The sequence below is a fragment of the Balaenoptera acutorostrata genome, chromosome 9 (assembly GCF_949987535.1).
Source record: "Balaenoptera acutorostrata chromosome 9, mBalAcu1.1, whole genome shotgun sequence".
Lineage (NCBI taxonomy): Eukaryota > Metazoa > Chordata > Mammalia > Artiodactyla > Balaenopteridae > Balaenoptera > Balaenoptera acutorostrata.
This window is the reverse complement of record NC_080072.1, coordinates 89,543,342-89,613,289: the sequence shown is the minus strand read 5'-3', so window position 1 is coordinate 89,613,289 and position 69,948 is coordinate 89,543,342. Positions and strand designations below refer to the sequence as shown.

The window sequence follows — 69,948 nt, the reverse complement described above, 5'->3', positions numbered from 1 at the left end:
ACCCTTTCCAGCATTTATTGTTTCTAGATTTTTTGATAATGGCCATTCTGACCAGTGTGAGGTGATACCTCACTGTAGTTATGATTTGCATTTCTCTAATAATTAGTGATGCTGAGCAACTTTTCATGTGCCTCTTGGCCATCTGTATGTCTTCTTTGGAGAAATGTCTATTTAGGTCTTCCACCCATTTTTTAAATTGGATTGTTTGTTTTTTTGATATTGAGCTCCATGAGCTGTTTGTATATTTTGGAGACTAATTCTTTGTCTCTTGTTTCATTTGCAAATATTTTCTCCCATTCTGAGGGTTGTCTTTATGTCTTGTTTATGGTTTCCTTTGTTGTGCAAAAGCTTTTAAGTTTAATTAAGTCCCATTTGTTTACTTTTGTTTTTATTTCCATTACTCTAGGAGGTGGGTTAAAAAAGATCTTGCTGTGGTTTATGTAAAAGAGTGTTTTTCCTATGTTTTCTTCTAAGAGTTTTATAGTGTCTTGTCTTACCTTTAGGCCTTTAATCCATTTGGAGTTTATTTTTGTGTATGGTGTTAAGGAGTGTTCTAATTTCATTCTTTTACATGTAGCTGTCCAATTTTCCCAGCACCACTTACCGAAGAGGCTGTCTTTTCTCCATTGTACGTTCTTGCCTCCTTTGTCCTAAATTAGGTAACTATATGTGCATGCGTTTATCTCTGGGTATTCTATCCTGTACCATTGATCTATATTTCTGTTTTTGTGCCAGTATCATACTGTCTTGGTTACTGTAGCTTTGTGGCATAGTTTGAAGTTGGGGAGCCTGATTCCTCCAACTCCGTTTTTCTTTCTGAGGATTGCTTTGGCATTCAGGGTCTTTTGTGTTTCCATACGAACTGTAAAATTTTTTGTTCTAATTCTGTGGTGAATGCCATTGGTAGTTTGATAGGGATTGCACTGAATCTGTAGATTGCTTTGGGTAGTATAGTCATTTTCACAATATTGATTCTTCCAATCCAAGAACATGGTATATTTCTCCATCTGTTTATGTCATTTGATTTCTTTCATCAGTGTTTTATAGTTTTCTGAGCACAAGTTTTTCACCTCCTTAGGGAGGTTTATTCCTAGGTATTTAATTCTTTTCGTTGCAATCGTAAATGGGAGTTTTTCATTAATTTCTCTTTCTGATTTTTCGTTGTTGGTGTATAGGAATGCCAGAGATTTCTGTGCATTAATTTTGTATCCTGCAACCTTACCAAATTCACCAATTAGTTCTAGTAGTTTTCTGGTGGCATTTTTAGGACTGTCTATGCATAGTATCCTGTCATCTGCAAACAGTGACAGTTTTGCTTCTTCTTTTCCAATTCGTATTCCTTTTATTTCTTTTTCTTCTCTGATTGCCGTGGCTAGGACTTCCAAAACCATGTTGAATAAGAGTGGTGAGAGGACATCCTTGTCTTGTTCCTGATCTTAGTGGAAATGCTTTCAGTTTTTCACCATTGAGTATGACGCTTGCTGTGGGTTTGTCATATATGGCCTTTATTATGTTGAGGTAGGTTCCCTCTATGCCCATTTTCTAGAGAGTTTTTATCATAAATGGGTGTTGAATTTTTCAAAAGCTTTTTCTGCATCTATTGAAATGATCGTATGGTTTTTATTCTTCAGTTTGTTGATGTGGAGTATCATATTGACTGATTTGTGTATACTGAAGAATCCTTGCATCCCTGGGGTAAATCCCACTTGATCATGGTGTATGATCCTTTTAATGTGTTGTTGGATGCTGTTTGCTAATATTTTCCTCAGGATTTTTGCATCTATGTTCATCAGTGATATTGGTCTATAATTTTCTTTTTTTGTGATATCTTTTTCTGGTTTTGGTATCAGGGTGATGGTGGCTTTGTAGAATGAATTTGGGAGTGTTTCTCCTGCAATTTTTTGGAAGAGTTTGAGAAGGATCAGTGTTAGCTCGTCTCTAAATGTTTGATAGAATTCACCTGTGAAGCCACCTGGTCCTGGACTTTTGTTTGTTGAAAGATTTTAAATTACGGTTTCAATTTCATTACTTGTGATAGGTCTGTTTATATTTTCTGATTCTTCCTGGTTCAGTCTTGGAAAATTGTACCTTTCCAAGAATTTGTCCATTTCTTCATGGTTGTCCATTTTATTGGCATATAGTTGTTTGTAGTAGTCTCTTATAATCCTTTGTATTTCTGTGGTGTCTGTTGTGATTTCTCCTTTTTAATTTCTAATTTTATTGATTTGCATCCTCTCCCTTTTTTTCTTGATGAGTCTGGCTAAGGGTTTATCAATTTTGTTTATCTTCTCAAAGAACCAGCTTTTAGTTTTTTTGATCTTTGCTATTGTTTTCTTCATTTCTATTTCATTTATTTCTGCTCTGATCTTTATGATTTCTTTCCTTCTACTGACTTTGGGTTTTCTTTGTTCTTCTTTCTCTGGTTGTTTTAAGTGTAGGGTTAGATTGTTTATTTGAGATTTTTCTTGTTTCTTGAGGTGAGATTGAATTGCTATAAACTTTGATCTTAGAACCACTTTTGCTGCATCCCATAGGTTTTGGGTTGTCGTGTTTTTGTTGTCATTTGTTTCTATGTATTTTTAAATTTCTTCTTTGATTTCTTCAGTAATCTCTTGGTTATTTAGTAGCACACTGTTTAGCCTCCATGTATTTGTGTTTTTTACAGTTTTTTTCCTGTAATTGATTTCCAGTGTCATAGCATTGTGGTCATAGCGTTGTGTCATAGCATTGATATGATTTTAATTTTCTTAAATTATCCAAGGCTTGATTTGTGACCCAAGATGTGACCTGTCCTGGAGAATGTTCCATGTGCACTTGAGAAGAAAGTGTATTCTGCCACATTTGAGTGGAATGTTCTATAAATATCAATTAAATCTATCCGGTCTATGGTGTCATTTAAAGCTTGTGTTTCCTTCTTTATTTACTGTTTGGATGATCTGTCCATTGGTGTAAGTGGGGTGTTAAAGTCCCCTACATTATTGTGTTACTGTTGATTTCTCCTTTCATGGTTGTTTATGTTACAGGGTTTATACTGTATGGGATTCTCTGTGCTTCCTGGACTTGGGTGACTATTTCCTTCCCCATGTCAGGGAAGTTTTCAACTATAATCTCTTCAAATATTTTCTCATACCCTTTCTTTTTTCTCTTCTTCTTCTGGGACCCCTATAATTCGAATATTCGTGTGTTTAGTGTTGTCCCTGTGGTCTCTGAGATTGTCTTTAATTCTTCTCATTCTTTTTTCTTTATTCTGCTCCTCAGCAATTATTTCCACCATTTTGTCTTCCAGCTCACATATTCGTTCTTCTGCCTCAGTTATTCTGTTATTGATTCCTTCTAGTGTATTTTTCATTTCAGTTATTGTGTTGTTTATTTCTGTTTGTGTGTTCTTTAGTTCTTCTAGACCTTTGTTAATCATTTCTTGTATTTTCTCAATCTGTGCCTCCTTTCTATTTCCGAGATTCTGGATCATTTTTACTTCATTATTCTGAATTCTTTTTCAGGTAGATTGCCTGTTTCCACTTCATTTATTTGGTCTTGTAGGTTTTTACCTTGCTCCTTCATCTGTGACATATTTTTTTTTGCCATCTCTCTCCTTTTTTTTTTAACAAAAAAAAAAAAGTGGGATTGTGAGTGGCATTGTGTTCCTGCCTTACTTGGCCTGAGATTGTTTGGCCTGAGGCTTCCAGCACTGGAGTTTGTAGGCTATTGGGTAGAGCTGGGTCTTGGTGCTGAGATGAGGGCCTCCGTGAAACCTCACTCTGATGAATATTCCCTGAGGTCTGAGTTTCTCTGTTAGTCCAGTGGTTTGGACTTGGAGGTCCCACTACAGGAGCTTCAGCTTGACCCCTGGCTCATGAACCAAGATCCTGCAAGCTGCATAGGGTGGCAAAAAGTAAAAAGAGAGAACAATAACAAAGTAAAAAATAAAATTAGACTAGGAAACTAAAAGATACATTAGAAAGAATATAAAAATAAAAATATAGATGAATCAACAACTAGAAGGTACAACCGTATTACAACAGTAATAAAAAAGGAGGAGGGAAAAAAAGCGGGGGGGGGAAAGGGCTTGGCTGTGGAGGGCAGGGCCTAAGCAAGGGTGAGGTTTGGGTGGTGGGTGGTGCCTATTCTTAGGACCCACAGGGCTGGAAAAGGCTGTGGGGGTGGGACTTAGGCTTAATAGAACAGAAGGGGCCCAGACGTTCCCCCCACCCCTGGTCTCAGAGAACGGGGGACCTCACCTGGGAGCCCAGCAGGATTCCTGGGCTCGAGTTGGTGGGGCAAATGCCCTCCTCTCCTCTCCTGCTCCTCCAGTCCTGGAGGGTCTCTCCCACCTGCCTCTCCTATTCTCCCCTTGGCCTCCTTCCTATGCTCCCAGGACCAATGTGGCTGGGGGGAGGGGGGACCTTGGAGGGCAGGGGACCCACCTGGGAGCTCAGTAAGCTCCCCGGGCCCAAGTGAGCAGGGAAAACACCCTCCACTCCTCTCACGCTCCTCCTTGATGGCTCCTCCCACCTGCCTCTCCTGATCTCCCTGACCTCCACCTATGTCCCCAAGGACCCATGCAGCCTGGAGGGGGCTTTGGAGGCCAGGGGACCAGCCTTTGAGCTCGGCAGGCTCCTTGGGCCTGAGTGGGCTGGGTGATCGCCCTCCGCTTCTCTCCCGCTCCTCCCAGAGGACCCCTCCCACCTGCCTCTCCTGATCTCCCTGGCCTCAGGGGCGCCGATCCTGTCTAGCCTCCACTTCTCCTCACCCTTCAGTCCCCCCACTTGGGGGTTCCTCCCGTCTCCTTGGGCGTCAGGGTCTTCCACCAGTGGCCGACAGGAGAGCTAGTTGTGGGGAGATGCTAACTCAGCATCTTCCCACACTGACATCTTGACTCTGCCTCCATTTAATCCATTTTGAGTTTATTTTTGTATATCGTGTTAGAGAGTGTTCTAATTTCATTCTTTTACATGTAGGCGTCCAGTTTTCCAAGCACCACTTATTGAAGATACTGTCTTTTCTGCCTTGTATATTCTTACCTCCTTTGTCATAGATTAATTGACCGTAAGTTTGTGGTTTTATTTCTAGACTCTCTATTCTGTTCCATTGACCTATGTGTCTGTGTTTGTGCCAGTACCATACTGTTTTGATTACAGTAGTTTTGTAGTATAGTCTGAAGTCAGGGAGCTTGATTCCTCCAGTTCTGTTCTTTCTCAAGATTGTTTTGGCTATTCAGGTTCTTTTGTATTTCTGTACAAATTTTTAAATTATTTGTTCTAGTTCTGTAAAAAATGCCCTTGGTATTTTGACAGGGATTGTACTGAGTCTATAAATTGACTTGGACAGTACGGTCATTTTAACAATATTCATTCTTCCAATCCATGAACATGCTGTATATTTCCATTTATTTGTGTCATCTTCAATTTCTTTCATCTGTGTCTTATAGTTTTCCAAGTACAGGTCTTTTACCTCCTTAGGTAGATTTATTCCTAGGTATTTTATTCTTTTTGATGTGATGGTAAATAGGATTTTTTCCTTAATTTCTCTTTCTGAAAGTTGTTCTTGACAATGGCATAGACCTTGATTATCTTCTGGCTTAGTAGGGAAATGTCTGTGCTGTAGCCAACACCACTTGCTGCACCTGGATTAACAATTCTGGGGAAGCTGAAACTCAGTTACATAAGATCACTGAACAACCTACTTGGCTTAAAATGGTGACTCCTTCAGTGAGGTCTTTCTTTGACTTATTTTATTTTCATTGGCTTGGGTCTTGGGGACCATGGTTCCAAACTGTACTCCAAACATTAGGAATTATCCCATTTATTATAATCATAATAATCTCCCTTGTGCATTGTATTCGCTCAAAAGCTTTCAATGCAAGTTTGCAGCGACTAACCACCGAGCGAATGATCTCCCTAAGACCAGAACATCAGAAAAGGAACAAAGAGAATGACCACTTAAAGATTATGAACCTGAAGCCATGACCTGTGTATACCATACAGAGGATCAACAAAATCTGCAAGAACTACAGAGTGGTGAGAGTGGCACTAATGCCTTAAATTTTGATCACATCTTTCAGTTAAGCTGAGAGTCTGATCAAAAAGGGGAATTGTTAAAAAGAAATAGGCCACAAATGGAGTCACTTGTGTTAAGGCCCTATGTTAGCAAACCAAGGGGTAACACTGAATTGTTAGTTACAACCTCCTCCAGCAATGTAGCCTTTCACCAGTCAACTTGGAATTAGGTAATTCCAGCGCTAATGGGATATTCCACCCAACAGGCCCCTTCCATTCTCCATAGGAGGGCAAACTTGCCTAAAACAATGCATTCCTTGCTAATAATTTCCTTTTTTCTGTTCCCAGACCCAGGCCTGTGGCAAAGACTGATTTCCAATTTCAGCCAATTTAAAAAGTGATCAAACTATGTAATTAAGAGGAAAAGAACACAAAATAGTCTGTTTAATATGATCCTATATTTGTATTTTTTTTAAAGTTCTCTCCCTGTCTATTAAGGTCTTGTTAGGGTTGGCCCAAGCTCCCATTCTATGAATTGAAGAAAGTCCAATATTGTTCTCAAAGTTCCTTCAGATTCCTGAGACTAAGGGCCACCTTTGGTTCTCAGCACCTGCTTTCTCCAACAGTGATTATCTTGATATACAAAGCATGTCACTCTTTCCCTGTTCATACTGATTCAATGTGAAATTCAGCTATTCTACCTAATTTCCACAAAAAATGGGTTACACATAGTGTTATGTGTTTAGCAGACTTTATTAAATGTTTATGGAGATGAGGCATTTACATTAGAGTGACGCAAATAGTTTTAAATTGTATCTGTATTTCATCAATTCTAAGACATGCAACTTTTCACATTTTAATATATCTGAAATAAGAACACACCTGACAATTGAAGGCATGTCATAGTTTAGTTGGCAGTGTCTTTTCTTTCTTAGTGGTACATGAAATAATGGTGCATTTTATAATCAATGACATCTTAGATTCAATGATCAAGAGAATTCTGCTTCTCTGTTCTTTTTTTTTTTAATTAATTAATTTATTTTATTTATTTTTGGCTGTGCTGGGTCTTCGTTTCTGTGCGAGGGCTTTCTCCAGTTGCGGCAAGTGGGGGCCACTCTTCATTGCGGTGCGCGGGCCTCTCACTATCGCGACCCCTCTTGTTGCGGAGCACTGGCTCCAGACGCGCAGGCTCAGTAGCTGTGGCTCACGGGCCCAGTTGCTCCGCGGCATGTGGGATCCTCCCAGACCAGGGCTCGAACCCGCGTCCCCTGCATTAGCAGGCAGATTCTCAACCACTGCGCCACCAGGGAAGCCCCTGCTTCTCTGTTCTTAAAAAGACTTTTGGTGATTTCTTTCTACTTGAGCTCAACCTTCTTGCTGTGGTACTTGATCCAGTCTGGTGCCCTATGTCACATTGCTTTAGCCCACTACTGATTTCCATAGTAACTGCAGTGGACAGTTCCATGGTAGCTCATACTAACAGTACTGCCTTGAGTGTGCTGTGTGTCTTTTCACTTTCTGCCACAGGGAAATCTGCCTGGCCAAACAGTGCTCAGAAATGTGGGGTTAACATCCCCAGAGGCAACCTTCAATTAATGGGTGTCTGGAGCTGGTGGGTAAATGCCCCTGCCTCCCTTTCTCCAGGGGGATAATTTTGGGAGGCATTTTGTATGCTTCTCAGGTGGTTCTGGACAAATTAGGCCCACAGTGAGAACCTTGATAGCACACCTTATACTAGCTTTTGCACCTTCCATTCTCACCATCCTAGCTTTCTCATTCTTGCTCCCTGGGATCACCTCTCAAATTACTTGCACACAAGTCCTTGTAGTAGACTCTGTTTTTGGTGAGGGGGGGGCAGAGAACTCAAGTTAGAACCTTCATTGTACTCTCCCTCTCAGAACCTCCTCTTTCCTTATGTAGAACCATTCCTTATGTCAAGACTCAGCTCAGGCTACCCCTTTGTATTCCAAGATTTCAACTGCAGCTTTGAAAGATTATTGTAAAGTTATACCAGATTCTGTCTAGGTGAAGGGGTAGGGAGTTTTTTAGTTTTTCAGCTCACATTTTTATAGAAAGGAAAACTAAGGACCTATGTCAAAATGTGAAAAATGGTTGTCTGAAGATGGAAGGATGGGTGCTTTGAATTTTCTTCTTTCTGTTATATTGTATTTTCTAAAATTTCTGTAACAAACATGTCTTAATTTTATAGTGAGGAAAAAACAATAAAAGTTAATGTAAAAATTCAATCAAATTGACTTTTTTAAAGTAACTTTATTGAGGTATAATTTACATACCATAAATTCACCAACTTTAAGTATACAATTAAGAATTTTTAGAAAGTTTACCAAGTTGTGCAACCACTACCACATCCAGTTGTAGAACATTTTCTTCTCCCTAATATGATTTTTCATATTTGTTTACAGTTAATCCCCATTCCCATCCACAACTCTAGGCAAACATGAATCTATTTTTCTGTCATTATAGATTTGTCTTTTCTGGACATTTCATATAAATAGAATATCATATAATATACAATCTTTTGTGTTTGGCTTCTTTCATTTAACATAATGTTTTTAAAGTTCATTCATATTGTAGTATTTATCTGTATTTTACTTTTTTATTAGTATTGATATTCCATTATGGCTATACCAAATTTTGTTTATATCTCTTCACCAGTTGATGGACATTTGGGCTCTTTTCACTTTTTGACTATTATGAATAATGTTGCTATGAACATTAATGTATGAATCTTTGTGTGAACATAGGTTTTATTTCTCTTTAGTAGGCATGTAGGAATGGAATTGCTGGGTCATATGAAAAAATTATATTTAACCTTTTAAGAAACTGCAAAATTATTTTCCAAAGTGACTGTACTACTTCACATTCCTGCCAGCAAAGTTTGAGAATTCCTGTTGCCTCACATTTTTGTCAACACTTGTTATGTCTTTTTTTTTAAATTGAAGTATACCTGATTTAAATATTATATTAATTTCAGGTGTACAGCATAGTAATTCAGTATTTTTACAGATTATACTCTATTAAAAGTTATTACAAGATAATGGCTATACTTCCTTGTGCTATATAATATATCCTTGTTTCTTATCTATTTTATATATAGTACTTTGTATCTCTTAATCCCATACCCCTAATTTGCCCCCTCCTTGTCTTTCTTTTTGATCATAGCCATCCTGGTGGATGTGAAGTGGTATCTTATTGTGGTCTTAATTTGCATTTCCTTAATTAATGATGTTAAGCATCATTTCATGTGCTTATTAGCCATTTGTACATCTTCTTTGGAGAACTGTCTATTCAAATCTTGTGCCCATTTAAAAATTGGATTGTCTTCTTATTGAGTTGAAGAGTCCTTTGTATTTTCTGGATACAAGTTTTTTGCCATACATGTGATTTACAAATATTTTCTCTGTGGCTTGTCTTTTTACTTTCTTAATGACATCTTTTGAGTAAAAAAGTATTTTTTAAATTTTAAAATTGGAAATAATATTCTCAGGTTACAAAGATATTATCAAGAGGTCCCTGTACCATTCATCCAGTTTAACTCCCAAATTTTGAGTTTTGATTAAGTCCAATTTATTAAATTTTTTCATTTCTGGATCATGCTTCTTGGGTTGTGTCTAAAAAAATCTTTGCCTAACCAAGGGTCTTGACATTTTCTCCTGTTGTATTCTAAAAGTTGCATAACTTCAGCTCTTACATTAATGTCTCTGATTGAGTTTGAATTAATCCTATATATAGTGTGAAGTAAGGATCTAGTTCATCTGTTTTTGTTTGTTTTTGTTTTGCATGTGGATATTCAGTTGTACCAGCACCGTTTGTTGAAAACCCTCCTTTTCTATCAATTTGCCTTTGTCAAAAGTTAATTGGCCATAAATATAGGGGTTTAGTTCTGGACTTTCAAATCTGCCCCATTGATCTATATGTTTATCCTTGTGTCAGTACCAAACTGTTCTGATTACTGCAGCTTATATTAAGTTTCAAGATTAGGAAATGAAAGTTACCCAACTTTGTTCTTTATCAAAAAATTTTGGCTATTCTGTGTCTTTTGGATTTCCACATACCGTTCAGGTACGGTTTGTCAACTTCTGCAAAATAGCCTGCTGGAATTTGGATGGAGATTGGGTTGAATCTATAGATCAATTCGGGAAGAACTGCCGTCATAACAATATTGGGTCTTCCAAACTGTGAATGTGAAATGTCTCTCCATTTATTTAGATCATATTTAATTTTCCTCAGCAATGTTTTGAAATTTTCAGTGTTCAAGACTTGCACTTCTTTTGCTAAATTTATTCATAAGCGTTCATTCTTTTAAATACTATTGTGAATGGAATTGTTTTCTTATTTTTATTTTCAGATTGTTCATTCTTGTATATAAAAATACAATTTATTTTTGTATATTAATCTTCTGTGACCTTGCTGAACTTGTTTATTAATTTTAATAGGGGTTTGTGTGACACATATGTGTATATTCCTTAGGATCTTCTACATTTAGAATCATGTTGTCCACAAATAAAGACAGTTTTACTTTTTCCTTTCTAATCTGGATGACTTTTCTTTCTTTTTCTTGTGATTATACTGGCTAGAACCTCCAGCATGATGCTGAACAGAAGTTGCAAGAGCTGAAATTCTTGCTTTTTTTTGTTTTTACCATTAAAGTATATTAGCGTTTGCTTTTCATAGATGCTGTTTATCACATTGAGGAAATTCTCTTTCAAGTTTATTGAGAATTTTTATTATGAACTAAGTTTTGTTAAATGCTTTTTCTGCATTTATTGAGATGATTGTGGGTTTTTATCCTTTATTCTATTAATATGGTATATTAATTGATTTTAGAATATTAAACCATCTTTGCATTCCTGGATTGAATGGTACTTGATCAGAGTGTATAATCCTTTTCATATGTTGCCGGATTCAGGAGCAATCTGACTTTTAAAGATATCCTGACTTTGGAAGAAATGCAAAAATTAGTCAAGTGAAGTGGCCTCTTTATAAAATCTTGAAGGTTTTTTAAAAAAATTTCCAGTAACTATGATACCTTTTATTCATAACTTGAGTCAAAGCATTAATTCTTGAACTGAAATACTCTTCCTTATTTATTCCCTCACACAAATGCTTATGTAATTTTGCTTTACACATAATCTTTCTCTGCAACTTTATAGTAATTGAAAGCAATTTCCAGAAAATCATATGATTTCTCACAACATCTCTGTGAAGTATATTGGGAGAGAGGTTGGAATAGTTTTTCAAACAAAAAGTAAAGGCAAAGGATGAGATAATAGATTAAGACTACATGGTGAATCACTGTTTATAGCTTAAAATCTTTAAGGTTTTAATTATTTTCTTAAAAACTAGAAAATTCAAATATCAGTTTTATTCATCATTAGGACCAATAACCCAAAATATTCAAAACACTTCTATTGAATATAATCTATTTTCCCATTAACACTGTAGAATGTGTTTTCAAACTATGCATTCTTTTTACATTATACAAATATTTAATTCACCTGGACAAGAGGAAGTCAATTCAATTTCATGAAAGCTTATTATTCATTTCTCAGTAGTATTTTTTGAGATCATTATTCATTTTATTTCATCATTATAATTGTAGGTTCGAACTCAACCCTTTTGAAACACAAAAACTCAGAAAGTTCAAACTATGCAATTTTAATATCTAGTTCTTGTTTTGAACAGTGAACATTACAGATTTATCTCCATTTTCATCCTTTTTTTTCAAAATGAGTTTGAAAAGGTCGTTCTCTTTTTTACAGGCTAGAAAGTATCCTTTGTACAATGAAGACTCAAATTGTATCTTATCATCATGTCCTGGAACACTTCTCTGAAAGAATATGATGTCATTTCCTTCATCATCAATATTATCAGGAGGACTCATTTCCTATAGAGAAAAAAAATTACTTAATTTTTTTACGACATGACCAATATGAATATGTGCAGTTTATTTTGAAATATATTACTACACAGAACTAAAGAGGTTTATATTCTCAAGAGTTAAGGAAAACAATCTCTGATTATAGGAATACTGATCTCCTTTCCCTCTTAATTTCTAACCTTCCATTCTTCTTGTCCACTTTGGCTTTTCACACTATGGAATGCACATTCAGGTCCAGGCCTCTAGTTTTTCCCAATATACCCATCAGATGATTTCCTTCTCTCCTCTCCCATTAAGTGGAGTCCATATTTGCTTAAGATGAAGTAGAGTTCCAGCAAAGACCACAACCTTTTTAGGCTAATATCAGTTCCTGTCTTCTCCAGCCATTCACAGCTAAAGACATTGATGACCTCCACCCATAGGCCTAGGGTAGCTCCAGTTTGTGAACCAACTGTGAGAGAGGCAGGAAGTGGCAGTAATCTCAGCTGCTTCCTTCAGTGGAGCCTAGAACTGAAACTGGCTATAAATAGACCCATTACTTGTTCTAGGGCTTAGTTAGCAGCTTTTGGTGCTTCCCTGCCAAGCATTCCAGTTCCATAGTAGTCCTGAGTTTCTATCCTGGAAGTAGTCTGTCTCTTGGCTGGACCTTGCCCTGGGAGGCCAGATGGTGATTCCTATATCTCAGCTGCAGAGTAGGGATTTCCTAAGAATGGCTAGATCACTTGAAACTATAATCCTGCTAACCAGAATCCTGCTAATCCACCTAACTGACAGTACTGCTTGCACTTTTCCTATTTTTGCAACATGCCTACTTTCAGGATGGACTAGAAAATGTGAGGACCACCTCAGGTTCTTTCCATGTTAATCCCAGAACCAGTAGAAAATTTGAACTTAATTTTGACCCTCTGGTAGCAAAGATCTTCATGATCCTAAGGACTGACAGAGAGACCTTCAGACCCAAAATAGCATCCCAGAATCCTCCTTAGATGCCTGAAAGAACCTTTTTTTCCCCCCCAAACTTCTCAATCGATTATGGAATTTATAGCCATAACTCTTGATCTTTGTCCTCTATCAACAAGTGTGAGTCTTGAATTAATGAGAGGATAAATTAGTTCTCCCATTCTATTATTTGCCAAGCACTTTTCCCATCTTCTTGACACTCGCCCCAGTCTCTCAATAAGAATCCACTTATATATTTTCCCAGTTTCTGACTCTGTCTCTGCAGCTGAATTAGTTTTCCTCTATCCCACATGGCTTGAGCTTGGCCATCTCCCTCTTTCCCTTCTGATTTTGTTGCTAAGTAACAACATGCTTAATCCTCTCCACCCTGCCTGTCCACCTCCAGGCTTCTAACGCCATTACAATAACTGAGCTTCCTAGCTGTCAGTTCAGGGAGCAGGGACTCCAAATTGTCACCTGAAGGGGTGGTACTCTGCTTGGAAGGGGATGGCTAAGGGATTTGTTTGGAGGCTCTATTTGTTACAGACACACTGATCTTATCTGCATTATATTTTCGAGTGGCTTTTTCCTCCCTCCCAAGTTGCCCCTTGGCATGTCTACGAAAGTCATACTCTAAGTTTCAGTGGGAACTGGGTGATCTTTATTGCGGTTCTTTATTGGCAAATCCCCACTCAGAAAGTCTTCAAGACATGGGATTCACCTTTGAAACACTGCCAATTTGTGAGCATACCCTGCCTGCTCTCATTGGGAGGAAAGTTTTCTGGGTCAACCCATATCTATAGTTAATGGTTGTTTATCTAATAATAATGGGAAAAAAAGAGAAAAATAATGATGGAGGATAGAGAAAAAAGCAGTGGTCAGAAATAATTTATACCTGGCTTTGAGATACATTATACCATTGCTTTTACAACAGATCCTATTAATTTTTTTCACTTAGATTAACATTAAAAATAACATACATCAACTGAAAGCTGAAGGTTGTAGCTACGACTTAGGCTAAGAAGTAGGAACAAAACAATTAGGGATTAAAATATTATCATCATAATTTACAAAGTAGAGGGTTTACAGAAGAACGATTAACTTCATTCTGTGTAGCAAGACTTATTCTGGAAAGTCACATGCAGTTCTTAAACATGATAATTTATATATATATATATTCTGTATTATTATTTATCTATAGATTGATTATTCAGAAGACCTAGGTTATGAAACAAGTGTTGATCCCCTTCCTCCCTATGGCAGGCTCAGAAAAACCATGATGTTACTATAGTAGGTTAAAGAGCTTGACAGTTTTTAGTAACTGTCTATTTTAATGGTTCTCTACTTCTTGCTATTCTTATTCTAGATAAAAGGTTGGACTGGGGATATTTTGGTTTTCTAATTTTGCACATAAATATAACTAAAACAAATTAAGTCTTACCTTAAAGGAAATAATTTTGTTCTTACAGGAGAGAGTAGAAATTTTCTTACAGTGCACAGAGATGGTTACTGCCAGACCTCTAGTGAGGCTGTCTTTATACATACATATGATAAATATGGTCTGGGGTGCATTATCTAAAATAAACATTCACAAATGAGAACACTAGTTAGAAGAATTTTTGCAAATAAGCATTTAGGGAAATTAGCCAAAGGACAATCCTTAATAGGCCCATTACCAATCCCACACTCTGAGATTCAGCCATGTAGCAGAAGGAGACTATATACAGTGACACACATATTCTTTAAAACACATTTAAATATGTATTATAATACAAATGCAGCAACTTTTAAAGTGTTTTAGAGATATTCTGAATTCTAAAAGATTGTCTTTAGCTTTTAAACGCCAAATAGAATATTAAAGCTCTATCCGTTAAGGTAAAAATTCAGCATTTTTCAAGAGTGCATCATTCACTTTTTCAGCTCTGCCTAAACTCTGATATTTGAAATTCATTCCTTGGAAGGCACAGTAAAGTTATTCATTTTCTAAGGCACTCTAAATTTCTGGTGGAAGACAGACTTATTTGAAGTGCTTGTATATTTATATTTAATTTTGACTTCTGAAAATGTTATCAGCAATTTCAGCTATAACCAGCAGGTATTAAGGATCCAATTCAATGGAGAGCATATACAGTTAATGCAATTACAGTGAAGGGATGGTGATCCAAATGTAGGCTCAAAGATCATGACCCCAGCACTATCTTTATTGTATCAATTTTTCAGCCCAACTAAAAATTATGGATGCCCTATAAAGTTTCTTGTAAGTGAAATTATTACTACCATGACTTTTCATGTAAGCATTAGGTCTATCACAGAAAATGTAGGCAGTAAATGGAATGGGAAGAAGTAGCTTGTCATTTCCATGTTTACAAATGTATATAAAAAAATACCTGAACAGTCAGAATCAGGCATATCCTCAAAGACGGGTTGACTTCCCTGGTTAATGAAGAGAACTTGGTCGTTCAAATTTCGTATGACTGAGAACTTAGGTTCAAGCTTGCCAAAGTAATCTGATTCCAGGTCTTCTACAATGCACATGAAATCTCATTTAAAAAATAATCTTTTTTTTCTAAATTTACAAATAGGCATATTATATATTCCAGCTTTCAATAACAATCACAATCTTCTGTTATAGAAGTTAAGGTAAAGTTGCACAGTGTTTTTAAACCCACTTCCAGGGGCATACCTTGATTCTTGTTATCACTCAGAACCACTCTACTATTGAAATCTTAAATTCAAATATCCTACCTTTGACCACAATCTCCTATCCTTTTAGTTTTTTTATACTTTTCTTCCACTTTACTGAGGCTTCCTGATTCTTACATTTTCTTCCTATAACCTCTCCCTGTCTTCCCTTTCTTCTCTATGCAGCCTGGACCTCATGGTTCATCATTTTATCTACCCTTTTGCCAGTATCTTGAATCCCAAACTCATTTCTTTCTACTACAAAACTCTAAACCTGGCTGCTGAGTGTGCTGCTGGTAAACAATCATACAAATGTGCAAATTGGTGCCATAACAAACACATCGATTGTCAATACTTCTTTTCCAGTTCAGCATTCTCTTCCATAGTCCATAGCTTCAATTCCAAGCCTTCTTCATTTTCCTCAGGATCTCTGCATCATCACCTCTGCTTTCACTTTCAGCAAATGATTTCCTGCTACTCCACTTACAAACTTAACTATGGCATCACCTGTTATTTTCTCTACCCTCTTGTCCCAAGGGAAATGTGAAAAAGGTGCCTCTTCTGCTACCTAAGGTTAACCCCATTTGTGCTCTGCATGTACTTTCAATGAAACCTTGATTTATCAATTATTCCCTCTCTTCCATCAACTCAGCAATTCTACTTCCTGGATTTTATCCTAAGGAAACATTAGAGAAATGTGTAAATATTTCTCTACAAGAATGCTTATGGGAACACTTTAATAATAAAAACAAACTGGAAACAACTTAAATGTCCATCAATTGGGAATTGATCAAGTAAATTTTGATATGCCCTTACTATGAATTATCATGAATTTAATATAATTGTAATTATTCATTGCCATGGAAAGATGTCCATGTGTATTAAACTAGAAAAAGAAGCTTAGGTATAGTATTTTATATATATATAACATCAAAATGATAGCAATGAATATTTTGGGTTTTTTTCATATTTTAGTTTCTCATTTTATCTTCATTGCCTGAATTATTTATAATAAACAAATTATTTTTATAATCAGAAAAACATAAGGCTTTTTATTTTGAGATTTAAAACACCTCCATCAACAGAATCCCACTTTATAGCTAGTATTGTTTCCCTCCTCCTTTTAATAGCCAAGCTTCTGGCAAGAATTGTATGTATCATTTCCTTACTTTCCATTCACCCTTCTACTCATTGCAAGCTTCTCCTCACTGGCTCCATTTCTCCATCAAATTGCTTTCACCAAGATCACCAAAATCCCTGTTGCTAAATGTAATAGATACTTTCTGGCTCTTGGTTTTCAAGGCTACAAAATTCAACACAATGCCTATTATCTCTGTCTTGAAATGCCCTCCTGGGATTCTGTGGCATTCTCTGTTTTTCTTCTTCCTCTTTGGTTGCTCTGTTCTTTATTAGCTTCTCTTTCTACTGAATCCTTTAAATGTAGGTACTCCTCAGAGTTTAGTCCTTGGCTTTTACTTCCTCACGCTACACATTTCCTCTGATTTGTCATGTTATTCTTATAGCTTCAGATGTAATTTCTATTGTATATATGTCTCCCACATCCGTATATCCAGCCCCAAATTTTCTCCTGAGTTTAGAACCACATGTCCAAGAATCTACTGGACATCTCCATTAGGATGTCCCACAGATATCATCATTCATCATCAATAAATTCATCATCTATCTTCCTCTTTGCCCTGCAAACCTCTCTCCCCTGCTCTTCCTCTTGCGTTTCTTATTTCACTGAATGGTACAAATTGCCTACGCGAAAAAACATAGGCATCAGCTTTTCTGTCTTTCTTTCCATCCCCTTCCAAATCCATGTCCTGTTGATTCTTCCAAGTTTTTCTAAAATCCATTCACAGCTCTTCAATGGCACCCCACTGTGCCTACCTTAATTCATGTCGCCATCATTTCTTATAGGGACTACAATAATAGCTTCTTAGTTGGCATTCCCCTCCCCTCTTTTTTTGCCCCCACAGCAATTCTTTATATGGAAGCCAGAAGGAATTAAAATTCAATTTTAATTAAAGTTAACATTCAGAGATACGATCATGTTATCTTTGAATTTTAATGAATGACACTGCCACCCAGAATAAAGATTATATTTTCCATATTTTCCTTGCAGTTGGTGCCATATGACTAAATTCTAGTCAATGGAGTATGAGTGGATTTGATGTTTACAACTTCTAAATAGAGCTTTTAAAAGGAGTGGGCCTGTCTTCCTCTTATTTTGAACACCTTCTTGCTAGCTGGGATGTGGACCCAGGAAGTGTAATGATGATTTTCAAGTATGTAAATGATTTCAACAACTAGGAAAGATGGAATAGAAGAAGACAGAAGAAACTTTAGATTCCAACATCATCAGGCTGCATCCAGCCATACTAATACTGAACTGCCTACTTGGATTCGTATTTGAGAGAAATATTTTCTATCTTATTCAGTTACAGTATTTTTGGATCTCTTTGTTACAGCAAACTAATCTGTATTCTAGATCATACATATTGTGCTTAATGAATCCCCATTACCCCAAAGATAAGGTCCAAATTCCATATCTTGGAATAACAGAACCTTCTTGATCTGCACCCTATTTATCATTCTTCTCTCATCATTTTCCTACTCTTACTCTACTCCCATTCTGAATTACTCTTAATTCCTCATACATACCATGCTTTCTTTCATATCTTGATCTTTGCATGTGTTCTTCTCTCTGCATAGAATACCTTCTCATTGGCTAACCCGTATTTACTCTTCAATTCTGTTCCTCTTTCAAAGTGCCCTCCCAGAGTCTACTGGACTAAATTAGGTGCCCTTCTATGTGCTCCCATAGCATCTGTGCCTTCATAACACTTAACATACCACATTCCATTTGCCTCCCTAATGTGCCTGCTTCTCCCTATAGGAACTGTGTTTTGCTCACAATTGTATTGTAGGGCCTAACATAGTGCCAGAGATACAGATGCCAATATTTATTGAATCAAATAAATGGGAGTAGGGCAAATTTTAAGAAACATGAGGAGCTATATGACAATGACATTTCAATAAGTCTGGAAAAGAAACTGGAAGGAATAGTATTTTTCAAGAGTTCCTGTTGTATATTTCCAGTCCAGTAAGGATCACCTTAAGAATGGAGAAAGTGCTTTTTAAGGAAAAGTATGAGAAACTAATGACCTTTAATAATCTGGGGGTCCATGAGAGCAGCGGTCCCCAAACTTTTTGTCACCAGGGACCGGTTTCTGAAAGACAATTTTTCCATGGACTGGGGCCGTGGTTTGGGTGGCGGGATGGTTCAGGCGGTAATGCGAGTGATGGAGAGCAGCAGGTGATGCTTCGCTCCCTCACCCTCTGCTCACCTCCTGCTGTGCGGCTGGGTTCCTAACAGGCCGCGAACCGGTACTGGTACTGGTCCACGGCCCAGGGGTTGGGGACCCCTGCGTTAGAGGATCATAGGCTTTATATGCGTATGACCCTCCCTGAATGTCAACAGGACAAGGAATGGGTACATCTACCTAGGAAGAGAATGACTCAACCTAATAGTTCTGTTTGCTCTACTTTCCCCCATCTCCTCTACTTCCAGAATTCTCTGAACCCTGGGAGCCTCCCAGGCTTCTTTTCAGAGCACTCCTGAGAGGGAAGGTTGAAGAAGGAAGATGTTCCTGATTTTGGACAACAATTCTCATGCTTCAACCCCTTTTCCTATGTACTCCAGAGAATCCATGACTTTCTGCTAATCTCAGGATCTATGTAATTGGCAAGGTCTATTTTGTAGATTCTAATAGCTGAGAATTTCCTATGATGTAGAGAAGTGTATTTTCTTAGAAATTCCCTTATAGTCATCTTTATTCCAAGGCAGTGCTATTGAGTCCACATTCCTTTGAGGGAATATTAGCTTCTCAAATAGATCGGTACCAGTTTTTCAGCTGAGAATGGTGATGGATGTGCTGGTGGGATGCTTACTCAAGTAGCTATTTATTTTTACAAAGAAAGAGAAATAAATTTATACTTTACCATCATTTTCAGCTAAAGGGGAAAAAAGAGAAACAAAATATGTTAAATTCTATATTTCTACTCAATTTCCTCTCACCCTTCTCTTTTATTACTCTTTTCTGCCCCTCTGCATTCTTTAACCCCTATCTTACTGGTGATGGTTTTTGTTGGCCCCATAAAAATATAATATAATCATCCAAAAGGTCCCATAAAATGAAGCTAATTAGACTTAGTGTGATCTCAGGTATGTTAGATATAAAACCTAAATCTAGGGTTTATAAATTTAAATTTGTAGCCAAAAAGAAATTTTATAAAATGATAGATTTTACTCTTAAATTTATTGCTTCAAAAAAAAAAATTTATTGCTTCAATGGAAAGTCACCTAAGAGCTTTCTATGAAGCTTTCAAATGAAACCAAACTGCCCAAGGAAGCTTAATAATAAGAATCTGTTTTTATTTGTCAAATGTATTTACATAAAATGGTATAACTCACAGAACTCTAGATTTCAGATATGTATCTCTTAACATAATTTGCCAGGTTGCTTTGGGAAATTGTATATCCAATTTTGTGGGATTTTCATGATGTGCACCTGCAGCCACCTTGTGAGTGGGCTATTACTAACTAAGTACCAGGACATGTGGCAGGACAAGGTGCTGGGACCTTGGACATGTTATGGTTAATTTCTAGAGACCCAATATTTTTTTTTTTCCAGAGAAGTGTGTTGTTAGTGTTACAATGGAATTTGGTGACAAAAAACAAGTCCCTTAATAGTTCACCTTACAACATCTTTTCTAGTTGAATACATTTATCTAAACCCTGTATTTGGTCTACGGTTTTGAACTTACCTACAAAGTAAAGTGTACTGTTAATAAATTTCATTTCCACAAAGCTGATGCAATTGTCATCTGGTTCAGCAGCCATCTTTATTCCTAATGAAAGCAAAGAGTCACCTGTTAAAAGGTAGTGATTGCTCCTTTTACACAAAAGGAATCTTTTACCACTTACTGCCTTGTTCTACCTCCAATTTCAGAAATCCAGCATGCTGATGAACACTCTGGACATTTAATAAATGCCAGGAGTCTTCAGTTTATGAATGTACAACTTCAAATGTTCTTTTGCAAACCATTAGATATTTGGAATCTAGAAAGCATTTTCTCATTAAACAATGTTATAAAGGGTGGATAAGTGGTCTATTATTGAACTGAATTATTGTTCCAGTATTTTGGTGGAAATATACATATATTTTCAGAATAAATATAGGATGCCAGAAACACACCTAATCCTGTCCTTTAAGTAGGGGCTGGTTCTATCTCTGTCTTACAACCAATGGGATCCTGTGAGTGAGATACTGAAGATTGTGACTTCATTGTCAAAGTGCTAAAGGTGGGGCAATGATAAAAATGGTGTTTCTGACTGGGAGTGGGGGCTAGGTGGGAGGAGGCTGAAGGGCTCTGGCATCTGATGGCTCTCTTTCTCTCTGAGCAATAGCAGCTTTTGATCTGGAGTCTGGACTATACTATGCTTTTTGCACAAGTAGTACATGAATACAATCTTCCTGTAAAACATCAAATAATATAGGATTTGAAAATGTTAAAAATTCTTTTTGCTCTTCTCCTTTGTGCCACCCCACCCAACCCCACTCCAATATGGCGTGTATCCTTCCAGACCTTTGTTTATGGAGCAGGGGTTCTAAATCTGGGAAATCTGTGAACTTGGATGGGGAAAAAATTACACAATTATTTTCACCAACCTCTTTTTTTTTAAAAATAAATTTATTGATTTATTTGTTTTTATTTTTGGCTGTGTTGGGTCTTTGTTCTGTGCGCAGGCTTTCTCCAGTTGCAGCGAGTGATGTGCAGGCTTCTCATTGCCATGGCCTCTCTTGTTGCAGAGCACGGGCTCTAGAGCGCAGGCTCAGTAGTCGTGGCACACGGGCCCAGTTGCTCTGCGGCATGTGGGAATCTTCCCGGGCCAGGGATCAAACCCGTGTCCCCTGCATTGGCAGGCAGATTCCCACCCAGTGCGCCACCAGGGAAGCCCTTTTCACCAACTTCTAACTGAAATTTAACAGTTCCTTCCATTATGGTGTAGGAAACAAACCACACTATTATTCACAGTACCTGTGACTATCATTAATAGACATACATATTTCTTACTGTATTGTAATTGTTGCAGAGATCTTGAAATATGGTTTAAACTCATTACTACTTTGAAATATATGGAAGTTATTAGTCCCAACAGGACATCTTGTTGTTAATGTGTTAATAAAGATGCACATATATACCTTATCAAAATTTGTTAAAAATTTTTTTTTTCTTTTTTTTTTTTTTTTAATTAATTAATTTATTTATTTTTGTCTGTATTGGGTCTTCGGTTCGTGCGAGGGCTTTCTCCAGTTGCGGCAAGCGGGGGCCACTCTTCATCGCGGTGCGGGGACCGCTCTTCATCGCGGTGCGCGGGCCTTTCTCCATCGCGGCCCCTCCCGTTGCGGGGCACAGGCTCCAGACGCGCAGGCTCAGCAATTGTGGCTCACGGGCCCAGCTGCTCCGTGGCATGTGGGATCTTCCCAGACCAGGGCTCGAACCCGTGTCCCCTGCATTAGCAGGCAGATTCTCAACCACTGCGCCACCAGGGAAGCCCTAAAATTTTTTTGATAACCCTTTAATTACAAAGGGTTTCCTTTCTCATTCTAAGTATTTAATTTTATGCATATAAAATCATGATTCTGAGAAGGGGTCCACAGACTTCACCAGATTGTCCATGAGGGTCCATGCCACAAAAATGATTAAGATATTCTACTCTAGAGTTCAGAAGTCCCTTGGTTTTCTGAGGACAGTTTTATGGTTGGTGCTCCAAGGAAGGTGGTTGGGTCACAGTTGTCAATTGGTATATATGGGGGTGTTCATACATCTATACTTAGAGGTTGAGAAATGACTCAAATGTTTTCTAGCATAGTTTGCTGAGGCCAAACATATACAGAGGAAGCAGGAAATTAAAACCCAGTTGAAAACATTTAATCCAAATTAAGCTAACACAAAATAAATGTTGATGGCTAATTTTGTTTTGTTTTTTATACTTTTTATTATGGAAAATTCGTATACATTGTGAAATGATCACCACAATAAATCTAGTTACCATCTGTCACTGTACAGTTACAAAAATCTTTTTTTTATTGTGATGAGAACTTCTAAGACAACTTATTAGTAACTTTCAAATTTGCAATACAATATTATTGACTATAGTCTACATGCTGTACTTTACATCCCATAACTTATTTTATAACTTGAAGTTTGTACCTCTTGATCCCCTTTACTCATTTTGCCTGCCCCATCCCCCTTCCCTCTGTTGACCACTAATCTGTTTTCTATGAGCTCTATTTTATTTTGTTTTGTTTGTTCATTTGTTTTGTTTTTTAGATTCCACATATAAGTGAAATCATGTAGTATTTATCTCTCTATCTGATTGGTTTCACTTAGCATAACACTTTCAAGGTGCATTCATGTTGTTGCAAGATTTCATTATTTTTATGAATGGTAGTCCATTATGTATACCATATCTTCTTTATCCATTCATCCATTGATGGACACTTATGTTGTTTCCATATTTGGGCTATTGTGAATAATCCTGCAATGAACACAGGGGTGAATACATCTTTTTGAATTAGTGTTTTTTGTTTTCTTCAGATAAATACGCAGAAGTAGAATTGCTAAATCATATGGTAGTTTTATTTTTAATTTTTTGAGGAGATTCCATACTGTCTTCCATAGTGTCTGCACAGATTTACATTTCCATCAACAGTGCACAAGAGTTCCCTCTTTTCCACATCTTCGCCAACACTTGTCATTTCTTGTTCTTTTGATAATAGCCATTCTGACAGATGTGAGATGATAAGTGATTGTGGTTTTGATTTGCATTTCTCTGATGGTTAGTGATGTTGAGCATCTTTTTTATGTACATGTTGGCTATCTGTATGTCTTCTTTGGAAAAATGTCTATTCAGATCTTCCGACCATTTTAAAAAATATTTTTAAAAATTTTATTTATTTATTTTTGGCTGCGTTGGATCTTTGTTGCTGCACGTGGGCTTTCTCCAGTTGCGGCAAGTGGGGGCTACGGGCTTCTCATAGCAGTGGCTTCTCTTGTTGCGGAGCACGGGATCTACGTGCGTGGGCTTCAGTAGTCGTGGCATGTGGGCTCAGTAGTTGTGGCTCATGGGCTCTAGAGTGCAGGCTCCGTAGTTGTGGTGCATGGGCTTAGTTGCTCCGTGGCATGTGGGATCTTCTCAGACCAGGGCTCGAACCTGTGTCCCCTGCACTGGCAGGTGGATTCTTAACCACTGTGCCACCAGGGAAGCCCCTTCTGACCAATTTTAAAGTCAGGTTTTTTGTGGTTGTTGTTGTTATTGAGTTGTGTGAGTTCTTTATATATTTTGAATATTAATCCCTTATTGGATATGATTTGCAAATATCTTCTCCCATTCAGTAGGCTGCCTTTTTATTTTGTTGATGGTTTCTTCATTGTGCAGAAGCTTTTTTGTTTGATATAGTCTCATTTGTTTAGTTTTGCTTTGGTTGCCATTGCCTTTGGAGTCAGAGCCAAATATATATATATATTGCTAGACTGATGTCAAGGAGATGTCTGCCTATGTTTTCTTCTCAGAGTTTTATGGTTTCTGGTCTTACATTCAAGTCTTTAATCCACTTTGAGTTAATTTTTCTGTATGGTGTAAAATAGTTGGCCAGTTTCATTCTTCTGCATGTGGCTGTCCAGTTTTCCCAATACAATTTATTGAAGAGACTGTCCTTTCCCATTATATATTCTTGCCTCCTTTTTCATAGATTAATTGGTCATATACGTGTGGGTTTATTTCTGGGCTCTCTGTTTTGTTCCATTGATCTATGTGTTTGTTTTTGTGTGAATACCATACTGTTTTGATTAATATAGCTTTGTAATATAGTTTGAAATCAGGGAGTGTAATGCCTCCAACTTTGTTCTTCTTTCTCAAGATTGCTTTGGTTATTTGGAATCTCTTGTGGTTCCATACAAATTTTAGGATTTATTGTTCTATGTCTGTGAAAAATGCCATTGAAGTTTTGATAGGGATTGCATTGAATATGTATATTGCTTTGGGTAATACGGACGTTTTAATCATATTAGTTCTTCCAATTCGTGAGCATGGAATATCTTTCTATTTATTTGTGTCTTCTTCAGTTTCTTTCATCAATGTCTTATAGTTTTCAGCATACAGATCTTTCACCTCCTTGGTTAAATTTATTCCTAGATATTTTATTCTTTTTGATGCAATTGTAAATGGGATTGTTTTCTTAATTTCTCTTTCTTATACTTTGTTGTTAGTGTATAAAAATGCAACAGATGTTTGTATATTGATATTGTACTCTGCAGTTTTACTGTATTCATTTATTCTAACAGTTTTTTTTTTTGGAGTCTTAGGGTTTTCTATATATAAAATCATGTTTTCTGCAAATAGTGACAGTTCTACTTCCTCCTTTCCAATTTGGATGTCTTTTATTTCTTTTTCCTAATGAATTGCCCTAGCTAGGAATTCCCATACTGTGTTGAATAAAACTGGCAATAGGTGGTATTCTTGTCTTGTTCCTGATCTTAAACAAAAAGGTTTCAGCTTTTTGCTGTTGAGTATGATGTTAGCTGTGGGCTTGTCATACATGGCCTTTATTGAGGTACACTCTCTCTATACCCACTTTGTTGAGGGTTTTTATTATGAATGGGTGTTGAATTTTGTCAAAGACTTTTTTAAATTTATTGAGATGATCATATGATTTTTATCCTTTATTTTGTTAATCTAGTGTATCACATTGACTTGTGGATGTTTAACCATCTTTGCATTCCTGGAATAAATCCCACTTGATCATGGTGTATGATCCTGCTAACGTACTGTTGAATTCAGTTTACTAATATTTTGTTGAGGACTTTTCATCTATATTCATGAGGGATGTTAGTCCGTAATTTTCTTTTTTTGTGGTTTCCTTGTCTGATTTTGGTATCAAGGTAAAGCTAGCCTTGTAAAATGAGTTTGGGAGCATTCACTTCTCTTCAGTTTTTTGGAAGAGTTTGAAAAGGATTGGTATTAATCTTCTTTGAATGTTTGGTAGAATTCATTAGTGAAGACTCCTGTCCTGGAATTTTTTTGTTGGAAGTTTTTTGATAACTGATTCAATTCAGTCTTGGAAGACTGTGTGTTTCTAGAAATTATCCATTTCTTTTAGGTTGTCTGATTAGTTGCTGTATAATTGTTTATAGTAGTTTTTTATGATACTTTGTATTTCTTTGAATCAGTTGTAATTTCTCCTCCTTCATTTCTGATCTTTTTTGTTTGAGCTCTTTGTCTTTTCCTCTTGTCTACTTAAAGGTTTGTCAATTTTGTTTATCTTTTCAAAGAACCAGATCCTAGTTTCCTTGATCTTTTCTATTGTCATTTTAGTTTGTATTTCATTTGTTTCAGCTCTGATTTTTATTATTTCCTTCCTTCTACTGACTTTGGGCTTAATTTGTTCTTCTTTAATTTCCTTTAGGTATAAAGTTAGATTGTTTACTTGAGATTTTTCTTGTTCCTTGAGGTAGGCCTGTATCACTATAAACTTCCCTCTTAGAACTGCTTTTGTGCATCCCATAAGTTTTGGCATGTTAATTTTCCATTTTCACTTGTCTCAAGATAATTTTTTAATTTCTCTTTTGATTTGTTCATTGACCCATTGGTTGTTCAGTAGACTGTTGTTTAATCTCCACATATTTGTGATCTTTCCAGTTTTCTTAATAATTGATTTCTAGTTTCAAACTATTGTGGTGAGAAAAGATGCTTGATATGATTTTCATTTTAAATTTATGAGACTTGTTTTGTGGCCTAACATATTGTCTATCTTGGAGAATGTTCCACATGAACTAGAGTGCACTTGAGAAGAATGTGTATTCTGCTGCTTTTGGCTGGAATGTTCTGTATATATCTATTAAGTCTATTGGACTAATGTGTCATTTAAAGATATTTCCTTATTGATTTTCTGTGTGGATGATCTATCCATTGATGTAAGTGAGATATTAAAATCCCTTACTCTTACTGTTTTACTGTTAATTTCTCCCTTTAAGACCATTAATATTTGATTTATATATTTAGGTGCTCCTATTTTGTGTGCATAGATCTTTATAAATGTTATATCTTCTGGCCGGGTTGACCACTTTATCATTGTGTAATGATCATCCTTGTCTTTTATTACAGTCTTCGTTTTAAAGTCTATTTTGTCTGATATAAATATAGCCACTCCAGCTTTCTTTTGGTTTCCATTTTCATGAAATATCTTTTCCCATCCCTTCACTTTTAATCTGTATGTGTACTTACATCTGAAATGAGTCTCTTGTAGGCAGCATATAGATGGTTCTTATATTTTTATCCATTCAGCCACTCTCTGTCTTTTGATTGGAGAATTTAGTTCCTTTACATTTAAAGTAATTATTGATAGGTATGTACTTGTTGCCATTTTGTTAATAGTTTTCACTTCTCTTTGTTTTATCGTTCCTCTTTGTTTCTTCTTTTCTTTCTTCCCTTATTGTTTGATGACTATCTATAGGGTTATGCTTAGATTCCTTGCTCATTTTTTTGGTATGTATCTACTATAGGTTTTTGCTTGGTGTTTACCATGAGGGCCACATGTAACAGTTTATATATAAAAGAGTATATTTTAAGTTGTTAAGAAGTTAAGACTGAATGCATTATAAAACTACATTTTTACTTCCTCCCCAAACGTTTTATGTTTTGATGTCATATTTTACATCTTTTTACTTTCTGTATCCCTTAACTAGTTATTGTGTAGTTATTTTTTTATTACTTTTGTCTTTTAATCTTTATACTAATGTTATTAATCTACTACCTTTATTACATATTTACCTTTATCAGTGAGATTTTTACTTTCATATGTTTCTTGTTCCTAATTAGTGCACTTTCTTTTCAGCTTAAAAAAGTCCCTTTAACATTTCTTGTAAGGCTGGTTTAGTGGGGATGACCTCCTTTAGCTTTTGTTTATTTGCAAAGCACTTTATCTTTTTTCCAGTTCTGAATGATAGCCTTTCCAGGTAGAGTATTCTTGGTTGGAAGTTTCTTTCTTTCAGCACTTTGAATATATCATGCCACTCCTTTCCGGCCTGCAAAGATTCTGCTGAGAAATCTGCTGATACTCTTATGGGGCTTCTTTGGATATAACAAATGTTTTTCTCTTGCTGCTTTCAAGATTCCCTCTTTAATTTTTGATATTTTAATTATAATGTGTCTTGGTGTCTTTAGATTCATCTTTTTTTGGAACTCCCTGGACTTCCTGGATCTGGATGTCTGATTCATTCCCCAGGTTAGGGTAGTTTTCAGCTATTATTTCTTCAAGTAAGTTTTCTGCCCCCTTTTCTCTCTTCTCCTTCTGGGAACCCAGTAATGTGAATGCAATTCTGCTTGATGTTTGTCCCATTGGTCCCTTAAGCTATCTTCACTTTTTAAAATTTGTTTTTCTTTTTGCTGTGTTAGGGTGAGTTCCACTGCCTTGTATTCCAGATCACTGATTCTTTCTTTGCTTCATCTAGTCTGCTGTTGAACCCCTCTAGTGTATTTTTCAGTTCAGTTGTTGTATTCTTCAGCTCTGTGACTTCTGTTTGGTACTTTCTTATTTATCCTATCTCTTTGTTGAAGTTCTTACTGTGTTTATCCATTCTTCTCCTGAATTCAATGAGCATCTTTATGACCATTACTTCACAATCTTTATCAGGTAAGTTAGTTATCTCCTTTGCATTAAGATTTTCTTCTGGGGTTTTATCTTATTAATTCCTTTGGAACATAATCTTCTCATTCCTCATTTTCCTTGACTCTCTGTGTTTGTTTTTATGTATTAGGCAAAACAGCTATCTCTCCTAGTCTTGAAGGAATGGCCTTGTATAGAGATGAAACTTACTGTTTAACCTTGCCCTAGTTCTTGGTTGTCACTCAGCCTTTGTGATTGTCTATGCAGCCTGATTTATTCTTGATAGGTCCCAAGTGCTGAGGGTGTGCCAAGACCTGTGAGTATTCCAGAGGGGGAGACCTCAGTCAGCCCCTACTTTCAGGCTGATTAGAAGCCAGACCTTCAGGCAGCAGCTTTTAAGATATGCAAATATATATTGCCCTGTGGGACTGCAATTGTGAGCTCTGCTAGCCTCCAGACCTGGTCATCTGAAGGTGTCTCTTTGACTACAGTTGCAAAAATCGGGGCTCCAGTTGAGTGTGTGAGCTCCTTTCTGGTAGGTGCTGGTGAACTGTAGCAAAGGCGAAAGAGAGTGCAGAGATGGTTCCCCCAGCCTGTGTTCCTTGAGAGCACTTCTATAGCCTCTAGATGAGTGGTAAACCTGAAGTGTGCCCTTCAGGCTGAAGCTCCAGGACAAGTCATCAGTCCTTTTTCACAGGGAGACTGGAGGTACAGTCTGCTGTCTGTGCAGTACCCTGAGGGTGGTAGCCTTCGGAGAACTCCCTGATTGTTTCAGATTCATGGGACCCAGAAATACAATCCCTCCAGCCACCAGAGCTAGGAGCTGGAGGAGCATCCCTCATGTGGGCTGTGCACACCTGCCTCACCTTGGCAGGGCCACAAGAGCAGTGCGGGGGTGTGGTGTGCCCAGTGGTATTAGCAGGTTAAAGGGAGAGTGCAAAGATAGCACCCACCAGTGCCGGTGCTAGCAAGATAGAGGGAAAATGCAAAAATAGCGTCTGCCAATGCCTCCATCCAGGTGGAGAGAGTCCCAAAAGGCTCCTGCATCTCCCTCAGATGCTTTAAGATTAGCAAATGAATCTCCTTCACATATGGTCTGGGTGCTTTTCAGACTGCTACTTTTGTGATGGGTCCTGTGGTGAGTGAGTCAGCACACAAGCCCTTTAAGTGTGGAATCTCTGTTTCCTACAGCCTTATGGTTCTCCTGGATGTAAACTCTATTGATTTTCAAAGCCAGATGTATTGGGGGCTCATCTGTTTGGTGCAGTTCCCAAGGGCTATGGTGCCTGATGTGGGGCACTGACCTCTCACTCCTCAGCTAGTAGCTCTGTTTTGTGATATCAATCCTGATTGTGGGTTGCTGCACCATAGGTGTGGTTTTTGGTGAGACCATGTCTCTCCCTCTCCTACCCATCTGGATGTGGCTCTTTTTTTTTGGGGGGGGGGAGGAGGTTTCAGCTAGTTTTTAGGTCTTTTTCAGAGGGAATGATCCATATGTAGCTGTAGATCTGCTGTCTGTGGCAGGAGGTAAGTTCAAGATCTTCTGAGGGCACCATCTTGAACCAACTCTCTATTTGGTGGCTATTTAACAGTTTTATCTAGATTCAGTTCACATATAATATATAAGCATATACATGTGTGTGTATATATATATATATATATATATATACACACATATGTATGGTTTTAAAATTATTTTAAATTTGTTTTATATTTTAATTTAAACAATATCTATAGAGAACCCTGTGGAGAGAACCACAGGGTTCTCTATAGATATTGTTTAAATAAAAAAACAAAAGAGAGAAAGAATGAGCTTTTGGAATATCTAAGTGCCTTGATGAAAGGGCATCATGGCAGGGGTGGGGGTGGGGATATTGAAAATAAATGGCTGAGATTCCCAAAGAAAAATTATACCTTCTTGACAATTTCATCAAAATCTGGCCTCAAATATTTTAACATGGTTAGCACATTCTTCATTATTTTATTATTTTTCCCCTGCTAGAATGTAAGTTCCATAAGAGAAAGAACCTCTGTTAGGTTCAGTTTTGTATTCCAAGTACCTAGAATGGTGCCTGGTACATAGCAGACATCTGATAAATGTTTGCTGAATGAATGAATAAATGAAAAAATATCTAAAATTATAATAGTAATAAATGTTAAAAAATAATACCACAATAAGCTATTATATCTCAAGAACTTCTGAGATATTTAAAGAACAGCTGAGCTTACATTATACTGACATGAAAGCAGATATTTCTACCAGGTATACAAGACACTTCCATGTGGCAATAGTGTCAACAGTTCACAACTCACTTGGCCTACCAGCTTTGAAATTGTCATTCTAGATAAACTATTTAATTTGGAGCTCACATATTTCATTTTGCCTATAAAGTGAGACTATTATTTTTATATTAAATTAGTTTCATTCTGCCTAGTTCAATTCAGATAAAATGTAACTTGCAGTGTAGTTGTTTGCCAAAAGCTTGTAAAGGAGAGTCGGATTATAAAGTCCTTGTTTAAGTAGGCTAAAGAGTTTGAACTTTTTTTCTGAAAGTACTGACTTACTTTCAGTAGGAGAAAGACATGGTCAAATTTATGTTTCAAAAACCTCACTCTGGAAAAACAAACAAACAAACAAACAAAAACCTCACTCTGGCAGCTGTAGAGAACGGATTTGATGGGATAAAGTTGGACAGAGGCCAGAAAACAACCACAGAAGCAATTTTAACAGTTAAGAGTTGATGAGGCTACAAACTAAGGCAGTGGCTGTGGGGATGATTCAAGAGAGCTTAAACAGCAGGATTTTTTAGCTGACTGGTTGTGGGTCAAATGGAAGAAGGAGGAACTGAGGATAACTTCAAAGTTTCTGGCTTGGGCAATTTGTTGAGTGGTTACCTCATTAAGAAAACAGAGAATAAAAGACAGGCTTGAGTGGAAAATAGTTCAGTTTTGCAAATCTAAGAGATATCACAGAAGTCAAAAAACAAAGGAACTTCAAGAAGGAGCTGCTTGGAGTCTGAAGCTGCAGTCCATAATTTAGATACAAGCTTAAACTTGTTCATTGAATTTGGCAATTAGGAAGTTTTGCTATCAGTAGAACAGTTTAGGGAAAGTGGAGGAACAGAAGGCAGGTGGACAAAGATCTAGGACAGAATGGGATGAAAAAGAAAAGTAAAGACAGTGAATATAAACTATTCTTTCAGGAAGTTTAGCTATAAAGTAAAGAGAGAGGGTGGCGGTTACTGGGGGATATATAACTTGCAAATTTCAATTTCTGGCTCCAGATCCACAGTTCCAACTGTAAGATATACTAATGAATTACTTTCTAAAGTATGTCCAAATAACCTGTCCCAAACTGAAACCTGGGAGTCCTTCTCAACTCTTTTGTCTAACCTTCTCCTGTCTCAAAAATACTGCAGATTATAACGCAGAAATGTGTCTAGAATTTGGTATCTCCTCTCCATCTCCACCAGCACTATTTTAAATCTAGGCCTTGTCACTTCTGGTATTTTCTATTTAATATTCCTCTACTTGGTTTTCTTGCTTTCAGATTCTCACTCACTCCATGCTGTACCCATTTATTCCCCCTGCTAGGCCAGAACTTCCCCTCCCTTTTGTGCCTGCCAAACCCTTCTTCACCCTTTATCCTTTAAAGTCACAGCTCAAACATGTCCTCTAGGAAAACTTCCCTGACTCCTCCATTCCTAGCTAATCATCCTCTCCTCAGTGCCCACATCCCCCTCCCCGCATTCATGCTTCTAAAATACCTCTTATTACCCTTAATTAAGATTACAAATAGGTGTGCCCGATTTCCATCTGAGTTTCTCTAAAACAATGAGTTGTCTTCTGTTTTTTCAATCTTTAACACCTGGAAAGAACTTATACAGAGTAGGAGCTCAGTAAATGTTAAATAAATGTTTGCTATGATAAGCCTTGTCGCCATGACAACAGTGTGTAAAGGGAATGGCAGAAATTTTTTTCTGTCTTAAAACTTAAACTCCATCTGAAAGCCAGTGAGAAAGGGAAAGAATACGAGGGAAGTCTGAAAACAGATTTTTAAAAATAGAATAATTTCTCTAATCTTCTTCCTCTTCTTTCTTTTCCTAGTAGTTTCTTTACTTTCTCTTTTATTTCATGTGAGTGTCTATTTTGAATTCTTTATTTTCTTAGCACTCTTTTTGTTAGATCTCAATACATTTTTAAAAAAATTTTTTTATAGCTACTTTATTTACTTATTTATTTATTTTTGGCTGTGTTGGGTCTTCGGTTCGTGCGAGGGCTTTCTCTAGTTGCGGCAAGTGGGGGCCACTCTTCATTGCGGTGCGGGGACCGCTCTTCATCGCGGTGCACGGGCCTCTCACTATCGCGGCCTCTCTTGTTGCGGAGCACAGGCTCCAGACGCGCAGGCTCAGTAATTGTGGCTCACTGGCCCAGCCGCTCTGTGGCATGTGGGATCTTCCCAGACCAGGGCTCGAACCCGTGTCCCCTGCATTGGCAGGCGGATTCTCAACCACTGCGCCACCAGGGAAGCCCATCAATACATTTTGATTACAAGTATTGTGTTCCTCTTCCTCTCCTCTCCCCTAATTTTCCTCTTTTCCTTTCTCATCCATGTTCCTTTGCTTTCTTAACTCTAATCTGTGAAAATTATAGTCCCCATTGGATAAAAATGTTTTGAATATTTCATCTAAGATTCTGAGATTATTGACTTGAAAAAAAAAGAGTTATAAACCACCCCAGATAGATCCTCCCAGGAGTAAGCAGCGATAATTGATTCTTTGCAACAACAAAAAGTTTCAGTTATACAAGCCTTGGAAACTAGCCAGAGGCTAGTGAACAGTAGAAAATCATGAGGGAGATTAAACCACATGTGTTCCAATCTTTTCTGGGGCAAGTCATTTAATTCTGAGGGTCTCAGTTTCCTCATTTAGACAAGAGAGAGTTGCATGGTCAATATTTAAGTTTTTTTCCAGCTCCAGCATTCTGTAATTCTAGATTCTAGTTAAGGCTGCAAAGAGAGAACTATTTATATGCGGCAAATGCCCTAGTAACCACTTCCTCATAATTCTAAAACAACACATATTGACGGACTATTTATTATATAACCAGCTTTGCTAAGCCACTGGGAGTTTAAAAGCATACTATTAGATTAAAAGTAAAAATGTCTTGAACTTGAAAAGCAATAATGATTATGTTTATCTTTGCTGTGGAATTCTAATTCTGTGGAATAGGTATGGGATGAAATGAGGAAGCATGTTACCTAATTAATTCACTAAAATCAGGCAGGTAATCATCTCTACAGCAACAAGATCAAAATCTAAATTTTCAGTTCTATAAGTCATTTCGTCCTTCAAAATTTTGCCATCTTACGAAGATAAGTATGTGGGCGCGGTAGAGGTGGGGGTGGAAGAAGACTCAGGTAAAAATTTAGGTAAATAGTTAAAGATAAAAGGTGTATATAATCAATTGCTAAATACAGACTCAAAGCAAGAAGCCAAAATAGAACTCCTGGAATGGCCTTGTGGGAAAAGAAGAATTGAATTTAATACTGATTGCTTGACTGAATAGATGGAGGAGAACATAGAAGAGCATTTATGTGATAATTAACACAAAATTATGGTGGGGGTGGACTGAAAGGAGATTTTTTTTACTGTAGTGGAACAATTCTGCTGTCTTGCAGTAAACACAAGGTAGGGTGGGGTTAGATTATGGAGGGCTTGGGAACTCACATAGAAGTGTTTGTATTTAATCTCACAGGCAATAGGAAAGCAGATTACTGAGCTGGCAAGGGTATTATGAGAAAAGATTAGAGACAGGCTATGAAACTATAAGAATTCATGTAAGAATTCATAATATTCATGTAGGGATATTATGGACAAGCCAGATTTAAAAAGATATTTTGAAGAAAGATTTAATAGAACTTGAAATAGCTAGATATAGGCAAAAAGAAGAGTTTAAGAGTGTCCTAATTTTTGTTATTTATACTTTCAAATGGAGATATTTACTCAGCCCTTCCTTCATGTGAAATAAAATTCTCCTGGGGAATGCTATAATATTGCCCAATGTAGGCCAGCCTAAGGGTGCTGATGCAGATTCCATCAAGATTATCAACCTTTTGCAATTTTTTTGTTTGCTTTTAAAATAAGTGATTCAGAGTTGAGACTCCCTTTAAATAGAAGCTTATTTATTTTAACACTCTAAAGCAGTGTTTCTCAGGGGTTTACGAGGTCAAAGCGATTTTCATAATAATTCTAAGATGTAATTTGTCATTTTCACTCTCATTTTCTCATGAGTGTACAATAAAGTTTACCAGGGGCTACATTTTGAGTGATATTGCATAAACTGAATGCAGAAGCAGATGAGAATGCAGCTGTCTTCTACTAAGCCAGATATTACAGAGATTTGTAAAAATAAAAACAATGTCACTCTTCATAGTAGTTTTTTTGGAATATATAGTTATCCGTAATTTAAAATGTTATTTATGCTAACATGTTATGTGCTTATTGTTATCTTAAAATAAATAGGTCACTATTTTTTACATTTCTCAGCTTTAATTTCTAATACAGCAAATGACAGTACTACAGTAAAAACCCTAGAGAAACAAAAATTCTTCAGGATCCTCAATAATTTTTAGGAGTATAAAGAGGTCACGAGACCAAGAAGTTTGAGAACATTTCCTCTGAAGTGATACTCTCCAAGGTTGGCTAAAAGAGAGAAAAAGATTTTCCTCTGACTATGCTATGTTTCTTATGTTGTTACTGACTAGTCGCCCGTCATGGTGATGTCAGAGAAGTTACCTCTCAATCGCTTTTCTAGCTTATTTATTTACCTCTAATTGCCATGCCTGGGTTTCTAAATAACGAGTAATGGTATTTCTTACCTGTGCTCAATAATTTCCTAGGCGAGGACGTTATCTGAAAGGTTTGAAGTCCCTTTCTTTTCCTGATAGAAGGCAGCCCTTCAGCAGCCGAAGCAGCCAGCCAGGAATGTGGAAAGCTTTGGGTAGCAGAACTCCCCGCTGCTTGTCCGGATCCAACAGCCGTCTGGGGGAGGAGGGTGCCTAGCCCTTGGGAGAAAGGAGGAAGAAGGTGGAGGGAGGAGACTCTTCTGGCACGCCTCAGACCCGCCTTAAACGTGGGCTCTTTCCCAGGGCAATGGAACCTGAAATACAGTGTCAGAGAATACGGGAATTTCTTTTAATGTAAAATCACGGTTTTAATGAAATCATTTCTTCTGTTGCAGTTCTGGCCCTTCAAAGCTTGTACCTCTTTCCGAAATACATCCAAGCACTTAAAAAAAAAAAAAAAAAGCACCTGCTTGGTCAATTAGAAGCATCTTTTCTCGCATTAATCTTTCTCTTTTGAGACTTTCTACTCAGACTTTAGCACATTTTTTCCCTCATCTAACACTACTGAATAATCAGCCCTACAAGATAATGCCTATAATGTAATCACACCACCGAAAATGAAACTCTTAAAGAACAGAGCGTTACTATCACAGCTTTGAAAGTAACTAGAAGAAACAAAGTTTCTTAGACAGTTTTCTCTTGAACATGTGCTAAACTGTATTACCTTGCTAGCAAGGGAATTAACAAGGCGATTTTTGTTTGTTTTTGCTTTTTTGCCAGTACAGAGACTGTATGGAAACAGAGGGGTTCTAGAGTTAGGAAACAAAATGCTTATATAAGCAGCTAGTTGAGGTGCTTTTGTTGTTGTTATTTGCTTGTTTTTGTTTTTAACAAGATAGAGTTTTCATTTCATAAGGTCATAAAACATCATGTCCACAGCAGTGATTACAAAGGAAGTCTAAGATAGTATGGTTGAAGGTGCTTGGTGCAGTGACTATCACAAGAAAACAAAAAGCACATTTAAGAAGCGCAGGAACTAGAAAAAGCACGTGCGTGGCAATGAAGACCCAACGCAGCCAAAGATAAATAAATAAATAAATAAATAAATTTATATATATAAAAAAAGTGTATGATAAGACTATACACGTGGGCTTCCCTGGTGGCGCAGTGGTTGAGAATCTGCCTGCTAATGCAGGGGACACGGGTTCGAGTCCTGGTCTGGGAAGATCCCACATGCCGCAGAGCGGCTGGGCCCGTGAGCCACAATTACTGAGCCTGCGCGTCTGGAGCCTGTTCTCCGCAACAAGAGAGGCCGTGACAGTGAGAGGCCCGCGCACCGTGATGAAGAGTGGCCCCCGCTTGCCACAACTGGAGAAAGCCCTAGCACAGAAACGAAGACCCAACATAGCAATCAATCAATCAATTAATCAATAAAAATAAATAAATCTTTAAAAAAAAAAAAAAAAAAAAAGACTATACACGTGATTGAAACCGAAATGATAAGTTTTTATCCTCTGTGTTGTCCAATCGGGCCAATTAACACAAAAGCATTAAGTAAACTGTGATTTAAATAAGCAGAACACTAAGCAAGTTAATTTTAAATGGTCCATTGCCAATTTTTTCTCTCCAGCTATAAAGATATATAATGCATAATTCACCCATTTCTTACTTCTGGGACAAACATTTTTTCCTTTGACATAGAGCAACCCAAATGTCTCTATGTCCTACTTACTTCACAGGGTTGTTTGTGAAGATTAAATGAGATGATGACAGCTCTTTGAATATTTTATTTTATTTTTTTGTGAGACCCTAGATAAGAGCATATATATATTTTTAACATCTTTATTGGAGTATAATTGCTTTACAGTGGTGTGTTAGTGTCTGCTTTATAACAAAGTGAGTCAGCTATACATATACATATATCCCCATATCCCCTCCCTCTTGCATCTCCCTCCCACCCTCCCTATCCCACCCCTCTAGGTGGTCACAAACCACCTAGCTGATCTCCCTGTGCTATGCTGCTGCTTCCCACTAGCTATCTATTTTACGTTTGGTAGTGTATATATGTCCATGCCACTCTCTCACTTTGTCCCAGGTTACACTTCCTCCTCCCTGTGTCCTCATTCTCTGAATACTCTAAAGCACCAGACAACTATAACCCTGTGTGCCCTCTCACTTATTCTCACTCATGTAGCTTATACAATGGAGAAAAGATTTAAAAAATGTTTATGCTGTTCTCTTAATCTGATGTAAACATTTATGTATTAGGTGGAATCATTTTTTCCTGGACATATTTTAACAACTAGATAATTACCTGTTTAGATATCATACAATGTGAAGGCTGGGAGAGAAATTAGGTCAGTATTTCTCAGACTTTTGGATTTGATGGACCATTAAGAATAATAACAATAATGACAATAATGAAGAAGAGATAAACACTGAGTGGATAACTTTACATTTTACCAAGTAAGGACATTAAAAATGTAAAAAAATTTATATTTTTTGTTTCTTGAGAGGACACGTTAACATCAAAAATTTTATGACATAGTAACAGAATAAAAGAATCTTTTAAAGTGAGTACATTAACTTTAGGAAAAACTCATTACTTTTCCCTTCATTTTATCACAAATAGGGAACATTTCAATACAGATTACTATCAGTCCTCAGATAGTGATTAGAATCCTTTAAAGACTATCAATAACTGCACCATAATCACTAGTCTAGCTTTATTAAATGACTTACATTTCACAATAATGCCAACTCAAGTTAAACCGAGTACTTTTTTCCTAGGAGCTTACTTGAAACAATTGGCTTTTCCACAAACCAATAAACAAACATATACACACAATACTTAACGTCTGGACAACTAACATTTAAATAAGCCAAAGGGAAAAAAACAATAATATGTATGTGTTAAACATAATTTGCTAAGGTGTAAGATTGTGGACCTGGAATTTATGGGAAGTGTTATTGATCTTTGTTTTATGAGGTGATATGCTTTCTATTTTCTTCCACAACTAACGGAGCATTAAGTGTGGAACGTCTATCTTTCAAGTTGCAGGTCAAAGTCACCACATTAAAGCTCCCCATAAGGCTAAATTTCAAATACGTGAGCCACGTGTGTTACAAATTTTTTTTTCAAAGTTGCCAATGAAGTTGATTAGTTATTGACACATCAAGAAGGGAATTTTCTCAACCGGTGTGATTCCGGAAGTTTGGTTGCACCAAAGAGAAAGAGGCGAAGGAACGGAGGTTCTGGATACAAAGTGTCGGCTTGAGGGCCAGGGGAACTCAGGTTTAAACCATTGCTGCAGACCCACCACCTGGGACAGGATGTAACTTTTACTTGTAAAGTGGTGGTGGTGTGCTACTATTTCGTGTTCCTTTTTTGAGGTTACAAGAGGCTGGGACACACCCGGCCTTCCTCTGGCAGTTCTTCCTTGGTCTTTCTTGAGAAACCAGTCTCAGATCTCTCCTTTCTTCCCCAGACACTCACTCAGAGGTGGCGAGTTCTGTTTCACGGAGACTCCAAAGCGCGAGGCAAGGCGGGAAACATCCCCCTCTCCTCGGCAGCGCGGGAGGCGGGGCAGGCGCCTCACGTAATCTGCGCGCTGCACGCTGGGAAAACCGCCTCCCCGAGCCTGCGCACTCGCGCGCACGCCGGGTCTTCTCGTTCCCGTGCTTTGGCTGACGAGGAAGCTCCCGACGCCGCCGAGCCATAGACTGCTCCTGGGGTGGGGCTGCGCGGATGAGCGCCCATGAGAGTGTGACAGGGTGTGAAGCAAGGCAGTGAGAGAGGGTGGACGCTTACCCGCAGGGTCTCTAGTGGGGCTGAAACGCTAGTGGGGAGGAAAGGAGGGGCGCGGCGGGAAGTGAGAAGCAAGATGGGTGGGATGGCCTGGGAGGCCGAGATGGCGGTGGGAGGAAAGAGAAGGTGAGGAGAAAACGGTTGCACAAGGCCTGGCGGTAGTGCTTGGTAATGACGAAGGCACCAACGCCTCAGATTGCACAGCCGGGGTCAGTGGCTGTGAATGGTATTTGTCACAGGTGGAGGCCCAGCCTCTAGACCAGGCCTTGATTCAGCTGAGGGCCTAAACTCTGACAGAAAAATTAATCTGTTTTTACAGAAGCAGAATTACCTAATTAGATTTTGACTTGACATACATGCATGTTCTTTTATTGTGAGAGAGGCGAGACGAGGTGTAAAAGGAAAAGGGAAGAGAAAAAGAGGAAGGGAGACGAGAACCGCTCTCGTGGTTGCTTCTCTGAAACATTCTCAAACTTCCCAAGGCAGAGGGAGAACTACTGTGCATGTGTAGTATTTTCTAGGTATTACCGTTATAGCGCTTAAATTTACATACTAGAAAGGTACTGACAGGAATGTAGAAGCGCTATATGGAATTTACTAAACAGACATCTTTATTATTTGTTGTTGCTGCCTTTCTGTCATATATATGAATATTATACATGACTAAGCAGACAGATTCATTACAGTTTTCCAGGTCAGCATAGTTTCTCAAAAAGCAAGCAAAGCAAATGATAACTTGAGTGTAGACAGAGATCCTCATCCGTTAGGGTGTAGAGACTATACCATTCTAGGTTTCAACATTTTTCAGGTTTAAACTTAATCTTTCAGACTCCCAGGAAAATTATCTTAAGAATTTATGGGAAAGTAATTTAAAAGTAAAATTTGATGCCGTATGAAGGTAAGATAGGACAGTGGAAACAGAAGTCTCTTTTAGACTAGAAGAGATCTTGGTTCTAGTCTGGCCCAATTTTACATGTTTGAATTTGATCAACTATCTATCTCTGCCTCTGTTTTCACATCTGTAAAATTGAGATTGAATTAGATGAACTGTAAGATTTGTTTCAACATTAAGATTTTGTGAAGGCAGAAAAATCTTGAATGAATCCTGAGACAAGGCAGAAAGTGCCAAAGAGACAGGCTTGGCTGACTGTATATAGAGGGAGTAGAAGAAAATCATGGGGATGGTAGGCTGGCCCAGGTGATGTAGGACTTTGGATGCTCTACTATAGAATTTGAACTTATTCTGGAGCGATGAATGGTCAAGGGAAGGTTTTTTGAGTTAAGGGAATGCAGTAATCAGAGTTTTGAAAGACTGCCCAAACAGCAGTTGGTAGAATGAAACAGAGAAGGGAGAATTTGAGTAGGTTAGGTAAGTGACAAATAATGAGAGCCCAAACTAACAGTGGCAGGAGGAGTGGAAAGAAAGGGAAGGATTCAAGACAGCAGCAGCATGAGTTTGTACCTAAAATTGACATTGCTCTAAACTTTGCAGCTCTTGCCTCCAGAATATGATGGCCAGTCACCTTGTAAAACCTGATACTAGAAATTGCAAAAGACCAAGAGAGTTGGAGGTAATCTTTGTGCTTGTGGAGCCTTACTCTTTTATTTTATATACTTCTCAAATTTTTTCCATTTAAGATAATTCGACTGATAAATGGAATTTAATGTCTTCATATTCCCAGAGCTGGGATTGTCCCAGCAGGAACTCTGTTGACTCCACTGCCTTTTCACTAAGTATAGGCCTCCAGGAAACTATTGGGAGGTTTCTTTGTGGTAATTTGTGATCTAGAGACAGAAGTGGGTTCATGCCTTTATGATACATAAGACTTTACATAATTATTTTGATACCAAAGTAGGATACCTAGGTACTATACTTGCTGATATTTTTGAAAAAGAGCACTGTATCCCGCCCTTCTTCACTACTACCCCACCAATTGATCTGTTTACATTTAGAACATTATTTGTTCCCTTAAAGATTATGTTACCTTGCAAAAATTTGCAAGCATATGGCTGTTATCCAAATGAAAGTTTTGCTCTTTTGCTATGGAAAACATCTGCTGGCGCAAGATACAGGAAACTTTTTCATCAGGAGATTAATACTATTTTCAAAGTCTAAACACATAATAAAATTATTATGTTGAACAAAGTTGGGCCTAAAAGTTTGCTGGTTAATAAAATTACAAATAACTAACCAGGACACAAGAGTATATAATTTCCAGCATGTTTGCTTTTCTCTGAAAGATGTTTTATTTGCTTTTTTTTTTTTTTAACAGAATGTATATATCTTAAGCATCTTGCTAGCAATTTACCTATTTTCTCTACTTTCTTCTATTAGCCTCAAATGCCAGATAGTCCACAACTGTCCTCTCTTGGAAAATCAGATTCTTCTTTCTCTGAAAGCTCTGGACTGTTTTATAAAGATGAAGCCCTGGAGAAAGATTTGAATGGTGATCTATAAAGTGCTTATATTTCTATACATTGATATTATAATATGGAAAGTTTATTATAGTTAACTTAGTGATTTATTTTTGAACAGATATGAGCAAGGAAATTAATCTAATGTTGTCTACATATGCAAAGATCTTAAGGCAAGTACTTACAGTATATTCTCTTGAGTCTTTATTTTACACATAGAAGTTTTCTTCTGGAAACTCCATAATGGGAAGTTTAGTTCAGGGGCTACAAAACCTATCTAGTAATTATAATTTTGAAATTTTTTATTCTACCTCAGTTTCTTATAATAGATTAGTTGTTTATTTTCAAAGACTACCGTTTCCGCTAAACATCTTTTGTTTTGATACTCTCAGAGCTGAAACGAGGCTGGATATATTTTGTTCTCTAATTATCAATAGATGATAAAACACTTAAAATTTTATGAAAAAACTTTCAGAAAAATACCATTTGGTGAAGTTAACCATAATAATAGAGTGATGTTAAAGATAAAGTAAATATGTTTATGAAATATTTAAATATTATCAATATATATTTGAAGGCTGAATTTAAATATTCTGTTGGCCTGAGACTATCATGTTTCATAAGGTGTTTTTTAAAACTACTGGACAGTCACTGTATTTGAATAATAGTTTGTGTGGCTGTTAATGTATATAGTTTAATATTAGAATTATAATGTGTAAGATACAGATTCTGCTGTGTCAAGGGACTTTGAGTAGTCAAAAATATTTGTGGAACTAATTTAACTTTTACTGAGCAGTGTTTGTAAATTAATGAAGCTTTTTGATGTACAAAGCCATTTAAATGAAATAACTAACAAATATAGCATAATAGAACACATCACTATGATAGTGTGTTTAGATGTTATTACTATTTAGTTTAATGTAAAGCTTTTTTTTCCCCATTAGTGAGAGAGCAGCAGTAGATGCATCGTATATTGACGAGATAGATGGACTCTTCAAAGAAGCCAATACTATTGAAAACTTTCTAATACAGAAAAGAGAGCTCCTGAGACAGAGGTTTACAGTGATTGCAAACACACTACACAGATAAAATTGTGTACTTAAAATAAGCTGAGAATTTAAACCCATTATTGTTGTAATGAAAGAATGACATTTGTGCTCTGAATGCTCTCCAGTTGTTAAGAAAATGTATACCTTAAACATAGAAGGGGAAACTCCTTAAATTTCTTTTCTCGATTTAAAAGGGGCATTAAGCTGGACATTAATATGATACATAGCTTTTCTTTTGAGAGTCAAATATTTGGCATATTTTATAAAAGTGTAAACTATTTAAATTGTATGTGGATCCTCTTCTTTTTTTTTCTTAAACCTCCTAACCTTTCTTAAATTTCTAAAAGAAGACTCAGTGAGTTAATTTGATAATATTTAACAATATTGCACTTTTTCTTTTAGAATATTTTGTTTAAATAGCAGATAGATAGCTTTGGAGATAGTTTTAAGATGTTTTTCATGGTCAGCATTGAAAAAAATTAAAACCCAAAAGTAATTTGTCCAGTTTCTCAATATGTAGTTAAACCGTGCTATTGCTATTTAATATTACCATTTGATTATTTTCACTATTATTATTATACATTGCTAATAAAAATTTGGTTTAAAATTATTGTCTTGTGGTAAAATAAAAACCAGAAATTACTAACCAGAACTTTATATGAATTGACTTTTTTACACATCAGCCATATCAATGGTACAGTTAATGAAGTATATATAGAAGCCTTAGCAGCTAGCTGTGTGGTATAGGATAAAGATTAGTGGTCCAGAAGTAAAAAGACTGTTTAAACAAGTCAATCTCAGTGAGTCATTTCAATCCTGTTATAATTCAGAAATTGAATTCGGACTAGGAAATCTCTTAATATTTATCTAGCTGAAAAAATCCTCCCTTTGTTGGAAGGTACTGCTATGATTTTATTGAAAACTTTTAATATGTTATATAATTATATGTGATAGCTATATTGATCAGATTTTTAAAAATCACAGCACCAATTGTTCAATCGTATAGATAATTCAATCTATTATTTGTATATTTTGCCTATATAAGCAATCACAAATTTGGACATATTTACAGGCTACAGTACTACAGGGAATTTGGTATTCCTCAGGTGGACAGCATGTTTGCCTTGCCTTTTAAATGTTAAAATAAAATCTCATTTCATCAGATTACTATTTTAAGGCATATATACCATATATAATAAATATTCATACAAGAAAGGACTGAAAACAGTAAAGTAAAAATATTTACTAAAAGTATTGGTTATTAAGTGGAAAAAATTATTTGGTTTGTACAGGGATATGTTAACGTCACAGGATAGGTTGGAGGTCAATGAAGATTAGAAATGGGATTTTTAAAACTTTTTATTTAAAAAAATGTTTTTAAACATCTTTATTGGAGTATAATTACTTTACAATGGTGTGTTAGTTTCTGCTTTGTAACATAGTGAATCAGCTATACATTTACATATATCCCCATATCTCCTCCCTCTTGCATTTCCCTCCCAGCCTCCCTATCCCACCCCTCTAGGTGGTCACAAAGCACCCAGCTGATCTCCCTGTGCTGTGCTGCTGCTTCTCACTAGCTGTTTTACATTTGGTAGTGTATATATGTCCATGCCAGTCTCTCACTTCGTCCCAGCTTACCCTTCCCCCTCCCCGTGTCCTCAAGTCCATTCTCTACACCTGCGTCTTTCTTCCTGTCCTGCCCCTAGGTTCTTCATAACCATTTTTTTTTAAATTTCTTTTTCTCTTTCTGACTTACTTCGCTGTGTATGACAGACTCTAGGTCCATCCACCTGACTACAAATAACTCAATTTCATTTCCTTTTATGGCTGAGTAATATTCCATTGTATATATGTGCCACATCTTCTTTATCCATTCATCTGTCGATGGACAGTTAGGTTGCTTCCATGTCCTGGCTATTGTAAATAGAGCTGCAATGAACATTCCAAGAAGAGGTTTTTAAATTGGATTATGCATTATGTGTGTGCGTATACGTTTCTATTTTTTTCCATACCCAAAATTACAAACCTGCCACGGCTGGTCTTGTGCAGGACTCTTCCACACTTGAGAAAATGAGAGTTGTCTATATGTTAAATCTGTATAGACTTCGCAAGTGACCTTTTGTCTTTCATCGAAAGCACTTGACCTGCAGCAGTGTGGCCTCACCAGTGAAGGAGCAAAGGCTTTACTAAAGGCCCTTGAAAGCAACAGAACTCTGGTCGTTTCGGATATAAGAAAAAAATCCACTTGTTGGTATGTGGTCACTTTTTTTTTTAAATTGAGTAACACATAGCAAAACAAAAAGTTTGTTCACGTATTGACAGTTTTTAAAACTTAATGTGTTTCACTTTCCTCATCGTATACAGTTGTCCCTTGAACAGCTTGGGGGTTAGGGGTGCCGCCCCCCACGCAGTTGAAAATCTGGGTATAAGTTTATAGTCAGTGGTTCCGCATCTGTGGATTCAACCAACCTTGGCTCGTGTAGGACGATAGTACATATTTATTGAAAAACATCCGTGTGTCAATGGACCCGCGAGGTTCAAACCCATGTTGTTCAAGTGTCAACTGTACTTTTCTAAGGTTGCACTTCCCTTATGTTTTTAGCAGATAATGTATTAATTAAAGTGAGTTATACCTTTAAATTGTTCTTATCTCTACTCTGAATAGAGGTGACCCTAGATACTAAGCCTGCTTCCACCAAGAGCATTATTTCCTTGTTGTGCAACCTCTGAATTCTTGCAAGGAGTACTTTATTAATTTGTCAGTTTCACAAGTAATTTTTTTAATAGCTTCTGTGTGCCAGATACGGGGTCAGGCACTAGGGATAAAGCAGTGAACCAGACAGACAAAAGGCTTGCCCTCGTGGAGCTTACATTCTAGTGAAGGGGTTCAGATAGAAATGAGTAAACAGATAAGTAACATAATTTTAGACAGTAGGAAGTGCAAAAATATCTTAATGTAAGGAGAGCGAGGGGGAGCAGGTAGGACTCCATTGGATAGGTTTGTTAGGGGACAGCTTCACTGGAGAAGTGGCATTTGAACGGAGACCTGAATGAAGAGAGGAGCAAGCCATGGAAGATCTGGGGTAAGCACATTCCAGGACAAGGAGGCAATGAGTATGCAGGCATGTAGGTGGGTGGAGTATTTAAGGAAAAGCAAGGAGGCCAACATGGCCAGAGTACTGAGTGAAGAAGAGTGTGGTATGACATGAGGTCAAGGAGCTAGCCAGGGGTCTGATCTTGTAAAGTCTTGAAGGCCAGAGTAAAGATGTGGATTATTCTGAATGAGTAGAGGGTTTTGAACTGGAAAGAGGCATGATCAAAATAGTATCTGAATAAGATGACTTGGTATAGAGAATAGACTTGTGGGGATAAAGAAGAGAAACAGGGAGACCAGTTAGGAGACTATCACAGTGGTCCAAATAAGAAGAGATGTTTATGGCTTAGCTTAGGTTGGAAGTTTGGAGCAAGTGAAAAGTGGTTGAATTCAGGTTGTGTTTTGCGGGTGTAGCTAACAGGGCTTGCCGATAGATTAGATGTGGGGTATGAAAGAAATAGTAACAAGGAGACAAGTCGTTGATGATTATGTGTGCAACTGGGTGGTATCACTTAGAAAAAGGGGGCTGATAGGAGGAGCAGCTTTTGAGGGAATATCAGGACTTTGGTTTGTTATCTTAGATGCGCTTTAGGTATCTAAGTGTCTGGACAGTGCTCAGACTGTACTTTCTATCCAAAGGTATCCAAAGCCACTTTAGATGCAAAATGTTTAAAGTTGACCTTTGCTGCGGCCAAAATAGTAGCCACTGGGGGCAGTCTGCAAGATGGCATCTTAGGTTTTAGAGGAAGAAATTAGAATACACAAAGGGGGGAATAAGTGTATAATTACATAATGTAGATTTCATATTTAATTTTATGGGAAAAGCAATAATTAGTTGGCTTTTGGTTTTAAATGGAAATAGCCACTCACTGGGAAATAATTACTCTAATTTCAATTTATTTTACTTTAGATCATTCTGTGATGAAAGCAGTTATCCAAAAAGGTCTCCAGATGGAAGGAATGCCAAGTCAGAGGTATATAACATGTTTTAGTTCTCTTGGAAGAATTTCTCTTTAATGGCTTGTTTTTCTTTCTTTCTTAAAAGAAAATGATCAAGGTACTTTCTGCCACCTTAAAACTAAGTTTTTAGTCCAATGAAATGGCTTTTCTGTTTTTGAAAATGTTGTGTGATGCCTTAATTTAGGTTCCCAGAAATGCAGACTGAAAACCTTTGATTAACTTAAAGTATCTTAATTTCCAATGAAGATCAAACCCTCCTAAATTACCTGTAACTTAAATGGCATATTTATCATTTCTGTCTCAGTACCAGTGGATAACTTCTCCATCGGTGAAGGAACCATCCAAAACTGCTAGACAGAAAGAGGGAACTATAATTTTGGGAAGTGGTCAAAAAGGAAAAGCTACTATTAGAACTGGTTAACTCTTTCTTGTTTTTAATGCTACTAGAACTTATACCCTTTATGTTTTCCGATGTACTAAAATTAAAACAGCCAGTATTAACCACATGCATATTAGGAGGCCTATATTAGGAGTCGCCAAGTGTGTCGGGTGCCGTGGACAGCTGAGGCACGTTTAGCCCAAAGGCAAGTTCCAGCGCATTGCAGAGAGCAGACGAAATACCCGGTGGTGAAAATTCACTGTTGCTAAGGGTTGAAACGAACCAGTAATTCCTCCTGTTTCTCAGGGTGTTCCGTTTGGCTGTTAATGAAATGTATTTCCAAGGAAGGCAGGCATGTGGCTGAAAAGGCCAGCGGTGCCTGGGGGTCACAGCAAGACCCTCCCATCTCGACCCCCTCGGCCATCCTGTGCTCTGGGAGCAGAGCTCTCAGCTACAAGTGAAACATAGTAGCTTCCATATCCGGATTCTAAGATTTTCCAAAGCCCTTTAAAGGCCCCCTTCTCTGAGTGGTGCTTGACCTGCTGGTGTTCGGGGCGGGAGGGTGGGCTGGGTGGAGGGTCTGAGCGCCATCCTGAGGGAAGGGCTTTGGAGGCCTGTGTGCGCCTGAGACCGGGGGCCCAGTGCCTGTGTCCGAGGGGAGGCTAGCGCTGACTCCAGCCGTGCCGAGCCAGACGTCGCCCTCCTTCCCGACAAGCCAGCAAAGCCTGTCGCTCATCTTCCTGGCTGTGCTGCTTACACGTGCCCTCTGGGAAGGCCAGCCTGGCAGAGCTCTGTTCCTGCCCTCTGGGCTGCTGGTAACTGAGTACCTAGCCTGGGTGCTGGAGGGGAGGATCCATAGATGGTGGAGGCCCAGCGCGTGCCCAGGGTGCTGCCCCTCTGCTGAGGGACGCTCGCCCAGCTGGTTAGACCTGTTCGCACCCAACTGCCCACAGTCAGCGCCCAGGCTAGGAACAGCAGCCTCCCCATTTCCTCGGTGTCTTCTAGTTTTGTTCCTTTCTTCTTTTCGCCGCCTTCCTCCCCAAAGAGGCAAGATACTAATCTTCAAGAACCAAATCAGGCCATGATTTTCCAGCTAAACTCATGACAGTTCTGCACTTCTGAATGACTGGGTACAAACATTCGCAAGGATGAGCTCTTGGGTGAGGCGCCAGCCAACTTTTCTAGCTTCATCTCTCTTGCTTGGGTGTGGGCACCCCCTGCTGCCCCAGATGCCTTGACTCCTCCATTTTCGTATATTCCTCCTCAGAATGCTGCCACCACCCCATCCTGGCCTTTGGGGATGTTAGCTGGCTGTTCCCCACAGCATCCTGTCACCCTGGTCCACTCTTTCTAACCTCTGTATGCCCGTCTATGAAATCTTGTCAGGTCCAACTGGAGGAAGACCACCTATAGGTCAGTTAGCTTGGGAAGGAACCCAACTGTGTGACCTGCTTCCCCTTTCCCAGTGTCTTTAAAATAACGTTTAAAAAAAAAAAGAAAAAATGTTGTTCTAGAGCTCCTCTACCATCTCTTACCACCATCAGAAAACTACCCCCCAAAAGGGGGACCTCATTCATATTGAAAATAACTTCTTAACGTGTAGGCATTACCTTAGGGCATTCTAGACACTGGGGGAGGGAAAAGCCATTGTATTTTTTTCTAACATTCATGTTAAACTTCTTTCCAAATTTGTTTGAACTGTGGTATTCTTACAGGTAGACAATGTTGCTGAACAAGCTTTTGTTTCTTCCCTTTTTCTTCCCCCAGGCTCAAAGATTTGGAAAGAGATAGTTTAACAGAAAAGGTAAGGTAATCTCCACCTTAACAAAATGTGTGGTCAAATGTGACCATTTGACCGACACTATGTAGTTCCTAAAAACAAATTTAAGTGGAATTGGCTCTCTTTTCCCTGAAGTTGAGGATAACGTGGATGTTTTTGTCTAACGTGCTGGACTAATAGGCTATTATTGGTTAGCTTTTGGTAACTCATCGAGTTTCCCAGTCTGGGTTCCGTACCATCGAGTCTGGATTATAATTTGTCCTGGTCACACTGTTTTTCCAAATCAGGTTTATTCTAGTATGCTATTATGTGTCTGTTTCACCTTTAATCTTTCCATTTTTCACCACTGTGGAGATGGTGTGATATGATCTTAACGAAAACAACAGGAACATGTCTTGTGAATATTTAGTTTTCTTTTTGGCCGACTCAGCATTGCCTGCCATTCAGTCATTGTTATGTGACCGGGCAGTGTAACTATTTGTGTATTAGTCCATTGGTTCATAGCTTGGGAATGTGGAGACTTCTAAACCTATATCCTTCCCTTAGGAATGCGTGAAGGAGAAATGGAATCTCTTGCCTGAATTTCTGCAGACAGAAATAAAGAATCAGTTATGTGACTTGGAAACCAAATGACATAAAGAAGAATTATGAGAGGTTAAGTCGTCAGCATCCCGGGGACTAGAAAACGTTTCCTCCCATGTAACTTGTCTGTGACCAGGGAGGCAGGATCATCCCACCTCTCCCTGTTACCTGATAGTTATAAAGGAAGCGCATGTGTTTCCTTATTCTCTCATGGCCACTTGTTGACATTCACTGCTACTTAAATTATCCTTTCCTGCTGTAGGAGGGCTACCTGGCTAAAGTCAAATCCCTTTTACATACAGATTTGTCCTTGGAGAACGGAGCTCATGCTTTCAGTCGGGAAGTGAATGGATGTCTAGAAAACGGGAGCCAGACAAGTGGTGAGGAGCGCAGAGTGGAAATAGCAGAGAAAAAGAAGTCCCCCAAACCTGTTTCCAAACTTTGCATGCCCAGGAGAAGCAAGTCCGATGGAGAAACAAAATGTAAGAGCACTTGACTCGTTTGAGCTCGTTGGAGTCTGGTACCGCCTAAGGGGAGGACAGACTCGGTGCCATAGGGTCTGTCTGTTCCCCCCACACACAAGCCCTCCACCGGCAGTACTCGTTTTTTGTGTATCTTTTTTTTTTTTTTTTTTTTGGGAGGTGGGGGGTGGCTGTGTTGCTCGGCTTGTACGATCTTAGTTCTCCAACCGGGGATCGAACCCGGGCCCTCGGCAGTGAGAGTGCCGAGTCCTAACCACTGGACCACCGTGGAATTCCCTCTTGTATATACTTCGAACTAGCTTAGATATACTTTAAATTTTTGCCTTCGACCAAGTTATAGAGCATTAGATCCCCCAATGTGGTTGAATTGATGAGGTATAAGAAAACAGGAGCTGCTGATATTTATGACTTGTAAGTTACATGCCTGTTGAAGCTAAACATTTAGACTCCTTACCCGCTTGTAGTCAGAGTAACTCTTCTGGAATTTTTAAAAATAAGAGCCTGGGACTTGAGCTCAGGTCAGGTGCTTGGCCACTTCATCGTTTGACGAAATAAGCAGAGGCTCTGTTTCCTTGTCCGTCTCAGGGTTGGGCCCTTCATACAAGAGCTTGTGTTAAACTGGCCTAGCAAACTGGCAGGGGCTAATTTGATGACTTTATGAAGACGGTGGTTGCTTAGAATAAGAAGAGAAGGGTACTTAATCCGCAGAACCTGGTCTGTGCACCAGCTTGGTGATGCTGAAGAACTGTGCCTTGGCTGTGAACTCTTTATTCCTAGTGGCTTTGTTGTTTCTTTTCTGTAAGCAGCTGAAGTCTCATGGAGCCCCAGGATTACAAGGCAAACTACCAGGCAGACCACCATCACGTCTCATTTCACAAGGGGGTCAGTATATAATGAATGGACAGCCCCCATTTTAGGGGCCAACTGTTTTTCGTAAAACACATATAGAATTAGTAGGATGTAACTTAGTAATTCTGACTTCCACATTGCTTAGGTTTTCCTTTTGATATTCTGTTTTTAGACATTCATGAACAGCATTTCTGAAGACCTCATCCATTTTTACTCTTAGCATGGGAAACTTCAAATGTACATACACAAAATACCAAGGATAGTAAAATGAACCCCTGTGTACCTATCACCCAGTATCAACAGTTAACAGCTCCTAGCTGTTGTTTCATCTATAACCCCATATGCTCCAAGTGAAAATTATTCCAAATGGATTACAACTCCATACACACCCATGTCCCCCCAGTTGGATTACTTTGAAACAAATCGGACATGTCATCTTATCCACAAATACGATGTTTCTAGATGACAAGGTCTCTTTCTCTGACAAGTTTTTTATTCGTATTTTGCTATAATTGCTAACATCTAGCAAACAGTCTTTTGAAGAAGACAAAACATGCCTTACAAAGTGTAACAGTTCCTTACTAACAAATATATAGTAGTGTTCATATCTCCCCTTGTGTAACAGAGTTTGGTTGATTTGTTCCTTAAGCCTTTCAAGTGATAGATTCCTTATTTTCTTGCCATTTCTTTAAAGAAAATAGGTCTTTTGTCTAATAGCTTCTAGGTCTGGCTGACTGCATCGTTTCGGTGGTGAATGTGTTCCCTTGTCTCCAGTTTTCTGTCAACTGGTAGTTAGGTCTAGAGTCCCGATCAGATTCCAGCTTTATTTTGGGCGACTTCATTGACGGTATGGGGCTGTCCATCAGAGGCATGTAATGTCTCTTCGGTGCTTCTAGCAGCCGTTGATCAAAGTCTAGATCCATTATTTCTTAGGGTTTGCAAAACGGTGGTATTCTAAACCTGTCATCCAAAGAAACATTAAGCTGAAAGCTTGTTTTAATGTCCTGGCAAAAAGGGCTTCTCCTTGGAGGCAAGAGGGTGTCCATGCCCTGAATCTTTCCAAACAGAGGGTACTCTTGGTAGGGAGGAATATAAGTTGTTTTGTGCCCACTGCAAGTGTAGGGTCTGGCTGAGCTACCAGTTGGCCTTACTGTGTGTGACAGCCCTGCCAAACAGAAACCTGAGGAAGACCCCGAAGAAGCAAAATCAGGTGATTCTGTCGATGAGGAAGAAAAAGAGCAGGTAGGGCTCGCGTTTCAGTTTCTTAACCCTGCCTTATTTTGGTACACTTGCTGGTAATTGTAAATTTACACTTGGTCTGTCTATGGACCGTAAGTGACTGAGAGGGTGTTAGAACATATCCCTGGACCAAGGGCAGTATGAAGTGTATTATGGTTAGACCCGAGGACTCAGCAGGCCTGTAACTTTGGTGTGTTCTCTTCTGTCTACCTTCCTACCTCTCCAGCTGTCAAGATTTGACAGTCAAACCAGCAGATGTGATGCGTTTAAAGCATTTCCTTCTGATGTCAGATAAGCTCCTTTCCCACATCTAATCTCTCTATGAAAGCACGGTTGTCGTGTTACTATGTGTATTGTAATAATGCTGCTTAGACTTTTTAGGTTAGAAAACTGGTGGCTTGCTAAAGGCCTCCAATATAGAAAATGTCAGTTTCTAGCACTGTCCCGTGTGACTTGAGGGGCAAACCTAGATACTACCAGATGGTCACACGCTATCTATTTCATTCCTGCCACAGGATTAGCTGTGGAAGTCGGGAAGTCTGTAGGTTTACAGGTGGGTAGTAAATGCCCTGTTACCTGCTAAAGATGAGTATCCGTGGTTTGCTCTAAGGCAGGGTTTCTCAAGCAAGGCATTGACTTTTGGGGCCAAATAAACCTTTGCTGTGGGTGTGAGTCCTGTGCATCGTAGAGTGTTTAGCAAGGTCCCGACCTCTACTCACTAGATGCCCGTAACATTCCCTCTCTCTCCTCCCAGGTGTGACCACCAAAATCACCTTCATACTTTCCCAGATGTCCCCTGGGGGGCACAATTGCACTGAGCGAGAAGCACTGGACTCAAGGCTAGCAATATCATTGAGGTAGACTTGACGTCCTGTTGTAAAAGACATACTCATTCTCCTGTTTTTATTTTGGAAATTAGATGCCACTGTTCATGATCCTTATTCAGATGTCTGTAATGAAGTTGAGTCAGACTACCCACTCACAGGTGGGACACTGAGACAGAGGGAAACAGCTTGTCCAAGTCACATGGCCACATCCCTTGCCTCTGAAGAAACCGTGTCACAAGGGAAAGCAAGCTGGCTCTTGTAATATTGACAAGTGTTCTTTTTTTAAACAAATGTGCCAGTTTTAGAGTTGTTCTTTGCCCTCTAACCTTTTGGAGGGCTTCCGTAGCCTTCAAGCTTCTGAAGAAACGAACTGGGGCACTCTTTCCCAAGCAGGAAGCAGTTTCGCTGGCAGTGTGTGAGAGGCCTTGGGGACTTGGCGGATGAACACTTGTCGCAACAGGGTTTATCCCGATATGCTAGAGTAAGGCTCAGTGCACCACACCGGTGTCATCAGGTAGTGTTTGTTGGTCAAATAAGTAGGACTACAGAGAGAATCTTACTTTAGTCAGTTTAAAGTTTTGAGATCTCACTATGTTTTTTAAAACAGGTATTAAATACATGCATTTGGTAAAACAGTATAAAAGGCTGTTTGGTACATAGCAGCCAAGGAAAGACAATGTGGCTATTCCGTGCTGAGCTATGCTGTGAGCGTTATCAAATAGGTAAAATTTATTTATGTATTTTATTTATTTCTTTTATTTATTTTTGGCTGCGTTGGCTCTTCCTTGCTGCGTGCGTGCTTTCTCCAGTTGCGGCGAGCGGGGGCTACTCTTGGTTGCGGTGCGTGGGCTTTTCATTGCTTGCGGTGCGTGGGCTTCTCATTGCGGTGGCTTCTCTTGTTGCGGAGCACGGGCTCTAGGCACGCGGGCATCCGTAGTTGTGGCTCGCGGGCTCTAGAGTGCAGGCTCAGTAGTTGTGGCACACGGGCTTCGTTACTCCGCAGCGTGTGAGAACTTCCCAGACCAGGGCTTGAACCCTTGTCCCCTGCATTGGGAGGCGGATTCTTAACCACTGCGCCACCAGGGAAGTCCGAGCTCTAACCTTTTCAAAAATGTGTTCCTTCCACCTTCAAGGAGCAGGCGTAGGGGATGGGGAGGAGTGAGAACCCGATTGGCAGGGGTCCGGTCGCAACCCCGGAAGGGGACGGGGGAGGATCTAAGAGGTGGCACCGGGCCACAGTCGACCCCCAGTGACAGCTAACAGCTGCACTGCTGCCCCTTCCTGCCCCAGGACCTGAGCCCAGGTCCCGGGGCGGCTGGAGAAACGCACTGTTTTTGGTGAGATGCTCTTACTTACTGTGTGGAGCTGCTCCGGCTGCCCCGGCGCCCACACCCCTGCAGGGCCCTGTGCCCGTCCTCCCCACCCCCTGCCCAGGGCTCGGGGAACAGCAGTCTCTGTGGGGCAACCTGCTTCCAAGTCCTTCAGTGACCACGGAGGAGTGGGAACGGGCTGGGCTGCCGGAGAGCCTGGGCATGCAACACCTGAGCTCAGCCCTGGGGGCTCACGTGAGGGCAGGGGCTGGGGGGTGCGGGCGGTGAGCGGAGGGGCCTCCAGCCGGCGTCAGTCTGGGCCCTGGACCCAGGGAAAGGCCTCACCCTCTCAGTCCTGACCTGCCGCTCGGGAACCCTGTGGCCCACCAGCCCGAGGCCTGTGGCGCCTGCCACAGACTGCCCGGCACACGGCTGGGGTGCCAACGCCACACCTGGATTTTGCGTGGGGACCATGGGGGGGCTCGGTGCACGGGAAGAGGAGCAGCCCCCAGGCCCCGACACGCCCCTTCCACGTCCATCGAGAAGCGCCGGATGGAAGGCCGGCTGTGCTCCTTTTCGAGCCCCAGGGAATAAGCAGGAACAGCCCTCCCGGCCACGGGGTGCCTGCCCACCGGCTCTGGGCCTGCGACCAGCCCAGAACACAGAAGGCACAGAAGTGGGTGCAGAGAGATGAGCCGGGTCTGCAGAAGGGCAGACACCACAGCCTGGTCCACAGCCGACTGGCCCAGGGCGGGTGAGAACGGGCGGGCAGGCTGAGGGGAGGACAGAACGTGGCACAGCCTGCCCGCCTGGGCCTCGGGGAGAAGGTCGGGGCGCTGCCCGCGCCCTCGCTCCGCTGCCTGGCGTCCTTTGTGGGGGCGAAGGGCCGGAGGCAGGGCTCCCGAGGAGCTCAAAGGCCAGGGAAGGACACACGGGACGGTCCAGATCCACCCTAGCGCTCCAGTGGGGCAGCACCCTCTCTGAATTCCTACTGCCGCCAAACCGCATCCCTGAGGCCTTTGGGCAGAATTGCTAGGACCCAGGAAGGCGGCCCCTTGCTGTGGTCCAGACTTCAGCAGCTGCCGATGAGCGGAGGGAGCCAGCCGGCCGGCCGTGAACAGGACGACAGGACACAGGGACAGGGACAGCCACAGCCGGGCTTCCCGCAGCTGTGCCCACCGCCAGAAGCAGCTGCAGCCAATCACAGCCCCCGCCATGCCAAACAGTGCTGGGCAGGCGAGAGGCCGGCAGGAACCTGACACCCCCTCACTGGAGAGCCGGGCCGGCCAGGGTTGGGGGAGCCATCCCCGTCTGAACTCACCCCACAGCTCAGCCATCTCCCAGTGACCCAGACGCTACACCAGCAGAGAGCAGCCTGCAACGGCCGCAGGGCTGATCCCCGACCAAAGTCAGAACTCCCCCCAGTGTGACGGCCCCCATGCCGCTCCTGTGTTGGGAGGGACCGCAGGCAGAGACCAGGAGTGGAGTCTTTTTATGAATGGCTGCGTTTTCAAAGAACCGTTTTGTAAGCAGGAAAGCTCCCCAGGAAGGGATTGCATTAGTGCAACAAGGGGGAGCCTTGACGCCAGGCTCTCCAGACACGTCCAGGTGGAGACTTTTGGCCGAGGCCGGCCGCCAGGGACTCAGGGGCTGGGAGGACACGCGGCCCCTCCCCCGCCCCGGCGGGGGGGCTAAGGCACTGGGCCCGCCTGGGTGGGCAGAACCCCGTGCCGTCAGCAGGCCGGCGGCTTGCAGCCCTCAAGCTGCAGCCCTTTGCTCAGGAGGAAGGCATCCTGCGTGGAGTCGCAAGCCAGGAAGAGCTTCACCATGCCCTTGGCATCCTTGGAGCCCCCTGGCCTCAGAATGCAGCTTCTGTAGTCCATGGCAACCTGCTGAGAGGGGGCGGGGCTGCAGGAGGGTGGAGCTCCACCTTCAGTGAGGGTGTGGGGCTGCAGGAGGGTGGAGCTCCGCCTTCACTGAGGGTGTGGGTGTGACCACCTCTGCTGCAACTGAACAAAGGGCAGGGGAGCAGGGGGTCCAGGGCAGGGCCCTCAGAGCCTGGCAGGCCCAGGCGGGCGGCACAAGCATCTAGGCCCAGGCCAAGGACCTCCGTGGTGGTCTGCGCGGCAGGATGGCCTCTCACCTTGCCATTCAGGACACCCTCCTGCTTGAAGCGTTGTGTGGAACGTGTCCGCGGAGTACACCTCGCTGCACGGGTAGCCATAGGACTGGGCGTTGTATCTTCCTGCCAGGCGGCCGAAGGTCGCAGGCAGGTGGGTCTGTGGGACACACGCGGAGAGGCTCCTGCCTGGCCCCCTGGCCGCTCCGTGCCCCTTCCCCAGAGCGCAGAGCTTGGGGCCTCAAAGCAGCCCTGTCTCAGTCCCCTGCCACTAGAGGGAGTATTGGCCCAACACTTGTAGAAAACGGGGACCTTGTGGGCAACTCAGTGGAGGGACACAAATCAATCTTTGCCGACTTTCTGCTGAAGCTCACGAGGGTTCACCCCTAAGCCTCTTACAAGGACAGCTGCCCGAGGCTCCGAGGGATGAGTCAGGGCTCAACCTCCAGCACGGGGAGAGCGCGGGTTAAAGCGCTCACGAGGGAGTGAACTGCATCTCCGCACCGACACGCACCTGCACCTGCAAACCTTGTCGACGCGTTCCGTCCGGGCTATGAAGCCCTCTCCTGCCTCTTGCAGGCTCTCCAGAAAGCACGTGCAGATACGCCCACCCCACCCTCGGACTCCGCGGGCCACAGCTGGAGGGAGCAGCCCAGGAACCCAGGCAGGAAGAGGCCAGAGGTCAGCGGGCCTTGGCCAGAGCCCGTCAGCCGGTCCCCCTTCACACACCACCAGAGGATCCTCTTGACCTGGGCAGTAGCCGCCAACCGACCGCTAAGTTGGGCCCGGCGCGCGCTTGGCTACCTGGCGTGGCTGGGACCCCGAGGATCTCCTGGCAGAGGCGGGCATTGTCCTGGGCCGGGTCCGAGGGCGTCTGCGTGTGCAGGGCCTGGTCCACCTTGGCCAGGATGATCTGGCGCAGGTTGAAGAGGCCTGGGGGGCGGGAGGAAGGAGATGGGGGGATGGCACTGTGTCCAGGCCGCGCTTTCCAGCCGGGCGGTCTGGGAGCCCCTTTCCTTTCCCTCGGCCCGGCCGCACCGGTATTGGCCAGCCGGGACTTGATGAGCTTGTCCAGCAGCCCCTGGGAGACGGCGCTGCCCGTGCCCCGCCGAGACTGGCAGCAGCGCCAGGACTTCACAGGGTGCGGCGCTCCCGGCCCCACAGCCTTCCCTCTGGTTCTCATCACCGGCTGTCACCAGAGTCGCAGGCAACGTGCCTTTCTTTTCGTTTGTCTTCTTTCCGGCCCTCAGCCACGCAAAGGTGTGAAGCCCTGACACTTGCTGCCACGTGGATGCACCCTGAGAACACGATGCTCAGCGAGATAAGTCAGACACAGAAGGACACACAGGGTGTGACCCCACTGAGGGGAAACGTCCAGAACAGGTAGATCCACAGAGTTAGAGTGGGTTCCTGGTTGTCAGGGGCAGGGGAGGGGAGGGGAGGGAATGATCAGTAAGGGCGTGAGGGACATTTTTGGGATGAGGGAAATGTTCCGGAACAGGGCAGTAGTGACGACTGCACAGCTCAGTAAAGTGTCCCCACACGCTCCGGTGCAGTCTGTGAGAGCATCGCTCTCAGGACGAAGGGCTGACCGCAGGAAGACTGAACAAGCACTGGGTCCTGGGCCCAGACGCTCAGCTGGGGACCCCGCCGTGGGGAAGTCACTGGGACTTGCTGAGCCTCCACCGAGACTGGCAGCAGCCCCAGGGCCTCACAGGGCGCGGCGCTCCCGGCCCCAGAGCCTACCCTCTGGTTCTCATCACCGCCTGTCACCAGACTTGCATGCAACGTTCCTTTCTTCTATTTTGTGTTTTTTAAAGGCAACTCTGAATACATGTATTTAACATGCAGGGAAGCAGTCCTGACTCCTTGATCTGGGACTTCCAGCCTCCAGAGTCTCGAGGACATCCACTTCCCTTGTTTACGCGCCCAGTGCATGGGGTTTGATGATGGAAACTGACACTGAGGGCGTCACCACGTGCGGGGTGACATCAGCGGAAGAATCCGGTGGTGAGGGCCTGCCTGAGGACCATGGGAGAGCCTGGGCCCTCCCCGCCCCCTGCCTGCAGCCCCTCGCCCGCACCCTCCTGAGAGCGGAGCTGGTGCATCGCTTGCCAGAACTCATGGAAGTAGGTCTCCAGCTCATCATGTTGCAACAGGGAGGGCGGGTTGGGCGTAGGCTTGGTGAAGTTGGCCACCGTGGCCGCGATGGCGATCTGGCGCCTCCCATCCTGCTGCAGGCAGCCCGGCTGCAGGCCAAAGCAGGCCATGTGCCCGGACTTCCCTTCCCTGGGGAGGGACGCGGGTGAGGCCTCGCTTCTACAGAGGAGCCCCGGCCCACGGCCGACAGGTTCCCCCACGCATGCACCGAGGGTAGAGGTCCAGGTAGAACTTGCTGATGGATGACCTTGCCCGAGGCCGCGTCCCGGACCGTGTAGAGCCTCACATGTTCATCTTCGTGACACATGTTGGCACCTTCCTCCAGGTCGAAGGTCAGCCCCAGCAGCTCCTGGGAGATGCCCAGCCGCCCGCGCATGACCACCTGCATGGGGAAGGACTCATTGAGCAGGTGCTGGTCCACGTGGTAGCGCGTCTCCTCCCCCTGGTTCATGTAGTAGCGCAGATCCTAGACGTTGATGGGCCCGTCAAAGTGCAGGCCCCGCCTCTGGCACTCAGCGTTCTTTAGCTCCAGGATCACGGCCGCTCTTGCTCCCCGAGGGGCTTCAGCTTCTGGGCCAGCTCATCTGCGGGCGGAGGGGGGAGGCTCGGCTATGTCCCTGTGGCAGCCCCCCAGCCGCCCCCCACCCCACGCCCCTCGAGGCAGAATGAAGGGTTGGGGAAGGTGACCCCCAAGGGCTGACACAGTGGGGTCTCAGGCAGCACCACGTCCAGTCAAGGTCCGCCTGACCCCCGTCCCCACTGGGACTCGGGGAGGCGGGGTTACTTAGGAAAGTGGCCACCACCTGGCTGGTCTTGGCCCCGTTCATCTCCAGCACGGGGTCGGCACGCGTGCTGAACCCCAGCAGGCGGGACTTCTGAGCCTGCAGCCTCACCAGCTCCCCAAGGATCGCGCAGTTCTCCTGGAACCCAGAGATGGTCAGCGCTGGGGACCGTGGGCCACGCCCTCTCCACAGGCCCCGGGCCAGGTTTCTGTGGGCGGGCAGGGCTCTCAGGCCACTGGCGGACACAGCCAATCCCCCTCCCTCCTCCTCCTGGCCCGGATTTCTAGACACTTTGGTGCTGTCCTAACACGTGGTCTTTATCAACACAGGTCCTTTTGGAACCAGAAACGGCGTGAACCGTGATGAGCTCTAAGGCCAAGGGCAGGAAGAAATGCGACCAGCCTCTCCAGGAGCCACCCAGGGGCCTCCCGGGGCTCAACAATACAAACTCGGCTGCCGTGCAGACAGCAGCTCATCCCCACGGCGCCCGAACACCCAGCCCCTGGACGGCGAGACGCCTGTTGCTGCAGGTGGCCCGTGGCTGGCTGGTGAGGCCCAGCCCCAGGCGTACGCCACCTTCTCTGGGGCCACCTCTCCGGGTCTGCGGTGGGGTTCTCCTGGGAGCCCCCAGTCACCACAGGACCAACGTGGCCTGTCTGCAGCCCAAGAAGGTGGGGACACAGGACTGTCCCCCGTGCCCCCCGCATCACCCGTGAGGCCGAGCAAGCACCAGTGGTGTCTGCGTGGAAGATGAAGGGCTCATGCACAGCCCCCATCTACTGAAGATGCTAAACGGGAGAAGCACAGGCTGCAGCCACACGCGGTATGGACCAAACGCAAGTGTCTTTGCAGGAACCGATGTCTGAATGTCAAAGCTGTACCCGGGCCACAGTGAGAAGGCCCAGACCCCACGCAAGGCACAGAGAGGGGATGGGGGGAACATCTGCGAATCTGAGCTCATCGGGCATCACCCCAGAGGGAGAGGGAGAGAGTCAGAAGGAGATACGGAGGGAGAGGGAGAGAGAGGGAGGGAGAGACTTCTCTCCCTTCCCTGGGGGTTGTCTAGTGCAGCCAAGGCTGAAAACCACTGCATTTCGGGAGATGGGTCCTCGTGGAAAAGCTAAATAGTAGCTCATGGCATTATGGACACATATTAAAAAGGCCCCAAATCTTGGGGAGTCAGGGAGGGGAGCTGGCGGCTGTCTCGTAAACGAGGAGAGATTGGGCGTCAGAGGAGGTGCCTGTGCAGCCCGCCGCCGCCGCCCAGGGTCCCGCAGACTTCATCTCCCGGCTGTGGTCCCGGGCTGGAAGGCAGCGGGGAGGTCAGGCCGTCCAAGCATCAGCGTTGACTTCAGGGCTGATCTAAAAGGCGCCTGGTGTTTGTTGAAGCAGAAAAAAGAGAAAGCAGTGGGCAGAGGATGGGAGGGGGAGGGAGCCCCCATCAGCCCTTCTCCCTGTCTCCCTCTCTGTGTCCCTCTCTCCCTCCCTCCCTCCCTCTACCTCCCTGCCTCTCACTCTCCCTCCATCTCTCCTTCTGCCTCTCTCCCTCCTTCTCTCCCTGTCCCTCTTGCCCTGTCCTGTCCCTCTCTCCCTCCCTCCATCCCTGTCTCTCTTTCCCTGTCCCTCTCTCCCTCTCCCTCTTTCCCTCTCCCTCTATCCGTCCCCCCTCCCTCTCCCCGTTTCCCTCTCCCTCTCTGCCTCCCTCTTTCCCTGTCCCTGTTTCCCTGCTCCGCTCTCCCTCTCCCTCTTTCCCTCTCCCTCTCTCCCTGTCCCCCTTTCCCTGTCCCTGTTTCCCTGTTCCGCTCTTCCTCTACCTCTTTCCCTCTCCCTCTCTCTCTCCCTCTCTCCCTCTCGTGCTCCCTCTCCCTCCACCTCCTTCCCTCTCCAGAGAGGGAGAGGGACAGAGAGCAGGAGAAGGAGGTGGAGGGAGAGGGACAGAGAGCAGGAGACAGAGACAGAGAGACAGAGGAAGAGGCAGAGACAAGGGAGAGGGAGAGAGGGAGAGGGAGAGAGGAGGGAGAGGGAGAGAGAGAGAGGTCTCTTCCTCCCTTTCCCTCTCCCTCTCCCTCTCTCCCCCCTCCCTCTCCCCCTCTCCCTCCGTCTCTCCCTTTCCCTCCATCTCTCCCTTTCTGGGAGGGAGGGAGGGAGAGGGAGAGACGGAGGGAGAGGAGAGGGATGGAGCGAAGGAGAGGGGGAGTCGGAGAAGGAGGTAGGGAGAGGGAGAACGAGAGAGGGTGCCTGCTTCCCTCTCTGTCTCCCTCCCTCCCTCTCCGTGTCCCTCTCTCCCCCCTCTCCCTCTCCCTCTGTCTCTCCCTCTCTGGGAGGGAGAGAGGGAGAGGGAGAGGGAGGGAGAGTGAGAAGGAGGGAAAGTGATGGAGGAAGGGAGAGGGAGAGGATGAGGGAGAGAGGGAGAGAAGGAGGAGAGAGGGAGAGGGAGGGAGGAAGAGACCTCTCTCTCTCTCCCTCGCTCCCCCTTCCTTCTCCCTCTTCCTCTCTCCCTCTCCCTTGTCTCTGCCTCTCCCTCCGTCTCTCCCTCTCTGGGAGGGAGTGAAGGAGATGGAGAGACGGAGGGAGAGGGAAAGGGAGGAGAGGGAGGGAGAGAGGGAGGGAGGGAGGGAGAGATGTCTTTCCCTCCCTCCCTCTATCCCTCTATCCCTCTCTCCCTCTCCCCCCCTTTCTCTCCCTCTCCACCTCCCTCTCCTGCTCTCTCTCCCTCTCCCTCCACCTCCTTGCCTCTCCAGAGAGGGAAGGAGGTGGAGGGAGAGGGAGAGGGAGGGAGAGGGAAAGAGGTAGAGGCACAGCGGAACAGGGAAACAAGGACAGGGAAACAGGCACAGGGAGAGACGGAGGGAGAGAGGGGGAGGGAGAGAGGGAGAGGGAGAGAGGAGAGGGAAGAGGGAGAGGAAGAGGGAAGAGGGAGAGAGGGAGAGGAAAGAGAGAGAGGGAGAGGGAGGGAGTGGGAGAGAGGGAGGGAGAGAGGAAGAGACGGGGAGAGAGAGAGAGGGAGAGGGAAAGAGGTAGAGGGAGAGCGGAACAGGGAGAGAGGGAGGCAGAGAGGGAGGAGAGGAAGCAGGGAGAAAACAGAGAAAGAACACACCATCTACATTTCTGTCAAATGACAGCGGGGATCCTTACATAACCAGGAGAAAATTACAGAGCGAGGCTCTTTGTCAGCTGGAACTGGAACTGCAGATGGGGCCAAACACCACCAGGCTGGCCACACATGTCCAGCCGCTGCCCCAGTCCCGTGAGTCCGGTCAACAGGGCTCTGAGTGTCTGCTCCAGGGAGCTGGGGTTCACCCTCTCACCCGGGAGGCCGGGCCAAGCCAGTAGGGCCCCGGGCTGGACACATAGGGGGAAAAGCATCCCCACAGGACAGCTTGTGCGAGCAGATTCAGCTGCCAGATTCTAGAGGCCCGGGATCACCCTGTGGCCCGTGAAACCCAGGAGCCACGAGGGTCTTGCATCGTGATGCCTGTCCGTTGGACTGTCAAGTTTATGTAGGGAATCTTGGAAACAGTGGTAACAAGGCTGATTTGGAACGAGCTTTAGGCTATTATGGACCACTCTGAAGTGTGTGGGTTGCTAAAAACCCTCCCGGCTTCGCTCCTGTTGAACGTGAAGATCCCCGAGATGCAGCCGATGCTGTCCGAGAACTAGATGGGAGGACACTATGTGGCTGCCGAGTAAGAGCGGACCTGTCGAATGGGGAAAAGAGAAGTCGAAATCGTGACCGCCTCCTTCTTGGGGTCGTCGCCCTCGAGATGATTACCGGAGGAGGAGTCCTCCACCTCGCCACACATCTCCGAGACGGAGAAGCTTCTCCCTCAGCCAGAGCAGGTCCCTTTCTAGATATAGGAGAAGAGAGAGATCCCTGTCCCAGGAGAGAAATCACAAGCCGTCCCGATCTTTCTCTAGGCCTCCTAGCCGATCTAGGTCAAATGAAAGGAAATAGAAGACCACTTTGCAAGAGGAGTGGTGTACAGGAAATAACTTCATTTGACAGGAGTGTGTACAGAAAATTCAAGTTTTGTTTGAGACTAGCAAAGCTTGGTGCACTTTTTAAATGTTTTAGCTGTTCACATTTGTTTGTCTCCTGGGACAGTGACACATAAAGGTGTCATTCTCTATGGTTTGAAATGGGTCCTATGAGGCATGTAATATGAAGAATTGTTACCTTACAATGTTCCCTTAAGCAAAATTGAATTTGCTTTGAATTTTTGGTCTTGCCTAGACTGATAATAAAACTCTGACTCCTGCCCAGCTAAAGTGTGATGTTTACTATTATGGAAACAACACTGGCAAACATTGAAAAGGCTTTCTGTAGCTGGGATATGGCATGCAGCTGTAGTTAAGCAAGCAGTCTTTAAAAGGTGCTGTGAACACAAGGCAGCAGGTAAAACTTAAAGCTGCACCCTTACCCTAGATTAGAGGTTTAAAAATTCCACTAGTCTTCACACCGGACTAGAGGTTGTCCAGTGACTTTAGAATCGAAGAAGTTTCAAGAAAGTTAGTTTACCTTTGATTTAGGTCATAAGTCCCCTGTGTGATTGCTGTACATGAATACAAAGCTCTTTGTAATATTACTTGGGAATTTGAGAGGATTCAAGACACCAATGTCCTGCCAGATTAAGAGTATATTGTAGAGCTGAACTTTGAGTTACTGTGCAATTTGTTTCTCATGCTGCCATTTGTAATATGTTTTGTGACAATCCTTGGGATGAAAGTTTTGGTTCCAAAAGAAAAAAAAAAGAATCCGCCTGCCAATGCAGGGGACGCGGGTTCGAGCCCTGGTCCAGGAAGATCCCACGTGCCGCAGATCAACTAAGCCCGTGGGCCACAACTACGGAGCCTGCGCTCTAGATCCTGGGAGCCACAACTACTGAGCCCCCGTGCCACAACTACAGAACCCGGCACGTCTAGAGCCCGTGCTCCAAAACGAAAGAAGGCACCGTAATGAGAGGCATGTGCCCGCAACGAAGAGGGGCCCCCGCTCGCCACAACTAGAGAAAGCCCGCGTGCAGCAACGAAGACCCAACGCAGCCAAAAATTAATTAATTAATTAATTTTTAAAAGAAGACCGCCATTGGGACGGCTGGGGGACAGCTCCACACTCTGCTTCCCGAGGGGGGCCTGCACCCGGGGACTCAGGAGGCGCCCTTGCTCCTGGCGATGCGTCCAGAGGCCCCAGCGCAGGAAAAGCACACATGGCATCCACTCAGGGAGGCCGGGCCCGGGGAGCACACGGGGTCTCCCTGGTACTATTCTTGCCACTCCCCTACAGGTGTGAAGTTTTCAAAAGAAAGCATTCGGGGAAGAGGGCAGAAGCTGAAAAAGCCGCCCAGGCCCCAGCCCTTCAAGACCCCACGCCAGGTCAGGGGTCAGGTGCGGGAGGACCCTGTGAGATTAAAGAAACATCACAGAGAGCAGGGGCGGGGCGGGGTCTCGAGGGACAACCTCCTTTGGGCAGAATCTCGGTAGACAGACCGCCACCTTCCCCTAGGAAGGATCCAGAACCTTGGGACCCAAACACTCTGAGTGCCTCAGGAGAAGAAGGCCCTCCCGGGGGCAGGGCACACGGACGCCTCTCGACCACCCCGCGGGGCCTGCACGCACCCAGCTCCTCGCGTGTGAATGGCAGGAAGGTCACGTCCCCGTTCAGGTTCTTGTTGAAGTCGATGCACAGGAGACTCAGCTTCTTTTTTTTTATTTTTAAAAAATTGTTTAAAAATTTAAAAATTAATTAATTAAATAATTAATTTGTGGCTGCATTGGGTCTTCGTTGCTGCACACGGGCTTTCTCCAGTTGCGGCATGCAGGTTTCTCATTGTAGTGGCTTCTCTTGTTGCGGAGCATGGGCTCTAGGCGCACGGGCTTCAGCAGTTGTGGCAAGCAGGCTCAGTAATTGTGGCTCACGGGCTCTAGAGCGCTGGATCAATAGTTGTGGCGCACGGGCTTAGCTGCTCCGTGGCATGTGGGATCTTCCCGGACCAGGGCTCAAACCCATGTCTCCTGCATGGGCAGGCGGATTCTTAACCACTGCGCTAACAGGGAAGTCCTCAGCTTCTTCTTGATGCTCTTGATTTTCTGAAGGAAGAAGACAGCCGTAAAATCGGGGGGCGGGGGCACGGAGAGGGGTTCAAGGATAAGAGGCGGATGAAGCGGATGAGAGGAGGGAGATGGGAAAGAAAGGGCCTCGGGTCCTAACTGTTAGGACCCTCCTCAGGAGGTTACCCCAAGGTGACAGCCTAAGCTTCAGCCGTTTCAACGGAGCTAAGTTTCTGTCCCTTCAGGGTCTGTCTGGTTTGCAGAAACAGGTAGAAATGGACCAGCCTGGGGGAGGGAGCGACGTGGGGCGCAGAGGAAGGTGCCGGTTCCGCGGGGCCCCTGCTGGGCCAGCAGCAGGCGGGGCGCCTCGAGGACCTGCCCAGGCTGCGCCCCCTGCCCAGCCCAGGACTCAGCGCGCCTGGCCCCGCTCCCGGGCTGAGCAGACGTGCCTGTCCGAGGACAGGAGGGGCGCTGGGGGAGCGTGCCCGCTGGCTCTGCCAGGCGCAGGGGCTAGTCCGGCACGCCTGGCTCAGAAGCAGCCCGAGGGACGCCGGGCCTCTGCGGGCAGCAGGCGCCGTGCCGGGCACTGGCCTCCCTGCAGCCTCACGGCCCCACCGGCCACGACTGGGCAGGAGCACAGGGCGCCCTGGGAGGGCGGGGCGGCACTCAGGACCCCGCCCCGCGCCAGCAGGCCGCCTCTCCTGGGCGCCCCCCTCCACGGGCATCCCCGTGGTCCCTCGGGCCAGTGGTTCTCAAGTGTCAAGGCAGTCTGCGCAGCCCCACTGTCCACACCCTCACCTCCCCCAGCCTCGAAGCTCCATGTGCCCGCAGCTCCGGTGGACTTCGGGGCCCACGTGCCCGGGCCCCACCCTGGATGCCGGAGTCCCACAGTCCTCTGAGTCCCGCTTTCCTCCACCGCAAGGCACGGCACCGGCCGAAGCGGGACAGCGTTTGTGTTGAGGAACAAGAACTGTCGCTGAGCCCTGGGTCGGGCCTGGTACCCGCATTCACCGCGTCTGTCACTTTCTGACGCAAACCAGCCAGCGCAGGGCTGCACCCCAGCCCCTTCTGTACGGGGCTCCCACACTCGGGGCCACCGTCCCCCTGCCCTCATCACCCCGGAGAGGCCCGGAGCCCCGGGCTCATTCTAGCCAATCCTGAGCCTGCTCCTTCCCGGGGACCCACACCTCAGGCTCCAGTCCCCAGCCACCCCTCCCCTCATTCCTGCCAAACCCTCGTGCTCCTGGGAGGCCCTAGGTGACAAGGCGTGCCCCTGCCCAGCACCATGAGTGACAAGCTCTTTCCTCATCTGCTGGCCTCACTGTTCTCTGTCCTCCACACAAACCGACTCGGTCAGCCCTCACGACCACCTGTGAGGAGGTCCTCGGGTCACGCACGTTGCAGATGGTGAACAGGGACAATGGGGTCCAGTGACCGGCCTCCGGGGACCCAGCCAGTTGGTGGCAGAGCTGGGTCTGATCCCGGCCATCAAGATGCGTGTAGCCACGGCGCCCCACGCCACGCACCGAGGTGACGCGCTCGACCATGGGTGGCTCGCAGTGCCCGCCCCCCTCCCCACCCCACGGGGCTGCCTCCCGGGAGGGGCCGGGCTGCCCATCGCCCGCCTGTCCAGGGTGCCGCGGGGACCCCGTCCTGCTGGACCAGGAGTGGGAAGAGCTGGGGGCTCTGGGGGTCCACGCTGGGGGCAGAGGGGTGTCAGGCAGCTGGGAGGACCTGAAGGGACAGGCCCCCCGGGGGGGGGCCCCACTGGGAACCCGCGCGGCCGCAGGGCTCAGCCAAGAGAGGAGGGAGGGGGTGAAGGCGGACGCCATGCTCTTCAGCCTCCCGTCGTCCCCCAGCCTCCGTGCCCAGCAGGAGCCGCGCTGTGAATTACGGGAGAAAGGGGTCGGGTCTTGGCCCCCAGTCCTGGCACACAGCTCCTAAACCTAAAGCCACAGGCCGGGTTGCATCTTACGGTCCCCCTGCCTGCCCACCTCCTGCGAGGGGAGAGGGCCAGGGGTTGCAACGTGAATCCGTTGCCCATGGCCCCCGCTGTAATCGTGCTCGTGGAACAAAATCTCGGTAAACACGGGGTTCAGAGAGCTGCGGGGTGGGTGCCTGCAGGCGGCCTGGAAGCCCCGCCCCCCGTCCCCCGCCCCCCCCCACGCCTCCCCACCTCCTCCTTCCACCTGGCTGTTCCTTTCGAATAACCCGGTGCTCTAGTCCGTAGACTGGGGGCTTGTGTTCTGGGGGCCCGCGCTAGCCAACGAACGGAACTCGGGCTGGGGGCGTGGGAACTCCTGACACAGCCTGTCGGCCACAAGCGCAGAGGACGACGTGGACCTGTGGCTGGCGTGGGCCGAGCCCTGACCTGCGGGCTCTGACTCCGGGTAGATGGAGTCCGAACTGAAGAGCTGCAGAAACCCGGCAGTCCCAGCGCTGCTGCTGCGGGAGCCCCACGGGCCTGGCGTCGGGACGGAAGCTCTGTGGGAGCGGGGGCTGGGGGTGGAGTAGGCTCGGAGGAGGGGGTCCTTCCTTGAGACCCTCCCACCAAAGCCGCGGGCGGCGGGGGGCCCGGATGAGGCGGGGGTGGAGCGGGACGCAGGGAGGGGCCCACGCCGCCCGTGTTCTGGGGAAGCCCTGTGGCCCTGAGGACCGAGGGCACAGCAGGTGCAGAGGGAGCGCTGGTCCACGTGGACCTTCCCTCCTGGGGTTGAGGCGGCAGAGAGATGGGCAGAGGCCGGCACGCGGGGCTCAGGCCAGGCGCTCCCCTACCGCGAAACTTCCTCAAAAAGCAGCCGTCGCAGGACTCGGCAACCGCAGTCATGGGCACTTACCCCAGGGAAATGGAGACTGAAGTCCACGCAGAAGCTGTACACAAACGCTCGCCTGACTGGGAAGAGCCCCAGACCAAAAGCCGCCGGGGGCCTTCCCAGGGCAACGGATGACAGGGGCAGTCGTGTCAACGTCAGGATCCTGCTGGGACGCTGACTTGACTTTCACAAGAGGTGACATTGGGGAAAAGTGGGCAATGGAGTTTCGCTTTCTAGGAAGCTGGCCAACTCCTTTCCAGAGTGGCTGCACTGTCTTCCGCTCCCTCCAGCGATGACTCCCCTGTTCTGTGCTGCCTCGCCCGCACTGGGCACCGTCTCCAGGTTCTGCTGGGAGCAGAACTTAGGTTTTCTAGTTGTAGGAGAAGCTCCAGAGTGACTCGCTAAGGCCATTAGCGAGTAATTATTTCCCAATGAGTGGCTATTTCCAGTTAAAACCAAAAGCCACCTAATTATTGCTTTTCCCATAAAATTAAATATGAAATCTACATTATGTAATTGTACACTTAGTTCCCCCTTTGTGTATTCTAATTTCTTCCTGAGAAACCTAAGATGCCATCTGGCAGACTGCCCACAGTGGCTACGATTTGGGCAGCAGCAAAGGTCAACTTTAAACATTTTGCATCTAAAGTGGCTTTGGATAGAAGGTACAGTCTGAGCCATTTTACAAAATGTGCGGCCATTTTACAAAACAGCTTGACAGTTCCTGCAAGTGTTAAACATAGAGTTACCCTATGACCCAGCAGTTCCACTACTAAATATATACCTAAGAGAAACAGAAACTTACGTCTGCACAAAAGCTTGTACGTGAATGTTCATAGAAGCATATTTCTAAAAACAAAAGGTGGAAAAAATTCAAATGTCAACCTGACAAATGAATAAACAAAATGTGGAATATCCGTACGATAGAATAGCATTCAGCTATAAAAAGGAATGAAATATTGATCCATGTTACAACATGGATGAACCATGAAAGCATTCTGTAAAGAAAAGCAGCCACTCTCAAAAGATCACATATTGTATGGTCCCATTTATATGAAAGGCCCATAATAGCAAATCTGTAGAGACAGAAAGGAGATTAGTGGTTGCCTATATTCCTATATTATATATCATGTACAATTATTAAGTAGATACAGTGACCATGTTTCAGTTTGCTTGGGACAATTCTAGTCTATATTTGTTTTCCTGGGGTAATTTCAAAAATGTGTTGATTTAGATTATACATATGGCTATCTAAGGTGAATGATGGCAGTAGTATAAGTCTGAGGGTACTTGGGTTCATACATGGTTTTTCCCAATATTTTTAGGTTGTGTACCACGGGATAATAGGAGCTGAATGTAAAGTATATTAACACACTTGAATACCCCAAGTCAAAGAGTAAATAATATATTTAATGTGATTCTCATTCACCTGAATTTCTTCGTCTTGGCTTAGTTTGGCTAAATGTTCTTTCTTGAAAGTGCTGTAACAGGGTTCTCTTTTCTTTTAAAAGTTAAGACATATTTCTTTATTTGTGGTGTTCTGATTAGAGTTGCTTAAGTTTTGAGTGGAATGTCCCCAGTCCTATTTTTTCCCTAAGTCCTATTATTTTTAATGTGCTATTTTGCAGAATGTGAGGTTCGTCAGGATGCATTTATTGTGTTATAGCACAATTGTCTATGCCGTAAACATTGCATAAACCTTGATTTCCATAATGTAAACGGTATTTACTATATGACTATAGGAATATAAGACTTCAGTGGTATTGGCATAATAACTGCTTTTCCACCTTCTACCACAAGAACCCTTCTTACTGTGGGTAGGATATATTAGCAACACAAGAGCTAACAACTATTTCAGAGCTGCTCAGTTTAGAGTGTTTGGTGGGGAGTTGGAGGCTAAAAGGGTGCTATTCAGAATGCATCCTGAGTTCCTGATAACCAGCAGACAAATAGAACATTTTAGTTAGAGAATGCTTACAAAGCTCTTTCTGAAAATTGAATGTATTAGTTTCTTTCAAACATTTTAAATGTAGTAAATAAAATATGCTATGTCTGTGACATTTGATGTGTGAAGTGCTATGGTAGAAATAGATCAGTAAAGACATAGATCCTACCAACCAGGAGTTACTGATCTCATTATTAAGAC

At 43.2% G+C, this 69,948-nt stretch overlaps 2 protein-coding genes, 1 non-coding gene and 1 pseudogene across 4 annotated transcripts; 2 read left to right on the top strand and 2 right to left on the bottom strand.

The window, feature by feature from the left end:
* Positions 1-11,659: 11,659 nt before the first annotated feature.
* Positions 11,660-35,287, bottom strand: IL18 (interleukin 18). The gene is made up of 6 exons (XM_007172993.2): positions 35,137-35,287; positions 20,353-20,436; positions 19,528-19,539; positions 15,225-15,359; positions 14,279-14,412; positions 11,660-11,904 (listed from the first exon to the last, which is right to left on the bottom strand). Exons 2-6 carry the CDS (start codon positions 20,426-20,428, stop codon positions 11,683-11,685), a joined length of 579 nt encoding a protein of 192 aa, XP_007173055.2. The 5' UTR covers positions 20,429-20,436; positions 35,137-35,287; the 3' UTR covers positions 11,660-11,682.
* Positions 35,288-38,769: 3,482 nt separating this feature from the next.
* TEX12 (testis expressed 12) lies at positions 38,770-42,686 on the top strand. Of its 2 annotated transcripts, none has more exons than XM_057553787.1 (5): positions 38,770-38,837; positions 40,404-40,482; positions 41,247-41,358; positions 41,448-41,499; positions 42,271-42,686. In XM_057553787.1, exons 2-5 carry the CDS (start codon positions 40,420-40,422, stop codon positions 42,413-42,415), a joined length of 372 nt encoding a protein of 123 aa, XP_057409770.1. In that variant the 5' UTR covers positions 38,770-38,837; positions 40,404-40,419; the 3' UTR covers positions 42,416-42,686. The 2 variants fall into 2 exon arrangements, with proteins under 2 accessions (XP_057409770.1, XP_007173010.1); XM_007172948.2 differs by having other exon boundaries at positions 38,798-38,877.
* A 7,167-nt stretch (positions 42,687-49,853) lies between these two features.
* TRNAE-CUC (transfer RNA glutamic acid (anticodon CUC)) lies at positions 49,854-49,926 on the bottom strand. Its single transcript has one exon. It is a non-coding gene; the product is annotated as a tRNA-Glu (tRNA).
* Positions 49,927-59,332: 9,406 nt separating this feature from the next.
* On the top strand, positions 59,333-63,211 carry LOC130708909 (serine/arginine-rich splicing factor 3-like; annotated as a pseudogene).
* The last annotated feature ends 6,737 nt before the right edge of the window (positions 63,212-69,948 follow it).

Coding starts and splice junctions, on each gene's coding strand:
- IL18 (XM_007172993.2), bottom strand. CDS start 20,428: ATGGCTGCTGAACCAGATGACAATTGCATCAGCTTTGTGGAAATGAAA. Junction 14,413..15,224: donor GCCTGATTCTGACTGTTCAG/GTATTTTTTTAT, acceptor TGTTTATTTTAG/ATAATGCACCCCAGACCATA. Junction 11,905..14,278: donor ACAAAATTATTTCCTTTAAG/GTAAGACTTAAT, acceptor TTTTCTCTATAG/GAAATGAGTCCTCCTGATAA.
- TEX12 (XM_007172948.2), top strand. CDS start 38,852: ATGAGCGCCCATGAGAGTGTGACAGG. Junction 38,878..40,403: donor GCCCATGAGAGTGTGACAGG/GTGTGAAGCAAG, acceptor TAAACTTTGCAG/CTCTTGCCTCCAGAATATGA. Junction 40,483..41,246: donor AAAGACCAAGAGAGTTGGAG/GTAATCTTTGTG, acceptor TTCTTCTATTAG/CCTCAAATGCCAGATAGTCC.